This window comes from Polypterus senegalus, chromosome 1, assembly GCF_016835505.1.
Source record: "Polypterus senegalus isolate Bchr_013 chromosome 1, ASM1683550v1, whole genome shotgun sequence".
Lineage (NCBI taxonomy): Eukaryota > Metazoa > Chordata > Cladistia > Polypteriformes > Polypteridae > Polypterus > Polypterus senegalus.
Genome location: NC_053154.1, coordinates 196,488,797 through 196,556,753, shown reverse-complemented (window position 1 = coordinate 196,556,753; position 67,957 = coordinate 196,488,797). Strand labels below are relative to the sequence as shown.

Genomic DNA, 67,957 nt, shown 5'->3' with positions numbered 1-67,957 from the left:
CACCAGCAATAAATACGTACAATGCAAGAAAAATTGTATACAGTAAATGAGTGTACAGTGACACTAAACGTACGTACATGTACTAAGTACAGTAAGTAGAAAATTATTTATGGTTACTCACCAACAATGACACGATGACTTGTCTGATAACGATGAGTTTAATTTTATTGCACAACAAAGGAGAGCGTTACAGCCCTTCTAAAGGAGCCTCTTCAGGCGACTGTGTAGCACCGCCGTTATTCTTCTTCAATCCAAATCCCTAAAGCAGATTCCATCCAGACTACTGCCTTATTGCATCCACTTACAACTCGTTTTGCACCCTGGTTAAAAGGACACTGCGGCCGTAGATCTTCTATTCCTTTCCTACTTTTTAAATAAAACGAATCGTAGCCTCATTGATGCTGTAATGGCGTCCTACAGCGGTGTAGCTTTTCCCTTCCTTCAACATATCCAAAATGTTTATCTTTTCGGCTATCGTTAACATCTTCCGTTGGCGCTTGGGCACGGCCCCTGAAGCAGTAGCAGGAGCAGATCGTTTTGGAGCCATAATGAAGGGCTTGACTACGCACAAAGATAAACACAAAAGTTAACTCTTTACACAGCAAAACACGCTGATGCTGAATGAGCGAGACGAGACTTCCTGGTTAACATCGCATTCAGCACACAGGAACTTAACTGTGTGCTCTGATTGGTTAGCTTCTCAGCCATCCGCCAATAGCGTCCCATGTATAAAAATCAACTGGACAAACCAACTGAGGAAGCATGTACAGGAAGTAAAAAGACCCATTGTCCGCAGAACCTGCGAAGCAGCGAAAAATCCGCGTTATATATTAAGTTACGCTTACATATAAAATCCGCGACAGAGTGAAGCCGCGAAAGTCGAAGCGCGATATAGCGAGGGATTACTGTATGTGTGTGTGTGTGTGTGTTATAGGCAAAACCTCAAAACTGGATAAACCTAGTATTACTCAGGTAAAGCTAGGTTCATCCAGCAGACCTTGCAATTTCTCTAAATGAAAGGCCTACACTTCTTAAGGTAATGATGCTCTGTCTTATTTAATTTGTTAATTGCAATTTTCTTGCCATTAACACCAGAATTTTGCTCAAACAGTTCTTCAGAGGGTTTTTAAGTAATCAGCAGAAGTTGGGACACCTGTGTAAATTGTTTGCTTCAACTTGCAAGGCTTAATTTACTTTAATTGTTGCATAACATCTGTAGGTTTTAACCTATCAGTTGTTCCCTGAAGAAGACCCATTTGTAATATTCTGATATTTTCTTTTTTCTAGTTTTTGGTAACCTAAACTTTAAATGTAAACCTCATGCAGTTTTCTGCTTACCTTTTCACCATTATAAGTCATTCATTGCAACTGATTAAATTTGAAGAAAATTTTGACTGGTTGTTATATATACATATATTACTACCAGTCGATTATTTGAGACTATATATATTGTGAAAGCCAAACAGGCAGGACACAGGTTTAACACCCAGCACACAGTTTATTTACAGGGTGCGCACAAATCACCAGCACCAAGACACAATATGACACAACAGTCCCTTCGTTGCCGCCAGTCCATCTTCCTCCTGACTCTGACCCTTGAATGGTGGGGACTGGCTTCCTTTATAGGGCACCTGGATGGACTCCAGGTGTCCAACGAGCTTCCTCTGATGGCAGAAGTGTGGCCAAATAAGGCCCTGGAAATGTCCATATGCCACACTTGAAACCAAGAGGGCTGCCCTCGGTCGGCCCTGGGGAGAAACTGTCCTGAAAATACTCTCTCCCCCAGTCAAGAACTCCGGCCATCCACCACAATATACAGTATATGACAGACAGAGTGCCTTACAATAATGAAAATAAATCATAAAATCAGAGGAGCAATGACACCTTTGGATACAGATGATAAGGTGCAGTGGCAGTCCCCAACAAGACTGTACTTTTCTGTAGTTCTACTGTCTAGGCCATTCCATTTGAGAACAGAAATGTGAACACAGTCGGATAAAAAGCCTTTCCTTCTTTATGGACTGGGTCCAGGTGCTGTGTGTGGCACAGCTTTCAAGAGGCAGGGGTTGAAACTATTAAAAAATAAATGCATTATTGGAGTATTCATTTATTATGAGTTCAAGATTCACATAATGGTGCAGTTGTTTGGAATGGGAATGTTAAAGTCTATTAAAAATCCCTGAAGCAGACCATGGACCATACATGGCATGTAACCCTGTGCCTCACAGAGACAGTCTTTTAAAATGTATGATTCAATTTCATTTGTAGTGTTCCTGAGATTGTTTCATAAGGATGCAAATAAGTGAACATTAGACTAGAATGTGCTGCCCTACACCCAAAATTATAAAGGAGGAAGCTTCAGGTAGTAATTCTGATGATAATCCAGTATACACAACTCCAGCTAACCTGCTGGAGGATCCCCCATGTAGCACTTGACTACAGGAGTAGAAGGATCCTACTTATGCAATACTGAAGTGAAAAGGTGCTGTGGTTTAGTGTGTAAAGAGACTCTACTAAGAAAAGGAATACACCAATAACATAGCCTAACATACTCAAACCTACTTAAACCGATTCAGGGTTGAGGGGTCCAGAGTCTTTTCTAGCAGCACGTGCGAAACAGTTGATAAAAAAAAATAATGCAAATAAAGTAACACTTGGAGATTTCTAGGTGAAAGCTGAACATAGGTAAATGTTTGTCTAGGAAAGGGAAAATGAAAAAAACAGACCTAAGATTGGGATTAAAATACACAATGAAGAAATCAAAACATTTTGGAAATAAATTTCAGTGACCAAAGGCAGATTTAATACTGGAAACAACCGTGAGCTTATAGAATTCCAGGCAAATAAATGAAGAGGGCTGCATTTTGCTGTAAAACTCTAACTTTATCTCTGTTTTTGGAAGCAGATAATGATTTTAGTTTTTTAAAGGATCCATATATGACCTTTGGAAGAATGAAAAACAAAACACAAAAGAAGCAGTGGAGGAATGTATGATATGGTGAATTCCAGACAAGCTGCTACTTTAATAAATCTGATAAAGAAACGTTGATGGGAGAGAGTGCAGACTTAATGGGGTGTAGGGCTGGGGCAGGATTCATTACACAAACTACAGGAAAGTGAAAATCAGGAAGCAACAGAACTGCACAAACCGAAATGTATTAAAACTGTGATGCACTGTACAGTACGTGGAGTCATGACTCCCTGAAGCATGTTGGCACAGGAAAGACAAACGAGAATGAGAACTCCTCACTCTAGAAATTAGGCATGAAAGATAATAGATAGCTAGAGAAACCCTGGAATTTAAGCAAGTGCCAGGAATTGTGCAACCTAACAGGAACCTTCATGATAGAAATCGGAAATGTCTAAGCCATGGCCGTACAGAAGGTATGCAGAAAGCACAAAAATATGAAGAAAAGGGTCAAAGCAAAAAGGGAGACTTTAAGCAGAAGCAATGAGATTAGCAATGCATCGCATCACATTAAATGATGGCATAGATAAGCAGGCTGGTGTTCTTGTTCCAACCTTCTCACCATTTGTTCTATTTGCCTTTATGCCAGTTCCTTATTTATCTCATTTGTCTCTCGTAGGATGTGCTGCATTGTGAGAAAATGCAAAATATAGCAACCATTCTGCAGTTTGACAAGAAGCAAGTTCTTGTGGCTTTGACAAAGTCCCCTCACATTGCAAACTAAGAAGACCACAGTCCTCTGAGCTTTTACACTGTTAGGGCTACATTTTCATAATGAGCCAATACAAGAATAGAATTTTAAGTGTTCCTGGGAACCATGACTGTGCTCCACTCAAGGTCCACTACATGGGCATTAGTGTAGACTAACAGGATACAGATCTTCACAGCTTCTCATTCGTACGAAACTTCATTTCAAAGCAGTTGGGTTGGAATTGACAACTTTGTGGTTACAAACCCCATTTCTGACATACCTGCCATAGTCATTATCAAGAACATACACTGTTTGCGTGACTTGTTTTAGCTAGCCACCTTAAATTAAATTCAGCTCTTAAAGTGTTGCATAGGTTGTTCAGCGTTGTAAGGGATATGAACGCCTGATATCAGTCACATCAGCCTTTGAGAAGAGAAAAGGTTTTCCTGGTTGAGAAGAAGAGATAGTTAGAGGAGTCGAGGACCACAAGTGGACTGGAGAAAAACTGTTAAGGATGCCCCCAAGGCCTGAAGGGGATAATGAAAATTTAGGAATATATACATATTTTTTATTAGTTATTCTCCTGTCTCTTTTGTCCAAAGTAATAAAATAGTGTCTCCTGATGCCTACATGGACTTCAGCTCTCATTTATCCTAGGAAATGCTTCCTGTCATGAACTCCACTGAAATGTGTCCAGTGCTGCGTTCACCTTTCTGTTCCTTATTTGCCACCCCTCATTCCTTCAGCCTTTTCAGTATTGCTCTTAAGGCATTTTCTGTCATTTTTGTCTTCATCTTTGCTGACAGTTTTATAGAATTTCGCTGTTAAGTTCTAAAAGTATATATAATTTTCCACTCCATAACTCCTTCACTGTTGCACTTTCCAGTCCACTGCTTCATTTGTCACCATCCACCATAGGCCACTATAATACCCATATCAGTATAGTTTGTGGTTTGGGTTGATAGTCAGACTTTTAGTAGTCGTAGATTAGGCTGGTTTTTTTTTTTTTAAACAAGGGTCTTAACACTTTTGTTAGTTAAAGATAAATCCATGCATCAGCTGTCTGGATTCTTCAAGCAAGGCAGCCTTTTTACCAATGGAAGGCAAACGTATGATGTAATAAGAAAAAGAAAACGATCCACAGACATAGCACCACCATAGTGTCAGTTGATTGTCTTTAACATTCACAGTTTCATCTTAGGTTCCCACACCACACAGTAAAAAGCTTGAAAAGCCCTTTTCCACAAAGCGATGTTGTCATGACAAAAAAGCTGCGATGCTGCCAGGCGTTCTAAGTAGCTGACCCCAGTGACTGGTTAAGGTGGCATTTGACATGAAACAGGAAGAGCCCCTTGCCAGCTGAAAGCCACCCAGTTAAACTCCACCATGATGGGAATTTGAACAGCACGCCCAGAAGTGCAACTTAAGGGTTCAGCCTGGGTTTATGACTCACAGCAGCCCCGGAGGTTAATAACGCAAACACAATTTTGTTTTAATATTTTCCTCAAGTGAAACATGTGGAAACTATTTCAAGCAATCTATCACACTAAGTTGCACACCCTGAACAACATACAGGTATGTGAATTCTTGGCAAAGTAGAAAGGTGAGTGACATGTTGATACAGCGACAAAATGCTTTTTTTATTTAAATATTCAACACGTGTTGCTCCTCTGATAACTGGGGCACTGCTTCGCAATATAATAGCATAAAGGAGTAATTGTAGATGATTTTTGTTATTATATACGTGCAAATCTCTAATATGATTGGTGACAACAGCAAATGCAGGGGTGTGGGAGGACAAGATTGCTTTTCTTGCTGTTGTGTGAGGTGTGCTTAAGTCTAACAGTGGCACCAATTTTTTTATTTTTTGCAGATGTATCCCTTTGTATGACGTATGGGTCAGCGAGTGCGTTTACATGTGCTTTAATAACCCTGTTATTCACAGAAGTCTGGTTTCTAAAATGCCATGTAAACTGTTATCCCAGTTAGAGAGTTATTTGTCTTTGAGAAACCAGGTTAACACACATAGATTTCGTGGTTTTTGACCATGTAAACCCTTAACTGGGTTACAGTTAGGAATGTCTTTAGTCTCTACATGTCTGTGGCACTCTGTTCACCTGTACACGGATTTGCTTTGAACGCTCTTACAGCAGGCGCAGGTAAGAAGCAGTCACAAGATACATTTCCTTAGGCAGATTCTCTGGCAGCCTCATTATCCTCTCTCCAGGTTGAAATAATCTGTCTCAATATTGCTGATATCACTTTTGTTGGTGCGATGAATGTACAGCGGTCCGCTTAGTAGCACAATCTCGGGAGCAGTGTGGCGAGTAACGTGTTAAAAGTAGCATGCATAAAGCAGTCCAATTACTTTTTAAAAGTAATGAGTGACTGAATGCTATACTTATCTTTTGAAGTAAAAAATACCTGCATTATTATTATTATTATGATGATGATTATTATTATTATTATCATCACAGCAGCACCAGGTGTAAGGCAAGAAGCACACGTACCAATATGCGGGCTCTTTGCAGGGCTCAATCGCAGAGCCAAACAGAAAAGAGTGTGCTATGTGCAAAATGACAGAAATAATAACAGAAACATAGAAATAAAGTGTCCTCTTAGTTTTAATCCAGCTATTTCCTATAGATATGTTGAAACAGCGTTATATGGTGATACCGTGAACTATCAGTGGCTCACGTCAAGGATGTAAAAAGAGGAGGGATGCTATTTACTTCAGGACACATAAAGGACTAGACATGTTTGTAAAACACAAGACAATTATCACTGGCTTCTTGCTTGTTTTTGGAGCCATAGTGATGTTTAACTCTTTTTTTTTTGTGCACAGTTTCATGATGTTGGAGCATTTAGGAAAGAAGGAGCTCCAGAAGCATATTAGTGCATGTAAATGGAGGTTTTTAAGAAGCAAAGTTTCTGCCTTATTCTGGTTTTGTGTGTGCATATAAGCATATCCACGGAGGTGTGGGCAGGACCATCGTGACTGGAAACTGAGCAGGCATTGTAATTATGGAGCAGGGTGGGCTCGATGTGTTCAGAGGCAAGCTAAACCTGTCAGTCCAGTTCACGAGTTTATCCAAACAAATCATTTCTTTGACGAATTATGCAATTTGCCTATTTTAATAATTGTACAAAATAAGATAAAAGCAGAGCTCATCTGAAACATTATGAGAACATTTCAGAAGCTGTTATGAAAATGTAAAGCAAATTCACTCACTGATTGTGATCCAGTTTACAACTTCAATATTGAAGAAGCTTGGTGATAATATATTTCTAGAATCACCAAAGAAATGAGATGGGCTGGAATAACACCTTTTGCTTGTAAACTTGAAGATCTACTAACTGCTTTGTGACTACAGTGTACACTTTTTAAATATCAAAACATTTTGACTTAGCACCATATTCCAGCATATTTGCAAAGTGCTTATAAATGTTAGTGTTGTTACATGATTAGTCCTGAGAAAGGCAAATACGCAGCTGAATGATTGTTACAGTGGTCCTCCCAAATGGGCTCAATCAGCCTCTTCAATGGCCGAGCTCATCTTCCTAGAAGGTAGGACAAGGAGAGGAGCACAGCAACAAGGCCAGAATTAGCTTGAGCAATTGTAACCGAATTATTCCTGTGGGGGCACTCTGTGTATGGCTTAATGCAGCCGGCATAGGCCAAAGCGTGAGCAACGTAGTTCTGTTCCTTGACACCATGGAAGAGATGAGCCATTGGGCCTTTAGCGAATATAGCCACGTCTTCTCCACCGTGAGTCTCTGAATCCAGCTGGACAGCAGCCTGCTGCATATAATCCTTATCCACTAGAAAAGAAAAGGAAGCAGATGTCACAAGCAACATACTGGCCATACATGATGTGTGACAAATCTGTATTTTACATATAGTCAAATAAGAGCTTTAAAAGCAATAAAACGCATGTCAGCTGAAGTGTCGGGGAGTACAGAACATTAGCTGTACTATGTAGTGTGCAGATCCAGGAGAATGTGGCGTTCCGACAGTTTTAGAGTTTGTGAGGACTGGCTGTCACTTTTCCATTTAATGATATCAAGATTTGTCATTAAACAGTGCCTGTTGGAATTTGACAGGAATGAAAGGTGGGCTACACAGAACATATTCCAGACAGAATACTTGTATGTAGGCTTAGTTTAACAGGAAATGTGCCAATAAAAATGTGGTACAAATAATTCAAGGGTATTATTTTAACTGTCTAATATTAAGTTTTGTATTTGTAAGGAGTAAAAAGATGCCCTTAAAGTGTGACTTTTATTGACATTATTCTTATTATTCTTACTCAGTGAGGCAGAAGTGGGATTTAACTTGCAGATCTTTGGCCATCTGAGTTAGAAGTGTGTTTTGCACTCATCCGCTGTTACAGTGCAGTGCAGAGTTTTGTGTTTCTGGAGTTCCAGAGCATGGATGTCGTTTTAAGTGAAAGCCCACAACTCAAACTTTCACACTAAACATGTGAGTCAGGGGATCGCAGCTACTGGCCCAGCAGTGAGTAATGCACTCATCACCATATGCCAGCAATTTTACCATTCCTCATTTCAGAGGGGAAGACTTGGGTTTCATTGTTAAGATTCACTTTGTCCCCACTGGAAATATTCAATTTCATATAGAAAGAGTTGAATACAAGAGCACGCCGATATACAATTTTGGAAATCAAATGGTGTGCTCTTGATATTTGTGTTTAAATTGCAAAAATGATCAACTCCTTTAATCCACATTGTGCCATAGGACTTGAAGATTTGGGCTTTTTTATAATTCCAGATATAAAATAATTAAAGACGTCAGCTCCTAAATAAAAGAATCATTTGAAGTGCTCTGAGAAAGTAAGCGAACCCTTAGAACTGTGCCCAATCATTTCATTTACACTCAGTGGACACTTTATTAGGGTTATTGGCTCAATAATGCAAGCAGCCTGCTCCACCACACAGATAGCATGCAGGAATACTGGGTTAGCTGCTCTTTGAACAAACACTGGAATGGAAAAGATGTACAGTATGATGTGCTATAAGTTGACTTTCACCATGGCTGATGATTACTGTGAGGTGGGGTGTTTCCAACACCTTGGAGGGGTGGTGTGATACACAAAATATATTCAGTGATCTGTTGGTGGAAACAACTTGTTAATGAAGGAAGTCAGAAGGGAATGGAAGGACACTACTCGGATTACAGCTCTTCATCACAATGGTGTGCTGATCATGAAGATGGTGATGTGCAGGACCTGTATCAGCGGAAGATCATGCTCTATAAAAGATGAGGCCCAAGATCGCTAAAACCATATGATTTAAGATTTGAAAAATATCACCCAGTCTAACAGATCTCCATTTCAGCCACCAGCATAAACAACCAAACTTAATGGATTCATCCTTCCTTGTAACTGTAGTACAGTATAGGCTGGTAGTTGTAGTGTAATTGTATGGGGAAAGTTGTCTGGTCTCTTAATACCAGCTGAGTATCATTTTTAATGTCAGAAGGTACCTAATCATTGATGCTGATCATAAGCCTCCCTATATGGTCAGAGTCCATCCTTTTTCAAATGCAGTTATCTGGCAGGATAGTGTGTCCTGTAACAAAGTTTACCTGATCCCAGGCTGGTTCCACAAACATGACAATGACTTCAGTTTACTCCAGCTGCCTGTGCTGCCTACAGATCCAAATCTGAGTTTCAAATTCAAATTCACTGTTACATGTACGGTAGAGATCTGCAGGAAATGTGTGATGCTGTGAAATCAAAACTGGCCAAAATCCTACGGAATGTTTTCAGCACCATTTTGAATCCACTCCTTGAATTCCGACTGCACTGGAGGTAAAAAGGGAGTCTTATTCAGTGCTACATACGTGTACTTAATAAAGCAACTACTGAGTGTATATGAACATTTCACCATTATCTATGTTTAGATACACTCATTTAATATATACTTTAAAAATTATAATTTTGCAAGGATGCAATCAATTACAACACACATCCACTTCTCGTCTGAATATGTGGTGTTGCCTACTTGAGCAATAATAAGTTCATGTAAGGTTTTATTTTCATTAGCCACTTACATTACCTGCATATTCCTCCACATTAAACACCTTCTGTTTTGTGATTTTTATGATTTTCTGATATCCACACTTCAGTAGAGTTTCGACCAGGGTTATGCCTCATCCAATCCAAAACCCTCCATTTTGTCTTTTAAAGCCATTCTGTTTTGTCCATCCATCCATCCTCTTCCGCTTATCCGAGGTCAGGTTGCGGGGGCAGACTTCCCTCTCCCCGGCCACTTCTTTCAACTTTTTCGAGGGAATCCCGAGGTATTCCCAGTTCTGTTTTGTACTTGCGTAAATGTTTTGCAGCCTTTCCTGTTGCAGGATCCATATCCCGTTCAGCTTCATTTTTTTTTTTTTTTAGAGATGGCCTCACATTTTGCTCAAGTGAATTTTAGATTATTTGTTCATTTTCAATACAACCTAATCCATTTATAGGGTTGAAGGAGGATGAAGCCTTTGCCAGCAGAATTGGGCACAGGATATGAAGCAGAAAATGACACTATAATGCACTGCACTATAATGGCCATAATGCTCACATCAACATAACTGAAGGCTTGTAAGAATCTGTGGACACGTAACTCCCAATTTTAACTTCAGTTGAATCTACCTAACTGCTGTGGAACCTGTGCTCTTTTTTCAGAGCAAAGGCTTCTTCCTTGCTCATTTCTCCTGTAGACCCAAAGTTGTCAGTTGTCATTCTAGAAGTTCGCTTGTGTACGTTGAGTTTGATAATGGTAAAAGATCTCTTTAGATCCTCTGATATTAACCTAGCCTTTTTGGAGACTTTTATATATCATTTTTTTGGTTATATATTATCTGGGGAAACACCAAACACAGCTGTTAATGGGTTAGGAGTGAATGTGACACTGAGGCTATCTGATAGGTGTGCAAAGATTTTTGTCCAACATGTTGTTAATTTGGTGCATGGCCAGAACATCTGGGCCAGTGAGGTTGGAGCTAGATTGCAACATTCACAGATTGAATCTTGCCCTGGAAATACAATTTGAACAATTTTAAGTGAGATAAATGCACTGGATAAAAGATTTTAAGTTGAATGATTGAATGCTGTTCACATATGGAGCTTGAGTGTATTCTGTGCATGGCTTCCTTCCACTCCTTTTCTGAAATATTAAGTGACAGATCCTTTCCCCACTGTATTCTGGGGTCTTTGAAAGGAAGACACTTTAAAATATTTCTATAAATTGTAGAGATGATATCTGAGTCTTCAAGACTAATCAATAATTCTTCTGGAGTAGAACGAGGTGGATGGTGAGTAAAACTGGACAGGTTCTGTTTAGCAAAGTTTCTAGCTTGAAAGTAGTGATCGAATTGTGTTGATGAGAAGTCATAGGATACAAAGACATTATCTATGTACAAGTCTCTAAGTATCTTAAACCCAGACATTTTCAAGACATTGAATAGTGAATATGTTTGTAGCGATGCAACAGATAAAACTTTTCTGTCTTACATTGGTTCCATATTCTGAGAGAATGAATGATAATTGGATTTTTAGTGTAATGACAATAGCTTGTATTAACTGGGACAAAGAACAGCGAATATAAAGATGTACTGCAAGATTTTATTTCTATTACAGACCAGGATTGTGCATATACATCAGTCTGAGTCAATGTCCAGGTCTTTATAGCTTGTGTATTTGGTGCCCAGTAATAAAATTGAAAGTTGGGCAGTGCCATTCGCCTTCTGCTTCAGGTCGTTGTAGAGTCACCCTTTGGATACATGGATGTTTCAAATTCCAAATAAATAAAGTTATGATTGAGTCTAATTTCATAAAAAAATTATTTGTTAATATATATATGGGGATGCTTTGAAATAGGAAGAGAATCTTGGGAAGGATGGTCATTTTAATAATGTTGATTCTCCCTGCTTACGTAAGGTGGAGTTAGACCATCTAGTCACATCTTGTTTAATTTTTTCCATGCAGAAAAAATTTTGTTGAAAAAAGGCTTTGTATTTACTTGTAATATTTACCCCTAGATATTTAAACTGATCTGCTAAGATACAGTAAATGGGAAGGTGTCCAGTCCGATATTACGTGCTAGAGAATCCATTGAAAAAAGCACGCTTTTATTCAAATTGATTTTAAGTCCAGATATCTTTTTAAAATCTGCTAATGCTTTTAGGACTGCTGGCACTGTATTTTGTGGGTCAGATATATAAAGTACCATTTCATCTGCATATAGTGATATTTTCTGTTCTGTTCAAGTCCTTCTCTGACAATCAATCCCCTTTATCTCTGATGCATTTCGAAAGTATACAGCCAACAGTTCAGTGGCCATTGCAAAGAGCAAAGGTTATAAGGGGCATCCTTGTCAAATACCTCTTACTAGTTTGGTGTTTTCTGAAATAAACTAAGAAACTTAGGCTTCTGGACTAATATTCAGTAAAGTAGTTGTGATCCATGCACATATGTTTGGGCTGAACCCAAATTTATGCAATGTGGTGAGTAGGTAATCATATTCAACCATATCAAATGCTTTTTCTGCATCTAAAGATAATAGGATCTCTGGGGTGTTAGATATAAAAGGTGAATATATTACATTAAACAAATGTAGAAGGTTAGAAATTAAGTGTCTGCCTTTAATAAATCCTGTTTGGTCTCTATGATAATGCAGAATGACGCAATTTCTCAGTCCTTCTGGCTAGAACTGTGGAGAGTATCTTAACATTGTTATTCAGAAGAGAGATTGGTCTGTATGATGCACATTGTTATGGGTCCTTGTTCTTCTTAGGAAAAATGGTAATTAATGCTGGGAGGTTTGAGGTCAAAGTTTTTTTTCTTTAGCTTCTATAAATGTTGCTAATTATAGTGGAATTTGAATTTGAATAGCTTACTTATTTAAAAATATTTTTTTATAAAATTCCACTGGGTAGCCATCAGGGCTTGCTGCTTTCCCACATTGAAGTGAGTTTATAGCATCTAGTAATTCTGTGTCAGAAGTTTATCTAATTCCGGAGCACTAAGAGTATTTAGCTTTGGTATCTCTAATGAATCAAGAAACTCATTAAATTGTGTCTTATCTTCTTTAAAGTGAGCAGAAGATAAGGATTTATATTACTCTCTAAATGTGTCAGTTATATTTTTATGGTCAATAATTTCATAGCCACCTTTGTTTTTAATTGCTGTTATTGCATTATGGACTTCCTACTTGTGGATTTGTTGAGCTAAGATCTTACTGGCTTTTTTTCTGTGTTCATAATAATGATGCTGCGATTTAAAGAAAAGCTGTTCCAATTCATTAGTAGTCAAGAGGTTAAATTGTGATTGCAAAACCTGTCTTTTCCCACAGAGTCCTTCATTTGGAGACTTGGCGTATTCTAGTTCTATTCTGGTAATTTTTCTGATTAACTCAGATGACTTCTTGGTTTCGAGTTTGAAATATGAAATAATCTGTCCTGTTAAAAATGCCTTCAGAGTTTCCAAGAGTATACCTGCTGAGACCTCTAAGGATGCATTTGTCTCAAGAAAATGGTCAATTTGCTTGGCTATGAATTCTGTCCAGGTCCCATCAGCTAATGAAAGGGGGTTAAGACACCAGCTATGAGATGAGTGTGTAGGACTCAGTAATGTAAGCTCTGTGATCAAAGATAACAATAGCATCATACTTACAAGATTTGATAGTGGGCAAAAATTATTGTCTGAGTTTTTCCTCTTCCTATTCTTTTCTTGCATTCCTGCAGTAAAACTAAGTGTCTCTACCACTATGATCTGGGGATCCCTCAAATGGTACATTGGAATGGATACCAGAGAGAACCAAAATCAAACTTTGGGAATAATCCAAGTCAAAAGTAACGGAGAATAGTGCCCAATTTATTATATTCCTATGAAAGGGCTTCGCCTGGGCAGCCAGTTAGATCTCAACCAATAGTTTTGACTACTGTCCATTACACTGGGCTCCTCAGGTTTATTTTAGCTGCCATTTTTATTTTTCTCTACTCCACTGTCGAATGGCTTTAATTTAACATTTTCATTTATCATTATAATTAGGAACTATAAGCAAAGAAATAATGTCAATAGACATGCATGTGTAGTTACTGTAGATATGTGTGTATTACTGAATGTTATTCTGTAATTGTTCTTTTAAATACTGTATATTACACTTGTAAATATTTACAGTGCTCTTTGGTTGTCAATATGATATGTGCTATACATAAAGAAATTGCCTTTCTAGATTTAAGGATTTAAATGCACAATGGGATACTTACTGTAATTGACTGTGGTGATATTTTCTCTTGTACCGTTAACGATTGAAAACCCTGGACCATTGCCATATAAGATGCCTGTATAAGGCAAGCCATCCTGAGCAAGTTTTGGAGTCAGATCTGCAGGGAGAGATAAGAAAACAAGCTGAGCATTGGCTACAGCCTACTTTATAAAGCTACAGAGTGGACACAACAAGGTTCAAAGTGCTTCAGTGGACACGGCTGTACAGCCATGGTGAGGTTTAATTTAATCTGAGATGTGATTTAGTTAATAGTTTTGCAGCCCCTCCAGCACTGAGTGGCAAGATACACATTTACTATACAGTACTTCCTTTTATTTTCAGTGATAATCTACAGTTATATTACACTTCTTTGAATTCCTGTCTGGTCTTAAATGTACGTATATGAATAGACTACACAGTAAATACGTTTATCAAACATTTTTATTTATTTTATACTCCAGATGCTTCCTATCTTATGTAAGTCAAATGTTACATAAATTAGGTTTTCTGTACCAATAAACCACAAAAGTAAAAAGAAAAAGAACATAATCACACTTCATGAAATATGTTAATTATAAAAAAAAACAATCTGGAAAGTTGTGGCATTTGGGCATGGTGGTAAGTGCTGCTGCATTTTAAATTTAGTGACCACAATTGAAATACTACGTGTGAGCAAAAACTATATGGATATTACATGTTCTCCCTGTATCTGTGCGAGTTTCTTTCCCAGAGCCCAAAGACACACGGGTTGGGTTACCTGGCCTACTGTTAATGGGAGCTGTGATGGATTGAAGCAGCCACCTCAATGCTGCTAAACAGGTATGAGAATGTACTCTAATGTAATTTAGATATCACCACAGAGGTAGGTATAAGGTGTCCTTTTGAGCTCTGTTAATTTAATTAGTTCTTTTTTTATCATCTTCAAAGCTCTTTGTAAAGAAAAAAACGTGTGCACAAATGTCTGGAAACCATAACAGTGTAGTAGGAGTAATGAAGTTATAAACACAGAATAATGAATGACACGCAAACTAAGAGCTGACCAAGAAAACCTTAATCATGTTAGCTTGATATGTTTTCATGTACTTTACCTTATTATACATCTAAAGTAGAAACTCAGAATATATTCATTCTGCTTTAAATCTGCTTATTAAAGTACAGAGTCACAGTTAGCAACAGTTCCCCTCTGCTGCTCTATGGACAAGGCCAGAACCAAACTTGGGTGACGTGCCAGACAGTCACAGTGCACCCTCCTCATATCAAGACAATGAGAGTCACTAGTCAACTAAAGCTGCAGATCTCTTGCGATGTTGGCAGGAAGCTGCAGAACCTGGAGATGAAGCCCTAGTGCAACCAAGAGAATGTGCAAACCTCTCATAGATAGATAGATAGATAGATAGATAGATAGATAGATAGAAAGGTTACTAGATTAGATAGATAGATAGATAGATAGATAGATAGATAGATAGATAGATAGATAGATAGAAAGGTTACTAGATTAGATAGATAGATAGATAGATAGATAGATAGATAGATAGATAGATAGATAGATAGATAGATAGATAGATAGATAGATAGATAGATAGATAGATACTTTATTAATCCCAAGGGGAAATTCACATAATCCAGCAGCAGTATACTGATAAAAAACAACATTAAATTAAAGAGTAATAAAAATGCATGTAAAAACAGACAATAACTTTGAATAGTACTTAGGCTGGGATTAAAATTCAGGATGCATGGTCAGTGAGGCAGAAGTGCTTACCACAGAGATATTTAAACAAGTAAAGATGTTAATATTCATCTGTTGCTGCCATACTTACATACTGTATAAACCATGTTTTGAAAACATTTCACTGTATTGTCTTTGTTTTAGAAAGCAAGTTTCAAGGCCCGTGCCCGTTGTCTTTCAATACGTATTTGAAGGGTGCAGCTCCAACTGCAATAAAATCCTTTCAATTTCAAAACATCTTAATTCTCAGTTATATTCTGGGAGTCTCAGGACAGGCCAGGCGAGGAGTATTATCTAGATTTTGTGTTCCAGCTCTGTGCCACGGCTTCAGGACGTCATTACATGAGGCATCCAGTGTGTAGTAGGAGAGTCAAATGAGGCACAAAGGGCTCCACGAAAACAATAGAAATACCACCTTTGAGTTGGGCTTTCTAACCACTTAGCTTTTGATATTTTTCTATTTTTATATGAAAGTCACAAGCAGAAGAGTCACCCCTGTGGCACAGCCTGATACCCAACTTAAGCAAATCCGATTGTTAACTAAGAATCTGAATGCACCTTGCAGGAAGATTTTTGGACTCAAAACAGTCCCAGCATCCTACCCTCTGCAAGCACCTCCATTAAGGAACGAGAGAAGGAAAGCCTAAAGAAATGCAGTCAACTCTTGAATCTGAGAATCAGTTTATTGGTTACATCCTTGGGTTGTCCAAGGAGGCTGACAAGTGGGGAAGTCTGTGATTGGAATTTTTTTAAACATTTTAGGCCCACCATTCATGTTTGACAGTTCAGAATTGTTTTGCTGACATTTAAACTGCAAAAGATGAGGCCAAAATATTTGAGGACATACAGACCCACCCATTCTCCTCTCTCCTTATTAAACATTTCTTCACACAGCTTATTCTTGTGTGGCATTATTGGATTCAGATAAAAATAAAATTTTCTAGTGGACTATGAAACCTAATAACATATGTAATGCGGCAATAAAGTTCACTGTCACATGCTCATAAATACTACAAGAACAATTAGGATGGTAGCCAAACTGCAAAGGACACCTCCATCATCATGTAGTTCATTCAGAGAGAGCAGAGTACAGTCAAGTGGACTTTCCCTATTAGCACGTTGAGAACAAAGGTTTTCATTTCATGCACTGCTCATCTTAAACAAGATAAGCATTTATTGTAGCCTAAGTGCTGAGTTTGCAGGGATGTAACACAGTCCATATCTGGCACAACTGACTGATCAATAACAATATGAGGGTATGTTTTTCCCACTAATTGCTGAATGGAACTAAAGCCTACTCTGATAAAATCATGTACAAGGCATGAACCTGCCCCAGGCTGGTGTGGAGCTGCCAGTCGTGCCAACTTGGGATGTGGAAGTAAACCACTCTCTTAAAAATACTGGTTCTAAAATGGCACTTTACTGTGTTGTGTGGTTCCGGGCAGAGCCATTACTTGACAGCCATTTCATTCTGGGAAGGGTTATGTGCATATGCAATGGGTTCTTTGGGTTTCAAAATGTTCTTAATATGTGGACAAACTAGAAGTCTTAATGGATAGTAGAATACCTAGCAGGATACTAACAAAAAAACAAAAAACTCAACTCAACCACTTTGTTTTAAGAATGCAGAAACCGAGAGAAACTCCCATATGGCCACAGTGTTTGGAGCAGGTTTTGAACTTAAGCTTCTAGAGCTGTCGGGTTGAAGTGGTAAACACCACCACACCAGGCCACCTGGAATTTGAATCACCGAGTGCTAACATATGAAGAAAGCAAAATCCACAGTAGTTGAAGATTGTAGATGATGTATGGTGACAAAAGAAAGGTTCAGCTCACTGACCCCACTATGACACAAGCAGGCTCATTTATAATAAACTGCAACTTAGAGGTTTGTTTTTTAAGTGTTTGCTGTTGCCATTAATTTAATAATGTCCTCACCCTTGGTGGTTTCTAGCCTTATTAGGGCCCTAAGCAGCATTGGTTACGGCCCCAATCTGGCTAGAAGCCACCCAGACATGGACATTTTTTAAAGAGGACTGCTTGCTTATGCTAGGTGACCACCACCTCCGACAGGTTTTCGTAGTCCTTTTCCTACTTCATTTGTGAGTGGTGCCAAGTCTTTCAGAAATATCACATCATACCAAATTACACAGTGGCTCAGGGTGGTAGCTGCTGTGTTAGGTCATGGTGGAGTAAACCATATCCAGTTATCTATCTACTGAATACAATAGGCTCACAAAATAACAATACAAAGAAACAGTACTGAATTCTTAATGTTATCATCATCAGTCCAACTAATAATGCTACCTTGACCGCACATTTCAAATGAGTACAAGTGTTTCCTGCAGAGGCATTAGCTCTCTTGGAAATGTGTTCTTTTAATATTGTGGCTTATTAAATAATTAAACAATATCATAATATACCAGAAAAGGCGATATCCCTCCCATAGTGATTACGGCGGTACAAGAATCACATGAGACAAAATATCTTTTAGCTTACATTTACTGATGTTTTACGCGGTTACAGACGGGGAGGCATATGGACAGACTTTTATCCAGGTGGGAATCTGGATCAACACAGTCAGCCATTTTCTCCGTCCCCACGCTGGGAGGGTTTCCAACACCTTGTGTCGGCACAGCCTCGAAGGGTCTGGCCACTGTCCAGACCTTTTATATGGTTCTTGCTTCATTTGTTGGTCTTCTCCGTCTCCAAACAAGTGCTGAATTCCTCTCCCACAAAATACAGAAATATCATAGTGCTTACATGTCGATTCTCATTCTCCCAAGAAGGAAAGAAGGTTTGTGCTGATAGAGGACAGAAATACCCTAACCTGTGTTTAAGCTGACTATACAAGCCTCCAGTTGTCTTTGGCTATCTAATCCAATGCTTGGCTAGCACTTCTAACTGCTGAGCCTCTGTGTGCCACAGTTAACATGCACATGTGAATAAAACTCATAACAGTACTGTCCAGATATAGTGACATAAAGAAACATGTAGTATAACAACAAGTGAGTACGCTGTTCAGAAATCCATTGGACTTAAGCTGCATCAGACCACAAGTGTACATTAAACTCAATGTGATGGTTGGCCATTCCTATAAAGTAGGCCTGTCCAGACATCAAAGTAGAGATCACAGCAAGGTGTCCAGCAGCCTACAAACTGCAAGCACAATGTTCAGTTGTACATGCTGCCATATGACAGGGCTTTAGGACACTGGTCACCCATTCTAATTGACAGTCAACAAACCAGTTTAGTGATGAGCATGCAAGGTTGTACAAAGGAATGGAAAAAAGATAAAGGATTGTAAGAGTTCCAGTCCATGGGTTGTCATAAAATGGTGTAATCAGGGCAGTGGCGTAGCTCGAGTTCGTGCCGCTCGGGGCATCAATTTGCTGCCCTCCAACATATCTGAATATGTTAAACTATTTAAATAGAAAATTAAAATGACGTATAGAGAAAAATTAAGATAAATTTTGCATAGATTTATTCATATATAAAGAAACAGCAATCATTTTTTTATATATATTTATAAGCATCAACTAGACAAGAATATAGTAAAGACGCACTAATAAGCCGTGTTCTAATTATTAGTTTAATATAATTACGCTATGAAAACCAGAACCAAAGTAGGGTACAAGTGATAGGTGGGGATGTTTTCTGCGCAGAACAAGAACACATTCGGATTGATAACAAAACGAAATTATAAATTAGTTGTTTATCTTCCTAGAAATTATTATCGGTGTACTGTTTTTTATTTTTGTTATTGCCTCAGAAATTTCAACTGCTGTGTCTGATGCCGTCACATGAGGACAGTCTGAACATTACTTTTCAAACATTTGTGGTTAAAAATCAGAGAATTTGACCATTTTCATTCATGAGTGATATTTTTCCGAACCCTGCTGCTTACACATGAATTGTACTGAGCCTTTTGGCCAATAATGCCACACAGGGCAGACCGCCCTCTCTGCCCCCCTCAGCTACGCCACTAAACCATGGGTATGTGACAGTCGTGCATTTGTAAACTGATTTAGTCGAGACTGGTGTGGATAAGTGAAAGATATGACATTTCTCCCAAAATGATCCCTTCATACCAGTGAAGTTTTTGTCCATAGCACTCAACTAGATGCACCACTGCATTTCTTTTGCTTGGTTGTGTCACCCATCCTGATCTCACTATGGACGTCCAATTGTGCTCCTGGATTAGAAAGTCCAATTGCAGGCTTCGATTAATCAACCCTCTGTGTGGCGCACAGCAACCTTACCCTTTGTCCTTCCTGTGACAGGTCAGTTCAAAAGTGAGACAAGCAGACAGTGAGTGCATTTACATGCACTTTAATAACCGGTTATTCCCAGAAACCTGCCATGTAAACCCTAATTCTGGTTAGAGAAACAAGGTGTTTGGTCTCTGAGAAATCAGGTTAATAGAGGTAGATGTCTTTGTGAGTAACCCGATTAACTGGCCATGCAGACCTTTAACCAGGATGTAGTCAAGGGTCTTGTAGTCTGCACTTGCCCATTGAAGTCTGTTAGCCTGCCCGTGTGTTAGATTCACGCACGCATCCAGCAGCATGGGTAGAAAATGCTGGACGCATCCACAAGTTACATTTCCTGAAGGTAAATACTCTACTTGGTTGATCATATTATTTCTTCTTCTGGCTGAAATAATCTTTCTCAGTATTTCTGAAATCACTAAATTTATATTGACGAGCTAATGCAGCGCTAAGCTCAGCAGCACAATCTCAGGAGCTGTTTTGGGGTAACACGGTAAAAGTAACATGAGTTACATATTCCAATTTCTTTTTAAAGTAACGAGTAACTTAAAGTAATGATTATTTTATTGAAATAGAATGCAGAAACTCGGTTATTAATATCCCAGCAGCATTGGGTGCAAGGCATGCGGCACACGTAATGGTATTCTGGTCCTTTGCAGGGCTCAGTTGCACAACCAAGCAGAAAAGAGTGTGTGGCGTGCAATCCAGTAACTGAAACATATCGATAAGCGTCAGTTTAGTTTTCATTCAGCTAGATAAGTTCAAACTGTGCGGCCAGGTTTTGCGATGGCCAGCATTTACACCACGGATCATTGGTGGCTCAGGTCAAGGATGTTAAAAAGGGATGAATGTTATTTCACAGCACAAGAAGGACCTCATGTATTTGTAAAACACAAGAAAATGATCACAGGCTTCATGCTTGTTCTCAGATTTATGATGGCAGATGATGACGTTTTAACTCTTTTTTTTTTTTGTGCAGTTTGATGATGTTGGAATGATTTACCAAAGGAGAACTCTGCAAGTGAACTGGCGCATGTAAAATGGAGGTCTGTAAGAAACCAAGTTTTACCCTAATGCTTATCTCCAGTTTTGTGCACACACTTTGGTATTTGAAGTCAAAAGCCAGGCAGGGCTTCCTATATCTTAAATTCTGACAAAAGCAAAATGCAAGGACACAATCTGGGCTTTAAAGGGGAGGAAAAAAGAAATCTAAACTGCTAAACTAATAAATGACCATTAAACAAGCACAAGGCATGCAAACATGACCTCCCATTGCTAGGTTACAGTTTTATTTCCGGCTTTATGTACAGTTTCCATGTTTCAGATTCACAAAGTACTCACAAAGTATAGCAGCGCACGCCAGAGACTGCATTTCTATTGTTTTCCCAGCTTGCACTGACACGTTTTAAACATGTTATTTAATCAGCATGGTGAAAAGGTTATACTGTATAACACCTTTCAGGTTTGAATCATTTTATTGAATCTAAAAACAATTCATTATATGTTCATTATTTTACACCTTCATTTTTCTGCTGGAATTAGTCTCTTTATTTATGTTGTATCAGCTTTCTTAACTTTTATAGGTTTTGTTACCTTTCTTGTCTTATTAGTGCCCCTTGTATAGAATGCTGAGCCCCTACACCATTTGCTATCTAAAACCTCACCAACATCTTGGTTACAATGACATTTTCTCATGTCATCGTGTCTGCCTGGCTCTGTCTGTGCTCTGGGACTAACCAATTCATTGTAAATTGGCCATGAACACTGCACAGTATTTAATGGGAGCCACACAGCCTGTCTTACGTACTACGTACAGTATGTAGGCCACACCACAGACTGGTAATCCAAAGCTTCTGCGCATGCCATGAGCACCGTGTGAGTGACTTTTAGATTAGACTGGACGCTCTTAGCCTGGACTCCAATGTAACATTTAACTTTTCAGTCAGGTGTAGTGGTCATTAGGGACGGATGAGAAAGAATAATTACCAAATATGGAGGTGCCTCGATACGTGTTTCCTCCGAAAGTGAAGACATGAGAGTGATCAGCAGTCACTACTGTGAGGGTCTCAGTCTCATCGATCATCTGTAAAGCCCGCTGAATTGCCTGGTCAAACATCACCCCCTCAGTCAAGGCCTGCTTTGCCTTGGTGTCATGATGGCCGTGATCAATTCTGCCACTTGCAAAAAAAAAACAGAAAAAAGAGAAGAGTTTAATTCTGGTGCGCATTACAGATAAAAAATGTAAAAATGGCCCCGTCAGCCAGACTAGGGGCCAATTAAATGGCCACCACAGATGACATGGAGGCACACAAGCACAGCTTAAATGACACATCAGTGCACATGTGAGTATTTATCATTCTACTGAGGCTTGGTCTGAAATGTTTAGAAACTTATCTTCGACAAAGAGGAAAAATCCCTTGGGGTTTTTTTTGAGGATTTCGATGGCTTTCTCAGTCATCTCCACAATTGAGGGGTCTAAGGTTTTGTTTCGGTTCAATTCGTACTTCATGTCTTTTGGTTCAAAAAGTCCTGGATTGGAGAAGCACATTTAGTTTGCCTATCCCCAATTCATTAGTCTTTCCAACAGTCTTAGATAAGCAGTATTACCCATGAGGTAGTCAGTGGTCCGCAAATCAACAGCATCCAGCTCCATCTTATTCCACACATATTTAGCTACCTTTGACTGACAAAAAAAAAAGAAAAGAGCTGATGAGACTGAGAACAGCAATTAATGAGTTCAGCAAAGATGATAAAATAGAAGCAAGATCAGAGCAAACAGCACATTTGTTAAATGGCGCGACTCAAACCTCTTATACCTGAACACCAGCAAGACCAAGGAGCTGGTGGTGGATTTTAGGAGGCCCAGGCCCCTCATGAACCCTGTGATCATCAGAGGTGACTGTGTGCAGAGGGTGCAGACCTATAAATATCTGGGAGTGCAGCTGGATGACAAATTGGACTGGACAGCCAATACCGATGTGTAAGAAAGGTCAGAGCCGACTATACTTCCTTAGAAGGTTGGCGTCCTTCAACATCTGCAATAAGATGCTGCAGATGTTCTACCAGACTGTTGTGGCGAGTGCCCTCTTCTACGCGGTGGTGTGCTGGGGAGGCAGCCTGGACAAAGTTGTTAGGAAGGCAGGCTCTATTGTAGGAATAAAGCTGGACATGTTGACATCTGTGGCAGAGCGACGGGCGCTGAGCAGGCTCCTGTCAATCATGGAGAATCCACTGCATCCACTTAACAGCGTCATCTCCAGGCAGAGGAGTAGCTTCAGTGACAGTCCTGCTCCACTGACAGACTGAGGAGATCGTTCCTCCCCAACACTATGCGACTCTTCAATTCCACCCGGGGAGTAAACGTTAACATTATACAAAGTTATTTACTGTCTGTTATACTTTCATTGTTATCACTCTTTAATTTAATATTGTTCTTTATCAGTATGCTGCTGCTGGATTATGTGAATTTCCCTTTGGGATTAATAAAGTATCTATCTATCTTTTTAAGGCAGCTTGTTTGTCTGATAGCCCCCAAGAGGCTCCCCCTAGTACCAAAATGAAATGTGATCTTGGGAAAGTGGTGTGTAAATGTAGAAAAGGACAAACCAAGTCAAAGAAAATGTAAAACATGAAGAACACTAAATGAAAAGGGTGAAGGGACGTGGAGCAAATGGTTTGTGTTGTGGTGTATGACGCCAGATGTCCAATGGCTTCTATAATTGAAGGCATCACATTTCAGTTCTGGTCACTGCTTATTAGACCTTTGAGTGAAAAGGAACTCCATGAACATCCCAGGCACCAGTAAGGCTTGATAATTAAAGGTAAGGATTGTAAGGAATAGAACTGGCTGTGCCCTGGCAAGTCTGTAATGGAATACCATAATATGACTGAAAATGTCAGTAGCTAGCTATAGTCGAAGACAATCAAGTGTAACAAACTTAATGCATATATAACTAATTGTGTTTTTTTTCCTTCATTCTTTTGCTGTGCACTCGGTGCTTCTGGGATTTACTGTACTACCGGGCTACAATCCAATTGCCCATGACCCATAATTCAATTCGGCAGATATGAGGATGTAGGTACAGTATGACTGTTAGGTTGAACTTGGCTATAGTGTACCATAGCATACAAGTGTTTGACACCCCACAGTGGCCTTTGTAGTTTGAGTCCAGGTACGGTACAGACTCTTCCTTCTTTACTCGCATGTTATAAACTGCTGAGTGGAAATTGACAACAGAGGCTACTAGCTGTGAAATTAGCAAGTTACTTAAGTCAAGATACTTCCGAGAATAATCACAAATCCTCATTTAAGGAGTGCCAGTAAAATCCCCCACCAGTTAGTTGTCACAATTCCAACAAACCTTCAGATCTGCTTAAGGGTCTAAACCAGTAACATAGAGGATGGCAAAAATATTTTGACATGCTGGGCATTGACCTGAGCAGTGAAATTACTAGTTTAATTCTGGAGCACATTATATAAGTTATAACTTATTTAACTTAATAATATAAGTTATATAAACTGCTCAAAAAAATTAAAGGAACACTTTGAAAACACATCAGATCTCAATGGGAAAAAGAAATCCTCCTGGATATCTATACTGATATAGACTGGGTAATGCGTTAGGAACGAAAGGATGCCACATCGTTTGATGGAAATGAAAATGATCAACCTACAGAGCCCTGAATTCAAAGACGCCCCAAAAATCAGAGTGAAAAAATTATGTGGCAGGCTAGTCCATTTTGCCAAAATTTAATTGCAGCAACTCAAAATTGTACACAGCACTTTGTATGGCCCCTGTGTTCTTGTATACATGCCTGACAACATCGGTGCATACTTCTAATGAGATGACAGATGGTGTTGTGGGGGATCTCCTCCCAGATCTGGACCAGGGCATCACTGAGCTCCTGGACAGTCTGAGGTGCAACCTGGTGGCATTGGATGGACCAAAACATAATGTCCCAGAGGTGTTCTATTGGATTTAGGTCAGGAAAGTGTGGTGGCCAGTCAATGGTATCAATTCCTTCATCCTCCAGGAACTGCCTGCATACTCTCACCACATGAGGCCAGGAATTGTCGTGCACCAGGAGCCACTGTACCAGCATAGGGTCTGACAATGGGTCCAAGGATTTCATCCTGATACCTAATGGCAGCCAAGGTGTCTTTGTCAAGCCTGTAGCGGTCTGTGTGACCCTCCATGGATATGCCTCCCCAGACAATCATTAACCCACCACCAAACTGCTCATGCTGAATGATGTTACAGGCAGCATAATGTTCTCCATGGCTTCTCCAGACCCTTTCACTTCTGTCACGTGCTCAGGGTGAACCTGCTCTCATCTGTAAAAGCACAGGGCACCAGTGGTGCATCTGCCAATTCTGGTATTCTATGGCGAATGCCAATCGAGCTGCATGCTGCTGGGCAGTGAGCTCAGGGCCCATTAGAGGACATGGGGCCCTTGGGTCACCCTCATGAAGTCTTTCTGGTTGTTTGGTCAGAGACATTCACACCAGTGGCCTGCTGGAGGTCATTTTGTAGGGCTCTGGCAGTGCTCATCCTGTTCCTCCTTGCCCAAAGGAGCAGATACTGGTCCTGCTGATGGGTTATGGACCTTCTATGGCCCTCTCCAGCTCCCCTAGAGTAACTGCTTGTCTCCTAGAATCTCCTCCATGCCCTTGAGACTGTGCAGGGAGACACAGCAAACCTTCTGGCAATGACACGTATTGATGTGCCATCCTGGAGAAGTTGGACTACCTGTGCAACCTCTGTAGGGTCCAGGTATCGCCTCATGCTACCAGCAATGACACTGACTGTAGCCAAATGCAAAACTAGTGAAGAAACAGTCAGAAAAGTTGAGGAGGGAAAAATGTCAGTGGCCTCCACCTGTTAAACCATTCCTGTTTTGGGGTCATCTCATTGTTGCCCTCTAGTGCATCTGTTGTTAATTTCATTAACACCACAGCAGCTGAAACTGATTAACAACCCCCTCTGCTACTTAACTGACCAGATTAATATCCCATAAGTTTCATTGACTTTATGCTATACTCTCATTAAAAAGTGTTCCTTTAATTCTTTTGAGCAGTATATATATAAGCCAGGCCCAGAATCTCCTACACTAAAGAGCAGACCGCCACTACCAAATGGGGTACATCAAGCCTGACACAGCACCCAAATGCCCCACGCCAATGTGGAGCTTAAATGTTTGACTGAGCAGAAAGCCCACTGAGTGTTCATTGCTCTTTTTGCCTGCCTGATGCCAATAGCATTTTTATTCTCCAGGAGTGCAGTTGTCAAACAGCACCCAGCAGTGGCCAGTTTGAGTAGGTACCAGCTAGGACAGACGTCGTGATCACTGGGTCATGGTGCTTATGTCCTATGTGCTGCACAGGCTCCCTCTAGTGTTCGTTCTGTGGAGGTGTCAGCTCATATTTTCTATATTGGTGCTTAGAATTCAAGTTAAAAAATCATTCAGGCTCTCATTTCTCTACAAATAGAAATGGAGTAAACATAAACAAACCTTGTGTTTTTCCTGCCACATACTGATGAGATTTTTATTGTCTTTTCTCAATCCTTTTGATGAAGTACTGCTTGGGTATTCAGGGTCTGGAGTGCCTTGAGGAGTCATGTAGATCCGACCTCCACCGAGGATCACCTAAAGCAAATCAGCATTAGCACATCAGCTTTCTGTGTTCATTGGGAGCCTGACCTCATCATGCCCGCCTGCAGATTATCTACTTGGTTCTTGACTATGTTGTATCCAGGTTGGTAGATTTTGAGGGCGAGCAAGTGAGTGAACGCTGTGATGAAGTGCTGTCTACCAGATGAAATATTCAACCATTCTTTTTGTAACCTGCTTACTTAGCTCAGGGTTAGAGGAATAATAATCATAATTATAATATAAAATTGTTTTCTGTTATCAGAGACGTGCTTCAACATATGACATCAATCCCCAGTCCCATCATTCCCCCAAACTTCTCCACTGAATTGCCTGCAAGGCTAGTGAAGGTCCAGCTGTAACCTATGGCTCACATCGATGTCTGTATTCTCAATCAGCTGTAGCGCAATGTCCTTGCACCCTCCATCGATGGCATCCTTGGAAAGGTCAGCATCACTGTACCAGTCTCTGCTCACTGAGTGGGCATAGGAAGCAGCAGGAGAAGCGTGTTGTACTCGAGTGGTGGTCACAATTCCTACAGACTTGCCTGAAAGAGGAAGCAGAGAGTCAGTATATGCACCCGTTTTCCTCATTTGGGTTTTCATGTCTCTTGCCAATTTTTGTGCCAAGTGCAGCCTCCTGCCAGGAACGGCAGGCCAAGCACTTCTGACTAGGTACCTTGTTCTTTGGCTCTGTGCAGGACAGATGTAACTTCATTTCCAAATGTGGTACTGCATTTGGACGGCTCGGCTGCACCGCTCACCCCAACAGTTTTAGCATTAGCTTTGACCCCGCAGTGATATGCAGTTCCAGTTCCTGCACTGTCAGGGATTCGCCTGTCTACGTTGTAGGTCTGGAAGGCACAACAAGTACTCAGTAATTTGAAACCTTTTTGATATACGATATTTGTCATTTGAAAGGATCCGTGTAAATGTCTATATAACCAAACATTCTGAAATCCGCTGGAGTCCATCCCTTCAGCACTGGGCACAAAGCAGGAAACAACAATGAACTGGGCACCAGCGGTTCACCTAACACATATGGTTGGGGAGAAGGGAGGCATAAGTGGAGAAAATGCAGATTGAACGTAATCCACCACATTCAAACGTAGGCATCCGGATCTGTAAGGCAGCAGTGCATTGCTAACGCTATTCTGTGTGTGTGTGTGTCCAGTCCTACTGAACAATCTGATTGGTCAGTTTGGCTCTGGTTTCTCAGTGGTAGGGATGATGACACAAACAAAGTTCAATTCCAGCTTGTGACATTTCCTTTTTTTAATTTCCACAAAAAAAGTTAAAAATGAGCATTTTATGACAAAGCGAATAGCTCCTAGAGTTGCTAAATACTAACAAGGTGCAATCCAAGATGCCTTCAAAGACAAAGAAATATTCACAAGAACATAAGTGGTGTTTTCACAGCAGAAAATGGATGCCCGTCTACCATACAAAGCAGTCAAAAACTGGACTGGAGGTAAGCAAGGCACAGCGAAATGACAAGAGTCTGAGAAGTAGGCTTTAAGGGGCCAGAATGGAGACAGGATGTGCTGGGTAAGAGAGGTTGAGACCCACAAGGATACCAAGAACAAGCGAAGGAGGAACACCGAGTGTACACGTGGGGCAAGAGAGTCTGAGACATGTGAAGATATGGAGACGTTAGAACAGGTGGGCTTACTCTTAGCTATAAGCGGCTCTGTCAAGAGAAGAGAAGATGTGACGCTGATGAGGACAGTAAAAGGCAGGCAAGAAACAAAGTGTGTAGAGAGGTACCATAGTTTGACATAGAGACGATTTAGAGAAGGGGCTATTTTGTAGTATATTTATCTTACAGTTCTATGTTGATCAGTGTGATACACAAGTAGTCATACACAGTGCAGTTGAGAATATTGTCTGATAAAGAAAATAAAAACAATTAGTTTTTGTATTTAAACTTTCTTGAATTTGTCATTTAGTAAATTCATTTTTTTACCAAGTATTCATGTTAATCATTTAAATTTCATTATCTTTACAACAGCTTCAATTTAATAATTGTTTTTCTAACATATATCAATCATATCATTTTTTAAATCCATTCTTGTACCAACCTTTGACAGGTAAGCATTGCTAGTTATAGTTAAAACCACAAAAATACGATTCAGTTTGTCCCTAGAGTATACATATATAAGGCCTGACCTTAGAGAGAGCGAGATATGGAAAAGTGTCCGTGATTAGTGTGGCGGCCTCTCCTGATGTGTTCAGCAGCTCCCCCTTCAGGATGCGCATGGCAGTCACTGTGGAAACTCCCATCCCTGCAAGAAACAAATGGCACTTAGCCCAGCCCCCTGGAACCCCTGGCATAGTGCAGTTCTTGTCATTGTAACCTGCTTGAATCCTTGCACCCTTGAACTACTGTCAGTGCTATGGTGGGGCTGGTCTCGGCTGGGGGAAAGCAGAAAGTCAACCCTCCTAACAGGCCTCATGTGATGCCCGCCTTACGTAGTGTAAAGAAGTGGCACCCCAGTCACTCTCTCGCTAACCTAACAGGCATACAATTGTCCCAACAGGTAAGGATAGAATTTAGAAGGGGCTTCTTTTCTTTAATAATTTCATTTTGAAAAAAAACACAGTTATATTTGAATGGGTAAGCCTGCGTGGTGTAAGAGTTCCAACGATAGCACATATCCTGTAAGATGTTTTGTGATTGCGCATTTCATTTTAGCATTTATTTTCTGGGCCTTTATGGTACTTATTTACTCAGCCATCTTTATACCTACCATGGAGCAAAGATGGCGCTGCCTTCTTGGTTGCCAGTTTTTCAAATGTGTGTGGTGAACTCAGCGAGATCATGTATTAATTAACATGGGCGGTTAGAAGAAGCATTCCAGCTCCACTGCAAGCCTCTCCTTACTGCTTTTATGTCAGCCATAGTCTCAAGAAGTTACATGAGACCAGCTTTGGTTTATGCATTTGAAATCATGTAACAGTAAACTGAAGATGTACAATGAACAGTCTTGAAAACTAGTGGTGTTATACAAAATACTGTCATTTTATACCTTGTACTTTTAGAAATCTAAGTACTTTATATTGTTTGCATTATAAATGCAAAGTCAGCTAAACGGACACCAAAGAGTCCCTGACACATATCTGGAGCATGTGAGGGTGGAATATCAGTGAGTGACTTAAAAGATTAGGATTGATTATTGAACAAAATCCTTTCTCAGAACTGGTTAACCTAACTCAGGGTTAGGGCTTGGCCAGCACAACTTATCTGAGCAGCACAGGACTTGGGGGCAGAAAACAATGCTGGGCATGATGTCAATAAGTCGTGGGGTGGGGGCCCTCTCACATATGAAGCCATGCTAGAGTCTCCAGGTTACCAAACACTCATGCGTGGGGGGAAACCCTTGTAGATAATAAGGAGAATCAATTAACTTCACCCAGACAACAACTGAGCATAGGATTAGAACCAAGGACACTCGATGTGTGAGGGGCTCCACTGATTATCATCATTTAGTCAGGCAAAGAAATGTAAATCTTCATACTGCTGAGGGCGAGGAAGAATTGCTTAACTTTACCATACTTTTATTTATTAACATTTAATCAATAAACACAATTTTTGTGAATATAGGTGCTTTATTTTATTCATTTATTTTAAAACTAACAAAAACTTCAATCATAAAATATCAAAATGTACATATGTAAATTTACATTTACATCCTGATATACATGATATTAATCCTTAATAATATATGAGATACTTCAAGAATATCATTTTACATAATAGTGATATTTAAAGGTAGACAGCTAGATATGAAAGGCATTGTGTTCAGAATCATGACAAACAGATATGATGTAGAATATTATAGACAGATAAGTAAGAAAGGTACCAGATACAGTAGATAGACAAATAGAAAGATTCTTCTAGGATAATGAAAGTCTATTCAATCTTACCTATATATGATAATCAGGAGATTAATATGAAAGATATAGAAATATACAGATATCTACACACTGTATATTATATATAATAGATACTGATGAGTTACATTTTAAGGATATCTGTTTTTGGATTGTATACAGTATTCTGTGTGTGTGTGTGTGTAGCTCTGTCCTTTCCCAAATGCCACCTGACAGGCCCCCCCTCCTGCCCCTTACTGCCAGGGTGCCATTAAGAGGGAGCTACACAAATAACTCAAGCGCTCATGATTCCAGTCTCAGTTCCCCCATATTCAGGTTGTTATGAAGAGTGTAAATCTCAAATTTAAATGCCTTGAGTATTCATGGACAGATGAGAGGTGCTACATTAATGTTTTACATCTTAATTAGAATTTTGTTCGTGAGACTTTTGGTAAAATTAAATATGATGCCCTGAAGGCTTACCATCTCCCAGGAACAAGATGAGGTTCTTGGCTTGGTGGTTGATGGGCTCCATTTTGAGAGCAGAGTCCAGATCTCTTTTTGCTTTCTGGTTCCAGTACTCTTGTGTTTTCTCCTCTAAAGCTGTGAGAGAGAGCTTCACGGTTATAATCTGAAATTACGTTTTTTTGTTTCAACATAGATTTCCCTACTATAGAGCAGAAGTTATTAATACAATCTGCAGACACAACTGCTGGAGAAGGGCAGATGCTGGCAGTTAATAATAATTCTTTGCATTTATATAGTGCTTTTCTCACTACTCAAAGCACTCAGCAATTGCAGGTTAAGGGCCTTGCTCAAAGGCCCAACAGAGCAGAGTCCCTATTGGCATTTACAGGATTCGAAACAGCAACCTTCCGATTGCCAGTGCAGATCCCTAGCCTTAGAGCCACCACTCTGCCAGTTTTCAAAGTACTACCGTTATATCATTTTATAACCTTCATCATTTCCATATGTTTGACCTTACAATAGGGAACTGTGTATGCGTAACACTAGTAGGCACAGACTCAAGGGTAAAAGGCAAAGAGTCTTTAGTTGTGGGAAACTCTTCTTCATCAAGCATTTCCTACCACAGCCACAAGTATATGCAATAAGCAACTCTTTTCTTTCCTCTTTCTCTATCACTGCCTCACCCACTCCTCCTATCAAGCATCATCCATCTTGCACCTGACACTGGCTCTTAGATGTGAGGCAGGCAGCTCCTTTTAGCACCCAGGAATGTTTCCAGTGACATGAAGCTGCGACCCCAAAGTACATCCTGGTGAAGTTGGAGCCCTAAGGATTACGGACTCCCAAATCCAATAGCTTCTCCTGGCGGCCCCCATGGGACCTAACAGGGTTGTTCCCTGGGACTACAATACCCGGCATGCCCTGTGTTTATCCATGCAGGGATTCCAGCCTGGGTTTGCTTCCATCTACTGTTCCAGGGGATGCAGTGCTTTAAAGAAGCTGTCTCCTCCTGTGCTTCCATTGCAAAGGTAATATCTACTCTACTGTATATATATATATATATATATATATATATATATATACACACAATCCCAAGCCTAAATTTTCTGCAACGATTTTATGTCACATTTTTTGTCATGCTTATTTTAAAACCTACATATATATGTTAGGTATCATAATTTTTTTCAGAATTTATTGAACTTTAATGTGATGTTGTTAGATTTTCAGATTCTTATTTTTTTTAAATAACAACTAAAATATCAAGAATACATGTCCCATGAGACAAGACTTTATATCAAGAAATTTAACCATGCCTGGGGCCGGAAATAAAAGACAAAGAATAGGACAGCTGCTGTACAGGCTTATGTTCGAAGCGCCACTTGAGATGCAAATCAGGCAGCACGGCAGCAGAAGCAAGACAGCAACTGATTGAACAAAGATGAGGTGTAAAAAAAAATATTTGTTTCCTATTGTATCACCGTTTAAGAGGGGGTTGTGGAGGAGCAACCGCGTCTCCTTGAGGTGTGTTCTGCCCCCCTCTTCACAATGCGAACGGCTGAGAAGTGAAGTGGCTGGCACCTAGAGCAGGACAGGAGGGTTGGAGAGCAAAGCGAGCAGGGGATAAGCCACCTAGTGTATGTATATTTTTTCATAACCACCTAAATAATCAGATTGTGATTCAGAAATAGGAATGTAATATTGTATTCCGCTCTTTGACCTGTTAAGTAAGTGAACCAGCTGCTGTGGTGCAATGTCGGAGGTTCGATCTCCAGAAGGGGATGCAAAAGTACATACACCTGATGAGCGCCAATAAAGGCAAAGCACGTGTCATGTACTCTTTGTATTATCTGGCAGATACTGTATCACATGTACGGTGCATCCGGAAAGTATTCACAGTGCATCACTTTTTCCACATTTTGTTATGTCACAGCCTTATTCCAAAATGGATTAAATGAATTTTTTCCTCAGAATTCTACACACAACACCCCATAATGACAACGTGAAAAAAGTTTACTTGAGGTTTTTTCAACTTATTAAAAATAAAATAAACTCAGAAAGCACATGTTTATAATTATTCACAGCCTTTGCCATGAAGCTCACAATTGAGCTCAGGTGCATCCTGTTTCCCCTGATCATCCTTGAGATGTTTCTGCAGCTTAATTGGAGTCCAACTGTGGTAAATTCAGTTGATTGGACATGATTTGGAAAGGCACACACCTGTCTAGTTCATGTCGGAGCACAAACCAAGCATGAAGTCAAAGGAATTGTCTGTAGATCCCCGAGACAGGATTGTCTCGAGGCACAAATCTGGGGAAGGTTACAGAAAAATTTCTGCAGCTTTGAAGGTTCCAAAGAGCACAGTGGCCTTCATCATCCGTAAGTGGAAGAAGTTTGAAACCACCAGGACTCTTCTTAGAACTGGCCGGCCATCTAAACTGAGCGATCGGGGGAGAAGGGCCTTTTATTAGTATATATATATATATATATATATATATATATACAGTGGAACCTCGGTTTGCGAGCATAATTCGTTCCGGAAATGTGCTCGCAATCCAAAACACTCGTATATCAAAGCGAATTTCCCCATAAGAAATAATGGAAACTCAGATGATTCGTTCCACAACCCAAAACTATTCATATAAAAATGATTAATACAAAATATAAAGTAAAACACATAATACAAATTAACCTGCACTTTACCTTTAAAAAGAATCATGGCTGGTGTGAGTTTCTAAACTCATGTGGGATTCCACCCAACAGGACGACACGCGGAACAGTGTCCCAAAGCAATCGCAGTCTCCCAGTGCTGTAACAGTTCGGCGTATAAGCGCATCCAAAAAGATTGCAGACATGCTAAAAGTGCCTGTCATCAATGGGTTACAAGGAACATTATAAAGATCCCGCTGCAATAAATAACAGCGCTGTTGCTGTTTCAAGCTGAATAAAGCTAGTGTTAAAGTACTGAGACTCAGCTTCATGTTTTGGGGAGCAAGATGGGGACTCGCACTTCACAGCGCACACACACAGTCACAATGCTGTAGTAAACAGAGATGCGCTGGGCGAGTGAGATAAGGAGAGAGAGAGATGCGCTGTAAACAGAGACGCGCTGGCCGAGCGAGATAAGGAGAGAGAGAGAGAGACGCGCTGGGCAAGCAAGCAAGCAAGATAAGGAGAGAGAGAGAACCATCAGCTCAGTTGTGATCACATGACGCTCAGCAGACAAAGTGTATGCATACTACTCGTATTGCAAGACATCGCTCGTTTGTCAAGTCAAAATTTATTAAAAATTTTTGCTCGTCTTGCAAAACACTCGTAAACCAAGTTACTCGTAAACCGAGGTTCCTCTGTATATACTAATAAAAGGCAAAGCCCTCACTGACTGACTGACTGACTCACTGACTCATCACTAATTCTCCAACTTCCCGTGTAGGTAGAAGGCTGAAATTTGGCAGGCTCATTCCTTACAGCTTCCTTACAAAAGTTGGGCAGGTTTAATTTCGAAATTCTACGCGTAATGGTCATAACTGGAAGCTATTTTTCTCCATATACTGTAATAGAGTTGAGCTCGATGGCCGTGGGGGGGCGGAGTTTCGTGTGACATCATCACGCCTCCCACGTAATCACGTGAACTGACTGTCAACGCAGTGCGTAGAAAACCAGGAAGAGCTCAAAAAAGCGCTGAAGAAAACATGCATTATATAATTGAGAAGGCAGCGAAACAATAAGAAGCGAGCGAGTGACATATACTACCATATTCATGACTGCTGCTACCTCGGAAAGAAAGCACGGTGTAAACCTAAAGTTTAAATTAAGTTCATAGACAGGCTGCTGCTGGCGTTTGTCATGCCCACGGGTAATACAGGATACAAGTTTAATGAGAGGACGCAGGATATAAACGAGAGTTTTGATCACTTTGTAACTAAGTTAAAATTACTGGTGAAGGGCTGTGCTTATGCAAATTCCGAGAGACTGTCTTTGTGGGGGGATTGACAGTTAAGGCGGGTGGGGGAGTGATGTCATCATCTCCCCTCCCATTCACCTCATTTCGCTCTGAGCTGAGCTCCGCAGCTGACGCAGTCTTAGAGAAGTGACTTTGTGACGCTGCTACCAAATACTCACAGAAAAATCCACAAGTTAATACACACGCTGTCTCTAGAGTTTCTCCACACTCTGAATCCTCCAGGCACTACTTACAAAAGGTTACATTGACAATCGTGTTACGTTATTTTTAAAATGTTTCCTTTTCTTAGCACAAGCACAGCGGAGAAGCTTCGATGCATGTACTCCATAACAAAAAATAACGCATTTAATCACACTTTGCAATACAAGCAAAGGGGAACTTCTGTCAATGCATGATTTCCTGTTACACCGATTACATTGATGCACACATCAGAGCTACAAAAATGTAACAGTCGGAAGAAAGTGCGTTGCTACGACTGATTGGAGGAAAATTTCATTTCAAAAGACTACCCGACAGAAGCCTTGATAAAAGCGTGGTTTTCTGCACATATATATGTAGATGTATATGTATATATACTGTATATATGTGTGTATATGTATACACAGTGGTGCCTCAGTATACGTCTGCTTTGGAATAAGTCCAACTTGGTATACGTCCTGTTTGGACATGAAAAATTTTGCTTGGTATACGACCTTTGTTTGGAATACGACTCACGTGCTAACCTTGTTTACCTCTCTCGAGACAAAGCCACGACTGCCCACAAGCGTTAGTGCGCCAGTTGCTAGCATTCAGTGAACAACCCGCACTATAACTCTCTGTGAACTTTCACGTGTGTGATATATCAATCAACATTTATTTATATAGCACATTTTCATACAAAAAAATGTAGCTCAAAGTGCTTATATGATATGGCGTGTCCACAGCTCCTGCCAAAGTCCAGCTTTAAAATAAATAATCACCGTGCTCGCAGCTTGGTGAGGGGGCGTGGTGGTTATGTGGCTGAAGGTTGTCAGGGCGATTAGCAATGTGGGCGTTTCTCACCAAAGTGCACTTGTGAGGGACCGTCCGCATTCATGATTGTTCCTGGGGCTGCTTATCTTGATAAACAGAAGCGCGAGTCAGTTAGAAGGGGAGTAAAAAGAAAGAATGGACGAGAGAGAGAGAGTGCATGGATGAAGTGGCTGAAGCAGGCAGTGCGAAGGTCAGCTGCAAGTAGGGCGACTCCCCAGTTGAGAAGCAGGCACCGGGCTTTTTAAAAAATGCATACAGCAAACCTGCATCGTCACAACGTGATTTTGTGTTTTTTTCATGTAAATTTAAATTGATTGTTGAAAAGCATGAAGGTGTCATGCGTATCCGGGACATGGCTGTTGCATACCGTTTGCCGAGAACGACGGTATCTACGATTATGAAAAACAAAGATGTTATTAAAAAGAAAAGTGAGGTAAACTTTTCATTTATTTCATCTAATTGCTTTTGTATTTATGTATTTTAGTATTAAGCAGTGTTTAAATTATTTTATACAACCGCATCAATGTATAATATGCCAATAGCAATAGGATTTTTTTTTTCATGGGAACGGATTAATCATTTTCCCATTGTTTCTTATGGGGAAAAATTTGTTTGGTATACGTCCTGTTTGGTATAAGTCAAAGGGTCTGGAACGAATTAAGGACGTATACCGAGGTTCCACTGTATATGTTTATGTGTGTGTGTGTGTGTGTGTGTGTGTTTGTGTATATATATATATATATATATGACAGCAACACTCAGGAAAATGTCAATCATGTTACATTATTATTAAAATATTCCTTTTCTTTTTCATTACTTCTTTAACACACTACTTCTCCAATGCAAAGCGCGGGTATTTTGCTAGTATATATATATATATATATATATATATATATATATATATATATATATATGAAACTAAGTTTTGGGAATTATTTTTAGACAATTATTCATTTTGAAGATGTCAGCACTGTTTAAGAAATTATGCTTATCAATGAGAGCCAGTGTGACTGATTGTTATGTTTTGATGCGAGGAAGATGGAAACAAAGGCCTGAGCCTTAGACTCATTCATCAAGGAGTTTAACTGGACTTGAACCTCAGATGCAGGCTGCATTACAGCTAATTTAGCACAAACCAGTTTAGCAACGCTTGGAAACACAGAGCCCAAGGTCTTGTAAACGATGCACATCACTTCAATGTCCTCATTCGTAAACCTACAGGTTTGCTGTATTAAATTTCAAAATGCACACACTCTACATAGTACTTCATTTGTTCCACAGGGGAAATTTGACTTTTTTTTTTTTTAACAAAAGCTGAATAAATGTTAAAACAAACAACAGTCCTTTCCTGAAATACAAACATAAATTATGAAAAAGAAGACAGTGTCTGACTTGGCAGTCCCAGTCCCAGTGAGACATCATGCAGGTGTGTTGCTGTTGGTTTAAAGGAGCCCCAGTAACATTTCATGACACACTTCTACTGAATGATTCATTGGCGGGAAGAACTCCATGTTAGTGTGTCAGAGAGAGAGGATGCACACTTCCTGTATTCATGACCTCTGCAGTGTCATTGTATGTGATCTCAGGCTTTCCTTGAGGATTTTTAATATTATTGTTCAGGACTGGAGGGTGCTCAGTGTCTTGACATTTTGATTTGCCTTTATTCTCAGAAGGTGGGCTTCAAAACTGTGCCTGATGGCTTAAATTAAAGTAGAAGTGACTACAGAGAACATTAACTGTAAGAATGATTGAATGATAGCTGGGGAGTGGACTGCCTTGTGCTCTTTATAATTTGGCTCCTCAACATTAGAGTTATTGCCCTGGCGTTATTAAATAAACAATACAGGGAGGTGCTTGGCATAGCATGGCATCACAGTGGTCAGCTAGGCAGTCTTGCAGACACCTGGTTCTCATGTCCAGATTTTCTTCCTTGTCCTGCTTTGTATTTACAGGCTGTCACTCCATAAAATAAAGTAATTCAATTATTTAGAAAATGGGAAGCTATTTAAAGGTTATCGCTCAGTGCAATAAAGTAATTATTTTGGAAACAGGAAGCTGGATGGAAATTAAGAAAGAATGTCATCTTTACAACAGTAATGTAATTTGTCAGGGCAGAGTATAGGAAAACAAAGAGTATTTATGTCTCTATTTGTAAATGCTGCAGGCCAAGAAAATTTCATATTAGTTCATGTAAAACAATGCATTAGGCATTGAGACTTCATAAAAAGGGGGCAGACATCCCATATTAGAAGTGCACATGGATCGAGATTAAAAAGGTGACCTCATTGGGAGTAGCGTGGGATTTACTTGTCTGGGAAAGTCCTTGTGGAGCATTCAGAAGAGAGGCGGGCTGCTGACACCTTGGGGCTAAGGAGTGTTAAAAGGAAAAGGAAAAAAGTGGAGGAAGAAGAAGCAGCAGCAGCTGAATTTGTCCAGTCGTGATGGCCATTCTGACAGGACGATGGGGGATTCCCAAACGTCTGCTAAAGACTCGATGCTCTGTATGTTTTTTCTCACAGGCACAAAGCTACATCAGGAAGCATTGGAACTTCCAACACAGAGGAAGGAGCCTTACAGCTTTATTGTAAAAAAAGAAAAAAAATGGGGACCACTTATACTGCAGAGAAATGGATGTTTTTTGGATTGTTAGATGTTAATTTTATTCAGCCAGGATGTTTAAGTCTAAACCAGGGGTCTCCAACTCTAGTCCTGGAGGGCCCCAGTGGCGGCAGGTTTTTATTCTAACCCTTTTCTGCTAATTAACTTCTATTGAATTCATTTTATTTGACTTGCTCTTGAAGACTCACTCCCCTTAATTGTTTCTTTTTCCTTAATTAGCAAACAAACAATAATGAGATGCAAAATAAGCCAAAACATGACCAGCAAACTGTGTCCATCATACAATATCTGAAAATAAAGAAAGATGACAGTCTCAGGAATGGTGATCTGCTCAGATCCCCAAAACAATTTAACAGTGCTCCTTGAAAAGAGAAACTCAACAATTTCTAAAATATATGATACTGCTCAATGAGAGCAGCAAAAAGCCACGGAATTAAAGAATGGGTTTAATTAACAAGAACACTCGTCGTCTAATTAAGCAACTGGTTGGCGTTTGAGGTCCTGACTTAGTTGGTTTTCTGTTGGCTCACTGACTTCAAATTTCATTTCTGTTTAAAGAAATAATGAAGCAATTCCGGGGAACAAATCTTAAAAAACAAATCAGTTAAAATGAAGATGTTAATTACCGGCAAAAACTGATCACTAATTAAGAAAAGGCTTAGAATGAACACCTGCAGCCACTGCAGCCCTCCAGGACTAGAGCTGGAGACCCCTGGTTTAAACTGAACAAACGTGTCTCTGTATGATATTTCTACTAAGCTGTCTTAGTGGCCACTTTGGAAAATATTAACATGGTGCAGGTTAATGCTTTATAACCTTAACTCATATAAGCATTTAACTAAAACACACGTTCTAGTCTTTGTGGACGAGGCATTAGGTGTAGTAGGTTCAGCTGTAGCTTACCATCTCTACATGCATAAGACTCCCTTAATATGCAAAATAAAAAAAACAAGAAACAAAAATATACATTTTGTCAACTGGAAAGCTGACAAAATCAAGCTATTAATAAACTTAGACACTGCTCAGAATCATTTAGCTTTCAACACCCATGTTATGCAGACATTGTGACGTGAATACGACAATATGCCGTTTCAGTCAGTGAATTCTTTCCAAAGTGGACTCATGTTCAGGACAAAACCATCCACATAAAAATGAGATCATCCAGTTTCTGAAATTGCTTTTAGGCTATTAGAGCAAATAAGGAGCCCATGTAGGGTACAAGACCCAAATGTACAGTCACAGATCACTCCTGCCACTCTTCTCCACCCATTCCATCCTGCCTGCACTCACTTTTTCAACTCTCTTCCACAATCCCCATTACTCTGTACTGTTGATCCCAAGTATTTAAACTCATCCATCTTCACTAACTCGACTCCCTGCATCCTCACCATCCCACTGACCTCCCGCTCACTTACACACATGTATTCTGTCTTGTTCCTACTGATCTTCATTCCTCTCCTCTCTAGAGCATATCTCCACCTCTCCAGGATCTCCTCAACCCACTCCCTACTATCGCTACAGATCACAATGTCATCAGCAAACATCATAATCCATGAGGACTCCTGTCTAATCTCGTCTGTCTGCATGTCCATCACCATTGCAAATAAGAAAGGGCTCAGAGCCGATCCCTGATGTAAACACTCATTTGCAATTAATAATTATTGTTTTGGACCAACTAAAATTTTTACTTGGCTAAATTTTACATTCAATCTGTGCTTTTCCTTTCCAGAAGGACATTAAACTGAACTCAAGAGTAACCTGTGGTCTGCCTGCCCTTTTCCAAAGAAGGTGAAATGAAGTTAGTGCAGTGTGCATATTCTGTCCCCCTGTTCAGGGGTCCAAGTCTAAGACAAGACCCTAATCTAACGTGTGTGTCTTTAAATCAGTATAGCAGATCACACAATGGCGCTAGTTGTCAGTGTTCCTGTGTGATTATGCGACATTCCTTTTTTTTTTTCTCCGAGTTGTCCAACGTCAGGCAGGATATGAAACAAATCCTTTCTATCAACACTTGCCATTTGGCTTCTGGGCAGTCTTTCTGCCCAACATAATTATTCATTAAAAAAGAAAAAATCTGCAGTGAAAGCCAGGCTGCCAGTAAAGCTGATAAACGTCCAGCAGTGTACCCCATGGGGCTGCATGCAACATTTTGCTTCTTAAATCCAAGTATAAATAAGGTATAGCGTGTGGTAAGATGGAGTGACTTGAGTATAAGATACGCTGTAATTTGTTTAAAATAAAATGTCAGATAAGGTCCAGTCTGAACAAAATGGTTTGCCAGTGCAACAACAAAAGGGTCCACCAGCAAAACTGCCTTTTGTGCAGCAGATTATTCACACATCACCACGTCCTCATGAACTCAGGGCCACACGTGTCACCTTTTCCAAACACAGTGGACACAATCTGCAGTTCATTTACACGATTGTGCCATCTTCTGTAAGCACTCAAGCCCCGCTATTTACTGGCTTGCTCTCACATAACATGACATGCTACTGCACCTTAAATTAGAACATCACTATAATGAACCACCACATAATAAATCGCTTTATGTGTAAATAAATGATCTATTATGAATATTTTGCAGTGCAACTTGTGATTTTACATACTGTGAAAGGCACTATATGAATTAATTTCCATGCCACAAGTCACTACAAACATCACCTGAATTTAGACTGCCCACCCATCTCTAAACCTGGAGCCCCACTTGGCTGGCACTGAAAAGCACCAAATTCCAGTCTTGTCATTGTATACACGCACATTCATTTGACTGATTTTTTTAAAGTTGAAAATATGTGAGAATAAGTCAAATAAAATCAAAAGGTCAGAAGAGCTCACCTGGCTTTACAGGAATCCCGCGGGAGAAGGGCAGAACAATGCAGACCACCACGAGCGCCACGAGTCGAGCCATGAGTAGAAGAGCTCTGTGCCTGAGCTTCCACTGAGTGCCTGAGCCCAGACTGGCTGACTTATAAGTCAGAGGAGGGAGGGAAAGGTAGGATCTGATCAAGAAGGGTGGTGGCCTGGGGTGGGGCCATGGCTGTACAGAAGAGTTGGGGCCAAAGTTCATTGAAGCAACCAGTCCGATACCTGGCTCAGTGGAATGCTGAAAGGTATACTGAAACACAAAGCTGCTATGAAGGTTCTGCAGAGTTTCTGCTTGAAAAAAGGGCTAATTCCATTCAACTGGCACCTGCACACACACTAGCCTGGGGTCCAAACATATTTAGGGTGCAGTCCAGCCCAGGCCAACCTTCACACCCACCCCAAAAAGAACAATGAATTGTGTGCAACTGTCAGCTAAATGCATGAAAAACCAAGTCTTGGCTTTGAGTTTTGGGGTAGGGTAATTTAGGGTAATTCCACTAGGAGAGGAAATAGATGACGGAAACCTGGAAGATGAGGAGAGCACAAAGTGTCTACGTCCATACAACATAAAATGAACATTGACAAGACAAGAATACTTCACTTTTAGGAATGTGTAGGTTCAAAAGTCAAGTCAAAGTCAAAGTGAACTTTATTATCATCTCAACCATATACAAGTATACAGATAGACGAAATTGCGAAGCTCAGGGTCCACAGTGTAACAACATGATGTGCAAATAGTAAATTAAAAATAGAATAAAAATTTTAAAATTTATAATTAAAACACAAACAAACAAGACAAGACATTGTGCAAAGATAGGACAAACAAGTAGCAGCAATATTGATGTGTAAGATATGTAATATAATAAGTAAATAAATAATAAATAATAGATATAGATAATACAGAAATTATCAGTGTATGATAATAGTTGTTTAAGACGTGTGTAAACAATGACAGGTCAGAATGTTTCATAAATCCTTAGAGGTCAGTATGAGATTTTCAGTTCTTTGCAGGATAGTGGTTTTCATGTATAAAAGTTCTGTTTTGTAGAGGAGGTTGAGGCCGTGTGGAAGGTCCCAGGGGGCAGCCTGGTGTTAAGGAGTCTAACAGCTTGGGGGTAAAAACTCTCCTGCAGCCTCGCAGATTTGGCTTTGATGCTGCAATATCTTCTCTTGGATGGCAGAAGTGTGAAAAGTCCATGTGAGGGGTGTAAGGGGTCCTGCACAATGCTGCAGGCCTTGGACACAGCGTTTGTAAAATATGTCTTGTAGTGAAGGGAGAGGCACCCCAATAATGTTCTCTGCTGTCTTCACTATCCTTTGCAGGCGCTTGCGGTCGGATATGTTGCAGTTGCCATACCAGACAGTGATGCAGCTGGTCAGGACACTCTCTATGATGCCTCTGTAGAACATGGTGAGGATGGAAGGGGGAAGAGGTTGTGCATGGGCTGCATTCTTATAAAAGACTAAGAGGCTTCGCCCCCTGCTTGCTTCATTCGCCATCACCCCGTTCCAACCTCTTCGTGTCTCTGTCGCTCATGTTGTGAAGAGGGGGTCTGAACGCACCCCAAGGAGACATGATCTCTCCTCCGACACTCCCTCTTAAACGGTGATACAATGGGAAACACAGTTTTTTTTTTTTACCTCCTCTTTGCTCGATCTGCTGCTGTGCGGCGCACTTCTGTTATATCACCCATGTCCATATATTCGATCTGTTTTCGCTTTTACCTTTTCATCAATATCACATTGAATTTTGATTCCATGTTTGGAATTACATCGTGACAATGCAACGTATAACTCCCGCGAGTCAATGTCGTTTCTTTCTCTCTACAAGAAATGTGTCTGACACAACCACGCAGGACTTTTCCAAATCTCTTTGCATAAGCTCTTGCTGGCCCCGGGTGTGGTTACATCACTTGGCACAAAGGCTTGTCTCGCGGGACGTGGAAGTGTCTCTGAGGCAATCACGTCTCATCTCCTTCCAAGATTTTTTTTATAATAGAGAGATGATGGAGACAAGATTCCACCTGGTCTAACAAATGCATCTGCATACTGCACAGGACAGTAGGAAGAAGATAAGAAAAAGTGAATCTTGGGTAGATTGGAGCAAGAAGAGCCGAGTCAGTGTGGCTCTAGACAAGCGCAGATGTCATTAGGTGTCACCTCCTGCCAGAATCCCCAATTCTTACTGCAGAGCTGGATGTAACCATTACACCGGCCTTCTTCTTCACCCAATATAGGAAATGGGACCGTACGCCAAGAACAAATTGACAGAATCAGATAAAATGAAGTCAGTGCTTTGTGGTGGGCCCAGTAGTAAGCAAGTGGTAGGACACAAGTCCCCAAAACGTTTGTTTCTTAAGCAATTTGAGAGTTATTTCATTTTTTTACCTACCAGCTCTCATAAAGGGTCTAACAATTCTTTATGATTTTTGTTAAAAAATAAAGTTGCCGAAATGAATAATTTTTTTTTTTTTTATGTTTTGCATTACGTCTCACGATGTGGCATCACTTGCTGCTCCAGAACAACCACGTTTTGATAAAGTAACTGAACAATTGCATTTTTTCAGCACCAAAGACATAGTGAAGATGGCAAATTAACAACATAATATCTGTCACAATGCGTGAGAATAAACAAGATTTGAAAAACCCATCATAGTAAGTGTTGGAGTTTAGATTGTTAAAACAAACAGCCATCCACAACGTGAAAATATGCCAAACAAGTGAACAATGTCACACTACCCAACGTAAGAGTAAGCACGTTCAGCGAGGCCCAAGTGACACTCGTCACTGTTTTGTTGTCTTGTCATCTGTGACCGTGACATTGGTGCTGAACGGAATGCCTTCTTACCCCCACTGTTGCTGCCCCCCAACCTCATCTCTAGATTCCGATTTTTTTTCTGTTTTCCCACAATTAACATTTGGATGTGGAAAGAAAAGGTACGCGCTCAACGCAGACACCGAATGAAAGGAAAAGGGCTTGCTTTACACAAAGGCCCATTCAGTGTGCGATCAAATGGACATGAACTAAAATAACATGCTTTGCAGTTCAACTTGACATGAAGCTCACCTGTTGCATTTGATTCATCCCTTTTAATTTAATGAATGCAGGTTACATGTTGGATTGTGTTTTATTTTGGCACAGATAGTCTTCAATAAATAGAGCTAATGCCCTCTTCACATTCAAATCCTCTTGAAGGATTCTTTGAGAAAACTTTCTAATTCAGATCCAAGGGGTCAGAATGCACAGTGGATGGGATTAATTAACAACTGGCTATTGGTTGTGTGCCCAAATGCTACAAGTTTTATTGCACAGCAACATAATCTCTGAATGAAGAAGAACTTTCCACAGACTATACAAAATACACTTTAACTGGCTGTCCTCGAGAGTGTGGTGAGTGTGTGTGTCTACTTTGTACCTTGGAGGAGGTTAAGCTGCTAGCTTAGGGTCCCTTCCTCTGCTCGGCAATCCCACATAGTCCTGTGTCTCCACAGTAGCCCAAGACCTCAAATTCATGGGATGCTAAAGCTTCCTGTTCTCTGTACAGATTTCTGCTCATATTTCTTATCCCTCTCCTTCCCTTGATACTGTGGTTACTCGAGTCCTGAATCAGTGCTGTGCATGAAGTACTTCAAAAGAGCGCTTTCATTGAGCAAGCTCATTTTCTTTTTTAGAATGGTGAACTTAAGGTAACGTATTTGCAAATGAAGAACGTGAACGTGAGCTAGTTCAGTTACTATATATCTGACATTCTGGCTCTGGTTTGGATTAAACGTTTCGCCTTACCCTGTAATGTAGGGATGGAGCCGAATCCGAATACGGTATTCAGTTAAGCACAAATAGTGGATTTTTTTAAGAATATTTATTTTGTACGAATTTTTTGCCATTTATTTGTATTCGGAAAAAATAACGTAAAAACAAACCGACACTGTCCGTGTCTGCCTGCTTGCGCTTAAGCTGCACCCCCGCTGACACGAGCACGTGGTGAAGCTCCACTTTCGCTTTTAGGAAAATGTTGTACTTCCCGAGGCCACTTTATATTTTCCCCGTTGGACATGCAATATGTGACGCAAATTTTGACCAGCAGCGTAATGGGTTAGTTCACCTACACGCTGGTTCCACATTCACCATTTGTGTCACACGGTTGGAAATAGATATGTATACTTGCATCTATCTAATTTCTTTTTTGACCGGGAGAATATTAGCATATATGGTTATATGTGTTTGTTGCTGGGTATAATTCAATAAAGTGTATTTAAATTTAAAAAAGTCTTCATAATTATTTTATTTTATTCAAGAACACTGTAATAGCCTAATATAAGGCATGCAGAATTGAAAAAGTAAACTCATGGGTCATTTATTCTCACTCCTTAAAAAAATACAAAATAAACTGAACTAGTTCAAAATTGCAATGGCAAACTATGAACGTGAATTTATTCATTTTAATCTGTGTGAACTGAACTTTGAGCTAGTTCTTGTGAGGTGCGAACTTGCACAACACTGTCCTGAATAGTTCTCCCTTCAAGAGTGTGAGCAGACTCTTCTTTCCTATTCTGTCCTTTTGATAGATAGATAGATAGATAGATAGATACTTTATTAATCCCAAGGGGAAATTCACATGCTCTAGCAGCAGCATACTGATAAAGAACAATATTAATTAAAGAGCAATAAAAGCCCAGTGCAAGTTAGAAAATGCAAGGTGGAGAGTGTGAGGCAGGTGTAACAGTCTATAATCTTGTGTAGTGTTAACATTTACCACCCGGGTGGAGTTGAAGAGTTGCATAGTGTGGAGGAGGAATGATCTCCTCAGTCTGTCAGTGGAGCAGGACAGTGACAGCAGTCTGTCGCTGAAGCTGCTCCTCTGTCTGGAGATGACACTGTTCAGTGGATGCATTGGATTCTTCATGATTGACTGGAGCCTGCTCAGCGCCCATCGCTCTGCCACGGATGTCAATCTGTCCATCTTCGTACCTACAATAGAGCCTGCCTTGCCTTTTTGTACAAGATAGCCTAACATTTTATTAGTCTGTTTAATTGTTTTGGGACATATTTTTTATAACGAGAACAGTGTGCCAAAATAAACACTTTGATGACAGAGACAGACAACAACTAGGAGGTAATTAAGTTCAAATGAATTTAAACAATAAAGGCCGCTCTAACATCTACAGCCAATAAAATGGTATTTTGATTGTTATTCCATACTTGGCTGCATTAAAGGGTTTAGGGGTTTAAGGGGTTCAGAATTCATTAATTGAATGAAGACATACAAATGGAGGTGTCCACCAGCATTGTCAGATTAAGGTCAGTGAATATCTACTTACATAACTCACTGTTTTGAGACACATACACTGATGTGGCTAACGTGGATAAGTCAAGAGAGAGAAATGAGCAGCTGAGAGCCGCCTGGACAAAATTAGTTACCAGAAAACCAAACATTGTTATTTTTTTAGTATGTGATTTCCAATCTAAATGCACGATGCAAAAAGGTAACTTTGTAAGTTTTTTTAATTTGTGTGGAATGAACAATGTATTGTTGATAGGAAATGATCTCACTAACAGTGTCATGGTGTATATCATAAACTGTAATAGGAAGGAAACCCAGCTCTGTATGCCATGTTCTTAAATTCAGCAAAACAGAATTACACATTTAGGCAGGTATGTGATGTTTTGTTAGAAATTTAATTTTGTAGATGTGCTAGAGGTTAGCGTACGACTTTGTTACATATACTGTACTTGATCTGTGTGGCGGAAACTTACAGTTGCACTTGTAGAGTAATCCTGCATATTGACAGTGCAAATGTGAGAAAACGTATTGTGACGCATGAGTCCCTGCCTTGCACCCGAAAACACGAGGCTGAATCTCAGTACTTTAGCAAAACCAGCTTTATTCAGCTTGAAACATTTATTGCAGTGGGAGCTACCAATCTCCTATACTCAGACACAGCAGTCAGGTGTCGTCAGGGCCAGGTCAGTGGCCGAGTTGTACTGTTCCCTGCCTTTACGATGTCCCTTGCATCACCCATCAGTGACAGGCGTGTATAGCATGATCTCAGTTGGCTTGTAGTTGGCTCTGCTGCTGCACTGTGAACCTGTCGTTACCTCAGTGATAGACAAGCAGCCCTCCATAGACACGGTAATCATGCTTTGGCGTGCCATCCTGTTGGGGGGTCCCAAAAGAGTTCAGAAACCTCACATTCAGGTATGAAATGATGTGCCCTTCATTCATTCATTCTTTTTAGGTATGCGCCATTGTATTACAGTCTGATCGATTAAATGTTTATCTGTAAATACTGGAATCTTGAAAGTTTGAACTAAAGCATCTCTAAAAAGAACTCTAGATGGATATTAACTTGTCTTCTCAACCTGAAATTAAAATGCTAAATGTGATTTAAAACGATGATCCTCTTCCAAAAGCAAACTTACTAGTAGTCGTCATGTTGTCATATCACTGTCATGTGTACAGAGTGCAGTGACATTCTTACTTGGACATAAAAACTAACACGTTGCCACCCTCCAGTTCCACGATAAATAAAAATTTATGAAATAAAGAACATCCTTTTATTTAACGGAGAACAAATTTCCTCTTACCTTTTAATCAGACTTACTATCAGTTGCAGAGATCTTCTTTGAAAGCTGCCGAAGTAACGCTGGACTAGAATAATGGGTTCCAGCCTTGGCTCTTAAGAACAGCTTGTGTGACAAACACTCAAATATATCTGTACTTGGCTGTTTGTAGTGTTGCCTTCTAAACCCTATGCATGTCATTTTATGATATATTGGTATTTCTTTCATAGCATGCCTGGCTAAGTAGTGTGACCAGGTAGCTCAGATGCTGGACCTAAAAGTACAAAGTTGGTCTTTCAATCCCAAGCATCCAATTTAATATCGATGAAGCAGCCGCAGTTCACTGACATTGCTTTCACTGTTCAAAAGGTCCTTTATATAATAATTGCTGTGACTTTCAATTAAACTGAGCCGATTGTAGGTGGCAAAAATGTGAAATCATAAAAACGTAACCCAGTCATTGAACTACAGTGCCTATAAAAGGTATTCACCCCTTGGAAGTTTTCACTTTTTTTTTTTTATACAACATTGAATCACAGTGGATTTAATTGGGTTTTGTTTGACACTGATCAACAGAAAAATGTCAATTTGAGAACACAGCTCTGCAAAGCAAACTAAATCAGTGGGTTTCAGCCTTTTAGACTTTTGGAGAGGCAGAAGACTGAAAAAACCTTTGCACGCGGGGGCGGAGGAAAATATAATAAACTTCTTTACTTAAGCATCAGTACTCCCTGTTAAAGTGGAGATTCTTCTGTCCAGATTTACTAACATTAAATTTGGAGGCTGTTGGGGACCCCCTTACAGTCACAAGCGTCCAGACAGAACATGACGTGAATCTTTCATTCAAAATGTTACTTGACAGATGCTCACATTGATTAAAAAAACATGACCTGTGAATTTACTGATTTTTGTGGGCTGCTAAAAATATTCTGTGAACAGGTAACAGTCTGTGGACCTGTAGTTGGGATACTCTTGTCAAAATTAATTATACACTGTCACACACGTGCGATTTGGAGACAACTGGAAGGCCTTAAGAATAGTACTACCACGCTAGACTAACTCTCTTACTCAGTCTTCTGCAGGCCATCCACAGGAAATCTCACCAAGTCCCTTCGCCAGTGATGACGCCACTTCCTGTCCCGGGCTTTAAAGCTGCCATCTTTTCCTATTATATGCAGTTCTGATTTGGACTTGAACCTGTGATCATCTCAATCAATTTAAACCCATTTGCAGCCAAGGCTGCCCCAAACCTTTTTATGTCTTTGGTCTGCTTCTGTGACACCACATAAACGCAAAGTAATTGATCACATAAGTATTACTCCCCAGAATATGACACCCCCAAATCATCACTGGTGTAGCCAATTGGTTTTAGAAGTCACCCAGTTTGGTCAATGGAGACCACCTGTCTGTAGTTAGAGGGTGTGAATTGATTGTAGTATAAATGTATCTTATTGGCGAGGTTCAGCTTGTGGTGAGTCTATCCAAGAAACTATCCAAGTCAGTGAATCTCTCAGAGTCCAGTTAAATCAATTTTTAAAAAACATAAAGAGTATGACATAAGTGTAAATCTGTCTACAGTGTGGGAGGCCATTAAGAGACCTATGAGAACTCTGAAGGAGTTACAAGCTACAGTGATGAGATTGGAGAAACTGTGCCTACAATAGCTATCCTCCAGGTGTTTCACCAGCTGCAGCTTTATGGGGAAAGTGGCAAAGACAAAGCTGCTGGAAGACGGTTTAAGGGTCTGAAGAGACTAAAATAAAGGCAAACACTGCACATTATCTAAAACACACCATCCTCACCCTGAATCCTGGTGGTGGCCATGTCATGCTGTGGAGATGCTTCTCTGCAGCAGGCTTTGGAAGGCTTGTGAGGGTAGAAGGTAAAATGAATGAAGCAAAATGCAAGGAAATACTACAAGAAAACTGTACCTTTCCAGCAAGAGAACAACCCCAAGAATAAAGCCAAATCTAAACATCAATGTGAGTCTCTTGAAGTGGCCGAGTCAGAGTGCAGATCTCAATCCAACTGAGTATTTGTGTCTCAACTTGACAAAGGCAGTTTACTCACAATCTCCATGCTACCTGACAGAATTTGAGCAGTTTTCCAAAGCAGAAAGAGGAAAAAGTGCAGCGTCCAGATGTGCAAAGCTGATATAGAGACTTCCCATTGAAGTGAGAAGGTTACGTATACTTCGGGTAATTTCTTTAAAACTCACTTTATAACCACTCCACAGATTTTATACTAACAAACTATAAATTTGGCATATTGTTTTTGACATCTACTTTTTCAAATCCCATGTCATTATGGTGTCCTGGAAGAGGGCCCCTCTCTCGTCTGTTCCCTTTAGGGATTTTCCAAGCCTTTCAAGTAGACTGTTAAGGCTGTCAGTGTTCATTTTCCTAACATGGGTCAGTGGGGTTTTTTTTTCAATCCATGGCACCTTATTTAATCTGCTTTTGTTATTTCTTTATATCATTTGTCACAATTTCTCCTTTGTTGCTGTCAGAAATTTTTGCTTTGACTGAATCCTGTGTATTCTTCTTACTAATACTTTGTGAGTCCATAGGAGTCCCGTTTTGTTAACCATTTCTTCTTTTTTTACCATCCCTCCATAGATAAATGTAGCCTTTCTTGAAACCAGAATATATTCAGTAACGAGAACAGCATTACTGTACAGATTGACTGTGTCCTTGTGTCCTGTACCCGGGATCATATTCCTAATGCACCTCAGGAGAAAAATTGTGTCATGCTTGTCAGAAATCAGATATGAAAAAACCTGGATAAAGTTTGGCTTTTATAAATCCTCTCCTTTAATGAAAAAATGAAACAAAGAGCAAAGTTAAGGTACACAAAGCTGTGAGATCTTTAAACAATCCTGATGAACTTTGCTTAAGCACAACAAGTTAAGTGTACATTTAATTATGGCTATCACTGAAAAATACTGAATATATTGTACTTAGGATTTTAAAATAACAATTGTAAGAAAAAACAGGGATACTTAAAATTCACTCAGAGGAGAGGACAAGAAAGCCACAAAAGCATTTTTTCGCCATCTCATTCAATATTTCTACACCTTGTAATTATATTTCATGAATTCTTGAAGAAGGCCATCTAAAACAAATATACATTCAGGTCACAAGAACTGCTGTGGGCTGGAGGGCAGTGCCAGGTACAGAGGCACTTGGCACTACTGACTTCACAAAGCCCACGCTGTTGACTAAACTGGCAGGCTCGTACTGACAGCCACTTCTTTGGCAGCGTCCAGCCTGATAGCACAGAACCTCCAAGTTAATACTGCTGCACCGTCGAGAGAGAAAATCTTAGCAAGTATTACGGATATGAGCATGTATGACCTATTTAAAAAGCAGCATAAAAAACAACAGAAAGTGACCTGAACACTCATCGCAGTGCCACTTACAAAACTGACAAATGCCAGTGTGCCTGTCTGCTTTGGCAGCAGGCTGGCAAATAGGGATTTATTTTCTGTTTCAAAGAATTGTAAACTTTTATAGCATTGTCTGAACTAAATGCAAACAATAAAAAAATCCACTGAAACACTAGGTAGTGGCCAGAGTCCTAGACTAGCAGCTGTGTAGTCCTGATGTGTTTAAAAATATCCCAGAATTCTTCCCAATGTGTTTCCCCTTCTTTTCCTTAGGAGCAAAATAAAACAGCCTTAGGTATGAGGAATCCTCTGTCCTATTCTGCGTGTGTGCGCGTTTTTTTTTTTTGCTAAAATATTAGCATCTTTGAAAAATAAACAGGCTGTTTTACTTTAAATGCTCCAGAGTCATTACCAAAAAAATAAGTTTATACACCCGTTAAAAGCACAAAGAAAATAAAATAAAAACACCTTAGTTTTCATAACATTTGTGTTTTTCTTTTAAATATATGAAAAAAGATCAGTGTGGACAAATAACTGCTCAACTGATTTTGAATATGTTTTAAAGCGACTAGGATTGAGCAGAATATAAAATGAATTTGTTGTGCAACTGAGCGTATCGTGTGGCTCTTATGCCCTGTGCATAAAGGTCCTTTAAAGGCGACTGAAATTTGTTGCTAATTCATTTCATGAGGACAAAACAATATAGACAAATAACATAGTAAAATTTACATCAATTCGTGACCTATAGCATTTAAAATAAAAATAAAAAAACACAAAATGTAAATTATATATGATGGGCCATATCACATAGCCATCTTGGTTGTCCATCATGATATTTACTTTCAATGCTTGTGTTTCAAGATGTCAAAGCTGAAGGTCTTCTCAAGATGGCGCTGTACCTGAGAGGTCCTTCATCTGCCTTCAGCATCACATCCACCAAGGTGAAAATGGAAATTTCCTGTAAAAGCAAAATGCGAAGTAATGTCAATAACTCCTACAGTGGACCGGCTTAATGATGAGCACAAAGGCATTATACCGTATAGTACGTAGACTTCAGGAGGCCTTCCTTCCTGTCTGCATTCTACAAAAGTGGAGACAAGGAAACAAACCTAATTTTAGGGCACTGCTGGTGTTGGTGGTCGTCGTCAGGATCAAGTTGTGAGCTCCTACCTAGTATGACAAACTTTCTATACTTTGAAGATGTAAATGGATGATTCTAAAATGCAGAGAAATCTTGGGCCCAGTTATTACCTAATCCTTGTTACTCTGCTAAAGTGCACAATCACTCGCATTTTAAAGGAAGGCAAAACGTGTCTGTCTGCATTCACATGTAGACATTCAAACTGAGAATTCAGAAAGGTGCTTGAGGGCAAAGTGATACACTCGATGAACTTTTCAAGTTTATTACTCTTCTCTTTTTATGAAACATACCCTTTACTACTTGAAATAATTCAAAATCTGTATGGTTGTTTCTATTTTAAACTTTCAAGATAATAAGGGCTATAAAAAAAAAAAAGAAAATCAGTTTCCTCAGTGTCTGGGAGTTCATGCTGAAGGTATATAGGCAGCTGCTGCCTCAAATGTGTGCTACTGTGTGCTTAACAGAAGTTAAGATAAACTGGATTCAGAAAGTATTCTGATCTGTTCGCTTTTTGTCATAGATTAAATTTTAAATGGGTAATTTTTTTTTTTTACACATCTGACATAACAACTAAAGTGAAAACATGAGTTTAGAAAGCTCTCATTCAAATAGGCATTCAGACCCTTGATTTAATACTTTGTAGAAGCCCCTTTGACAGCAATTACAACTTTGAATCAGCTTTAAATTTCAACAAGCTTTGCAGTCCTGGATTTGAGCATTTTTTTTCTCGCATTCTTCCTGGCAGGTCTTCTCAAACTCCATTTGATTGGATAGAAAGTATCTATAAAATGTTATGTTCAGGTCTCTACACCAACGTTTGACCTCCTTTAAAGTCACCCCAGTATTTTCTTGGCTGTATGCTTCAGGTCATTGTTAGCCCAGGTTTTCTTCAAGGCTTCTCTGTATTGAGCTGCACTTTGTCCCCTCAATTCTTCTCAGTCTCTCTGTCCCAGCCATAGCATGATGATGCCGCCAGTATGCTTCAACGTAGGGAAAGTATTAGGCAGGAGATGAGCAACGCCTGGTCTTCACTAGACATAGTGCTCATAGTTCTACCCAAAGAGCTCAGATTTTACATCTTCAAAGCAGAGAATCTTTTACCTCATACTTTCAGAGTCCTTAAAACTGACATTTGTCTTTTACTCAAGAGTGGCTTCCATCTAGATATTACCATAAACACATGATTGACAGTACTCCTGAAATGGCTGTCCTGCCAATAGGTTCTCCCATCTCAGCAGAGGACCTCTGAAGCTGTGTTAGAGTGACCATTGGGTTCTCGGTCACCTCCCTGACCACAGCCCTTCTTACCCAATTAACCGGTTTGACCAGACAGCTAGCTCTAGGAGGAATACTAGTGATTCTGAACTTCTTCCATTTAAATAATTTTCAAGGCCACTGTGCTCCTGGGAGTACTCAACACTTTAGAAATGATTTTATTTGAAGATTGCGCTGACTGATGTGGCTGGCTGTCTGTTCGTCTCGCTAATCTATGTTTTAACTTCGTCATTATGTATTAGTTTATCTCAGCGACCACTGTCCTATGATCGCGATTCTTAACATATTTTCTTGCTTGCTTTCCTCTCAATTTTCATCTCATGATGGGATATTATGTGAACCTCCACCTTTGTTTTATTCAACTGCTGACTTCTTCACCTGGACTCCGGTGTTCACCTGTATCAGTGAGCTGAATGCCTCTTGGAGATGCAAATGCACCTGCCATTGCCATGGCAGAAGAGCCGGTATTGCTGTTAAATGTCCCAAAGCTTGGATTCCTGCGGGTCGTCTATGACCCATCTTATCTTCTCCTGCGCAGGACTCCATGCCTGGTCCATGCGTGCTGGATACTGGATTTAATTTCTCCATCTCAAGGCGACATCACTCTTCCTTGGGGTGCTCTCGTGGAGTAAATGCTGCTAATCTTCGCATGCTCACCCGTCTTTGTCCCACAGCGAGCTCTTCTACTTCTATCAAGGCTGCTTTCGTGAACCTGAGATCAGTGTCTAATAAAACTTTTATTCAGCAAAACTTTATTATCTCAAATAATCTGGATTTCTTTTTCATCACTGAGACCTGGATTGTAAATGGTAACTCTTCATGCTTTACTGACTTGGTACCATCAGGTTATTCATTGTTTTTAACTCTCCCTGGCTGATTCGTCTTGGGGTTGGGGGCATTGCCACTGTTTCTAAAAGTATGTTATTGTGTCAGAGCCTTACAAAACGTCCGTTTAGTAGCTTCGAACTGCAACTTTTCGAAGTGTGCAGCTCCCCTTCTTTGTTGTTTGCTGTGGTTAATAGACCTCCCGCAATTAATGATATAATTTCTGAATTCTCTGATCTCCTGGCAGATATTACCTTCACCCATGACAAAGTATTTATTGTTGGTGATTTTAACATACACGTTTGTTGTCAATCGAAACATTTGGTTAATGACTTTTTATCACCATTGGAGTCATTTGATTTTATCCAGCATATTAATACACTAACTGACTCTCTCGGTCAGACCCTTGATCTATAACTTACATGTGATATTTCAGTTAGTAATACTGATTTATGTGATGTTTCTTTTACTGATCGCTTTTTGATAATGATGGATTTGATTATTTCTGTTGATGTTCCTACTACTAGTTGTGCTCCACGCTGTTCTCACTTTTTAAATTCTTCTATTATATCCGATTTTAAAACTATATTCTCTAGTCTTGATGTACATGTTCAATATGAGGGCATCGATGATTCTGTTTTAGAATTTAATTCTTGTAAAACGGTTTTAGACTCAATTGCTACGTTCAAGATACGCTGCAATAATGGAAGACCTGCTCCCTGGCTAAATGAAACTACAGTATATCTCTATCGCTGGGTTATGCTCCAGAACCCCCGATAGATGAAAATCCGCGAAGTAGAAACCATATGTTTGTATGGTTATTTTTATATATTTTAAGCCCCTATAAACTCTCCCACACTGTTAACATTATTAGAGCCCTCTTGACATGAAATAACACCCTTTAGTCAAAAGTTTAAACTGTGCTCCATGACAAGACAGAGATGACAGTTCTTTCTCACAATTAAAAGAATGCAAACATATCTTCTCTTCAAAGGAGCGCCGTCAGGAGCAGAGAATGTCAGAAAGAGAGAGCGAGATAAAAGCAAACAATCAAAAAATGAATACATGCTTTTAAGTATGCCGAAGCACCACGATAAAGCGGCATTTTGTAGGGGAGCGTCCGTATCCTCTAGGCAAACAGCCTCTGTGCAAACAGTCGCTCTGCTCACACCCTCTCCATCAGGCGCAGAGAATGTCAGAGAGGGTGAGAGAGAGAGAAAAGCAAACAATGAAGCACTGCGTGGGAAGCATATCTTATATCATTGAGGAGTTTTAGTTAATATGTAATACATGCTCTGACTGGGTAGCTTCTAAACCATCCGCCAATAGCATCCCTTGTATGAAATCAACTAGGCAAACAAACTGAGGAAGCACGTACCATAAATTAAAAGACCCATTGTCCACAGAAATCCGCGAACCAGCGAAAAATCTGTGATATATATTTAGATATGCTTACATTTAAAATCTGCGACAGAGTGAAGCCGCGAAAGTCGAAACGCGATATAGCGAGGGATTACTGTACTCGACCGCTATTCCGCACCTGTCAAACTGCGGAACGGCATTGGAAAAAAGATGGATGGATTGCTTCTAAACAGATTTTTAGCACTTCTCTATTCAACTTCCAGGCTGCAGTTAAGAAAGCTAAACATGATTTCTTCACTGATTTAGTATCCTGTCATTCTAAGAATCCTAGGGTCTTATTTAATTCAATTAATGTAGCCATTCACCCTCATTTTGAGACGGGATTAAATAGCACTGTTCCTTCATGTGAGCAGTTTCTTTCATTCTTTGTCAGTAAAACTGATACAATCCGCGGTGGTATTGTTCCAACTGGCTATGAACTTCCTACTGATAATCATGACATTGTCTTGGAATCTTTTTATCTTGTCTCACTTTCACAGTTAAAAAGTACTATTGACACCCTTAACACTAGAATTACCAGAGCCTACGAAAAAACTCGTAATTCCGTCCCACCTTAAATCGCTTCTTAAATCCCTTCACACCTCTCCGCCAGCGCCCTTTGTCTTCTAAATGTGCTGATAAAGACAAGCTTGGAGCAGCCGGCTATTCCATCCCCCCACCAATTTAGAACGTGCACGAACTTCTTTCAGCTCATGCCTTGATTGAGTATCTGGGAGTGAAGTGGAGTTTTAGAGTGGAAATAATAGATCGTTGTTTGGAACACACACATTTCATGTCTGTTCCGTTTCTACAGTAATCTGTGTCAACACATTGTTAAAACAGAAATGTTTTTTTATATTCTAGTAGTAGATGACAAAATGTAGGCATAAACTATATAATGTATGAAGCCTGAAGTCCAAATAGCAAAGAAACATTTTCACAATAACACAATTGCGCTTTTATTCAAAAATATAACTGCAGAAACAAAAAGCCGCCTTAACATGTGACATTGACAGAAGTTTATTGTAACTGCCTCCGTGGTTCAATAGACTCAGCCCCCGTTTGGGAATCAAGAGGTCACGAGTTCGATCCTGCGCCCCTCCATTTTGAGAATAAAAGCACACATTTGATTTCAGTCTGTAACAGCCGGTGCAATTTATGATCCTTGTAAAGGTTAGCTTTTTTTTAATTCACTTTTCATTCTCTCAGTCGCGTTCAGAATCAATCCATACAACCCCATCTGACACGGCTGTTTTCACTAAAGATGCGCTATAGCTCTGCAGTGTACCACGATGCATACTAACGCCAACCAACACACCCCATCCCATTTTTATTCAAGTGCACTTTTTCCATCGCCTTTTCCTGTAAGAAGCAATGTACACACTTCTCTCTATGCTGTGGTTTCTATTACACACCTGAAAGAAAGAGACAATATATGTGAAAATATAATCGCACTAATGCAATATTATTTGAAAACGAACAGCGTCAGATCGGGTGTGAATTTATGCAGGAACTGGAAATTCTCTGATGCGGGACCTTCCCCCAGGGAAGAAAGTACAGTGTCAGGTGCTCATTCAGTGTAATAGAAACCATAGCACAGAGAGGTGTGTACATGGCAACAAGTACACGTGTCGTGAAATGTAGGAAGGACGGTCCTTGGGTGTGTGGGAACTGTTAATATTTGAATGTGATGATTTTATATAGCACGGAATGAAAATCTGCACTTCTTAGCATTGTACCATGCAAGCTGTCGTATCAATCGCCTACTGTAACTTGCTTTCTTTTTTCTTCGGTTATACAGGTAGTTTTGAATAAAAGTGCACTTGTTTTGTTTGCGAAATGAAGTGTCTGCGTGCACTTTTCGTGGCATTACACGTGTATTTTTTGAACATGCTCAAACAGAGGAACATAAGTTGGTGTAAAAGTATAACAAAACAACGGGTAGATGGGGAGTGTCTGATGATTGCATATAGCGCCGAACTTACTGCTCTTTACTATTCTCTCCTCTGCATGCCCTGGAGTACAAAAGAAACAGAATACAGACGCGCTATAGCTCTGCGTTGTACCACGATGCAAACTAACGCCCCCCCACCCGGTTCTGACACACAGACGCTGGCGAAGCTGCCTTCTTCGTATCTCACCGTCACTTGATTTTCTTTTTATTCAGTTTTATTGAGTGTTCCTGCCAGTCCCCAGTTTTTATTTGAAACTGGGAATAACTGTAGATGTGAGTAGTGTTTTGAGACAATTGAACTGGAAATTCTTCGATCTGGATGGATAAAAGCTGACACACAAACATTGGTGAATCTGCCTTATTGGTATCTCATTGTCACTTAATTTTTTTTATTCAGTTTTATTGAGTGTTCCTGCTTATGCTGAATTAGTATGCATCTTATGGTCCATGATGTGAAAGCTGCACTGACAAAAAAACAGAGACAATAGGTATAGGTGATATTTGAAATTATTCATTTTATGACCTGTATAGTACATTTCGGAAAACATTGTGGCACTGATGCAACATTATTCATAGTCATTCGCATACCTTCTTGCGGTTGTTATCAGTGACCATGTTTTTGTTTTTTTTCCCCCAATCTTGCCCAGTCTCCACATTTTGGTGCATGGTGGTGTTTCTTTTGTACTCCAGGACATGCAGAGGAAAGAACAGTAGAGAGAGGTCAGTTCTGCACTATAAGCACTCATCAAATTCAAATGTTAACAGTTCAGACACACGCAAGGACCGTCCTTCCTACATGTACGACGTGTACCTGTTGCAATGTACACACTTCTCTCTATGCTGTGGTTCCTATTACGTTGAAGGGGCACCTGACACTGACTCAGTTTGCTTTCTTGGGGAAGCGGCTGTCTTGGAACTGAAGTTTGTCGATGTTGCATCCTCCTTTTCTTTTTCCATCACCTTTTCTTGTAAGAAGCGATGACAAAGTTCCTCCGCAAGGTGAGCCATGAACACTCTTCTTTTTCTTCGGTAATGCAAGCTGATGTGCTGTCTGAGTGCCAGCATGCAATTACAACATAGTTGTCACCCACGGACAACCCATCCTTAACTTTAAAGAAAGAAAACATGTAGATAAAAGAGGTTTAAGACATCACTACTCTAGTATCCTGCTCGCAGCGCCAAATGTTTTACGATCGATTTTATAGAACAGTAGAAGAAAGTGTAAAAGAAAATATGGATAGTAAAGTCTGGATATGTATTGTCTTAAAAGCTTACTGAAAAAAATTAGAGATGTCAAAGGTGAATGTCCCAGGTGGCTTTTTGATTTAACAATTGGTGAAATGCATGAGTTACATCCTCTGACTTTTAAATAAAAGTGTCTCCTCTTCTGACGTTGCTTTTTTTGTTTTCATTGTATGTTCTTCAGTTTTGGTAAATTGGACAATCCATATTTATTTTAAAATTCCACGTGGGGTATTGGACCATGTAACGTTACACACATTTGATTGGCTGGCTGTCACTATGATGGATGTCTACATTCAATCTCCTTGATCTTTTTATGCATGTCCATCTCCCAAGCAATAAAGTAATCAACACAATTTTTGACCTGTCTATGTGTGTCCATTTCACAAGCCATAAAATAATCAATATGGCCTGAGGCATCATCCTGGTCTTTTGCTTCTTTGTTTTTAAAGTGAGGCATAATTCGGGAAGAGGAGATGCTTTGATGTTAATTATCTTCGTGTTACATTTTAAGGTGATACAATTCAGGAAGAGAAGACAATTTGATGTTAACTCTCATTGTAAAATGAAGTTCATCTTGTTTATGTGGGGTAAAATATATATATATATATATATATATATATATATATATATATATATATATATATATATATATATATATAAATTTTAAAATCCAGGACACTACACTGTTTAATACAGTGCACCAAATATCAAGTACTAAGACTAATGATTAGCTTCTGGAAAAAGGCTGCTACTATTTCTCCATGAGATGTGCCTAGAACTTGCCTGGAGTCCACCTGTGGCAAAATAATGCAATAAGACATTGTTTAAAAAGTCACATCCATTTGTATATAATGTCCTACAATTCACACTGCTTGTCAGGAAAAAAATAAAAATAAAAACACACCGTGAAATTCAAGGAACTTTCTGTAGACCTCTGTAATAAAATTGTTTTGTAGGCAAAGGTATAAATGTCAATTTATTTATATAGCACATTTAAAACAACATAGGAATGCTGTGTCCAAAGTGCTTTACAGTAAAAGAAGAAACAAACATACAATTAACATAAATAGAAATAAATTAAATGAACATGAATAAAATAAATAATAAATGTAAGATTACATAACTCCAATGAGGAAACCATCAGTACTACTGAAGGTCACTGAAAGCAAGTGAATAGAAATGAGTCTTTAATCTTGTTTTAAACAGTTAAATTGTAGACGACTCCTTTATGTAATGAGGTAAAGAGTTCCACAGGCGAGGACCCAGCAGCTGCAAAAGCCCTGTCCCACTTAGTTTTACACTTGGTACAAGGGACAACAAGAGACAACTGACCAGAAGATCTAAGCACTCTAGATGGCTGGTGTAAAGCACACAATTCAGATAAATAGCAAGCCCATGTAAAGATTTAAAAACTAGCAACAAGATTTTAAAATCAATTTGAAAACTGACAGGAAGACAGTGTAAAGAAGCTAATATTGGAGAAACAAAATCAGACTTTCTTGCCCCAACCAGAAAACGAGTGGCAGCATTCTGGACCAGCTGTAACCTGCGTATCAGGGATTTTCTAATCCCAGAATACAGCTAGTTGCAGTAATCAAGGCGAGAAAACATAAAAGCATGAGTACCTTTCTCAAGATCCCTAGAAGATAGAAAAGGCTTGATCTTTCCTAAAAGATGAAGCTGGGAAAAGCATCTCTTGACTACAGAATTAACCTGTTTCTCAAAAGAGAGGTTACTGTCAAAAATAACACCAAGATTTTAGACTTAAGGTTTGCAAAAGACAGAGAAAGAGCCGAGAAGTCCAAGACCAATTTGGGCTTTAGTTGATGGACCCACTATAAGCACCTCTGTTTTACTTTGATTCAAGAAAATTATTAGCCATCCAGGATCTTAGTTCAATAAAGACAGTTGTGCAGTTGATTCATTGCAGAGTTGCAGATGAGAATATAAACCCGTGTATCATCAGCATAGCAGTGAAAAGAAACATTAAATGTCCTAAAAATAACTCCAATAGGGTGAAGGTATATAGAGAATAAAATAGAACCCAAAATGGATCCCTGAGGAAAGCTACATTTAAGAGGAGCAGTAAACCAAAAAGAGGAATTTAAAGTCAGTGAAAAGTTTCTACCAATTAGATATGACCTGAACCAGTTAAGATCAGCCCCTTTAAGCCCAACAAGATGTTCAAGCCGCAACAGCAATATCTCATGGTCAATAGTGTCAAAGACAGCGGACAGGTCCAGGAGGACAAGGACTGCAGTGCCACCTGAGTCAGTAATAATAGAGATGTCATTGAATACTTTTAGGAGGGCCATCTCAACACCATGATAACGCCTAAAGCTAGATTGGTAGATCTCAAATAAATTATTGGCCTTAAGGTGATCAACCAATTGATTATAAATAATTCTTTCTACTATTTTAGCCAGAAATGACAATTGGGAAATCGGGTGAAAATTAGCTAAAACTCCCGGATCTAATTCTGCCTTTTTTTAGACAGGGACACACCGCAGCATGTTTAAAAAATGAGGGCACAACCCCCTCACTAATGGAACCATTGATAATGGCTAGTAAAGGTGGACACAAAACATCAAAGGCTTCCACTAAGAGGCATGGTGGTACAATATCAAGAGGACCGAGAGCTGGTTTAACACTAGAATTACCAGAGCCTACGAAAAAACTCGTAATTCCGTCCCACCTTAAATCGCTTCTTAAATCCCTTCACACCTCTCCAACGTCCTTTGTCTTCTAAATGTGCTGATAAAGAGAAGCTAGGAGCAGCCGGCTATTCCATCCCCCCACCAATTTAGAACGTGCACGAACTTCAGCTTGATTGAGTATCTGGGAGTGAAGTGGAGTTTTAGAGTGGAAATAATAGATCGTTATTTGGAACACACGCATTTCATGTCTGTTCCGTTTCTACAGTAATCTGTGTCAACACATTGTTAAAACAGAAACGTTTTTTATATTCTAGTAGTAGATGACAAAATGTAGGCATAAACTATATAATGTATGAAGCCTGAAGTCCAAATAGCAAAGAAACATTTTCACAAGAATAACACAATTGCACTTTCATTCAAAAATATAACTGCAGAAACAAAAAGCCGCCTTAACATGCAACATTGACAGCAGTTTATTGTAACTGCCTCTGTGGTTCAATAGACTCAGCCCCCGCTTGGGAATCAAGAGGTCACGAGTTCGATTCTGCGCCCCTCCGTTTTGAGAAGTAAACTGCTCTTAGTCTTACTGTTTTAGAATAAAAGCATACATTTGATTTCAGTCTTTAACAGCCGGTGCAATTTATGATCCTTGTAAAGGTTAGCTTTTATTTTTTTTTTTTTAAATTCACTTTTCATTCTCTCAGTTGCGTTCAGATCCCTGGGTGGGGTAGTATGTATCGTGATCGCGACTGAGAGAATAAATGTGAAAAAAAGCTACCTTTTACATGTACTACAAATTTACAGCGGCTGTTACAGATTCAAATCAAATGTATGTTTTTATCTATACTAATAAAAGGCAAAGCCCTCACTGACTGACTGACTCACTGACTCATCACTAATTCTCCAACTTGCAATGTAGGTAGAAGGCTGAAATTTGGCAGGCTCATTCCTTAGAGCTTCCTTACAAAAGTTGGGCAGGATTCATTTCAAAATTCTACGCATAATGGTCATAACTAGAAGCTATTTTTCTCCATTTACTGTAATGGAGTTGAGATCGAAAGCCGTAGGTGGCGGAGTTTCATGTGACATCATCACGCCTCCCACGTAATTACGCAGTACGTAGAAAACCAGGAAGAGCTCCAAAAGCGCTTAAGAAAACATGCATTATATAATTAAGAAGGCAGCGAAACAATTAGAAGCGGCGAGTGACATATAAAACCATATTCAGCGCTCACGGAACTGGCGCGTGCGCAGACAAAAGCAACAGTTCCAAAGAGTGCTGAACAAAACCGAATTACACTGCTACGCTCAAATAGATAAACCACACGCCGTGGCGCAATAGTAGAGGCTTCGCCTCTAGCGCCAACGTCCGAGGTTCGATTCCCGAGAGGGGATGCACCGAGTATATATGTACGCATTTTTATTCATTTTACCTTCGCATCCCCTTGGTTTGAGACATATGAAAAAATATGCGGTTAATGCAGAAAGACAGATCACCAATTGAAGCTTTATGAATAATGGATACTTTATTCGCGATCAATGATTGTTTTGGTAAAGCCATACTCAGTGTATTCATTAGATGAACGGTAAAAAAGTAAGAGCGAGGGGAGGGTAACTTATTGAGGCACGCAGGCAAAACCACAATAGCACACGGGCTCGATGTACTGTAGTGCGCGTCAACTCGATCTGAATTGCGCGATCACATTTGAAAAATATATCTTTTCAAGTTCTATTTAGTCCATATGTGTCAAACTCAAGGCCCACGGGCCACATCCGCCCGCGTAATTAAATCCGCCCGAGATCATTTTATATACTGTATTATTGTTATTAATGGCCCGGGGATATGAAGCGCTGGTAACACAATAAACTACAGATCCCATAACGCAGCGCTTCAGCTGCCTTGCCGAACACTTACCACGTTAATCAAGTCTAGCTTATGATGCTGCAAGTTACTGCGAAGCTAGCCCACACGATGCCGAAAAGAAAAGGTGATTCTGAGCATAGAGCCTTTAAAAACCGATGGGAGGCTGAGTATATGTTTACTGACATTGCCGGTAAACCCGTGTGTCTCATTTGTGGAGCTAATGTGGCTGTAATTGCAGAATTTAATCTAAGACGGCACAATGAGACAAAACATCAAGATAACCTGAAAGACCTGAATGCAATGCACAAGATACAGAAAGCAGAAGAGTTAAAGAAGAATCCACTTCAGCAGACGTTTTTACCCATGCAAAATCACAAAGTGATTTCAAGTGAAGCTACTTTTATGGGAGACACAAATGCACCAGTGCAACTTGCCCCACTTTCCCTGTTGCCAAGTAATGTTAAACCTAATCGGCACAACGGTGTTCCCAAATACGCACTTTGCTGATAAACTGAGCGCACTGCGCACTGAGTTTGCACGGCGCTTTGGTGACTTTGAAGAACAAAAAAAGAATTTTGAGTTGTTTCGCAACCCATTTGCCGTCGATGTGGAAACTGCACCTGTGCAGATTCAGATGGAGGTGATTGAGCTGCAGTGTAATGGCACACTGAAGGCAAAGTATGATACTGCAGGGCCCTCACAATTTATTCAGTCCATTCCCGCACAAATGCTCCAAGTCCGTCTACATGCGGCTCGAACCTTGTGCATGTTTGGTAGCACATATCTGTGTGAGAAGCTCTTCTCAGTCATGAAGACTAACAAAACAGCACACAGGAGTCGCCTCACTGATGAGCACCTGCAGTCCATCCTGACAATCTCCACAACACAGAACCTCACACCAAACATAAACGAACTTCTTGCCAAAAAAAGATGCCAGGCGTCCAGCTCTGATTAAATGACATATGAGCAAAGACAACTGAATGATTTGATTTGTTATTGCTAAAAAGAACAAATTTTATTTATATTTCCAGGTTTTGTTATGCACCATGTTCATATTTGAATTTGTATAATTTTGACAGGATATACTGTATTTTTATGGAGAGCAAAATCTTTTGGGATATTTAAAAGTTTATTTTTTATATAAAATTACATAAGAGTAAAGAAATTTTAATGTTTGTTCTTTTAACATTTACTTTATTTACTTTATTTCTAACTTGTATAATTTAGACAGGATATATTTTTATGGAGAGCAAAATATAATAAGTCATTTAAAGTTTGAGTTGATTTATTCCGGAATAATATTCTGTCGACTAAATAAAAATTCCTTCTATTTAAAATTTAAATAGAACTTGAACAGAAACATAATCATAATATCCACGCAGACTTGCACGTAAGAGCGGGAGTCATCCGTTTTAACAAACAGCGTATTGCACTGATACGAAATGGCCTGCCCATTTAATTATTTAGGAATGGATAAATAAATTAAGATTTTGTACAAATAATGTTTTTCATTTTTCTTCCTTCATGGATTCTGGCACCCCCAGCAACAGTTGCTCGCACCCCAAAGACTGTATATATATACTCAGCAAAAAAAGAAACGTCCTCTGACTTTCAACTGTTTTTACTTTCAGTAAACTTAATGCGTAAATATTTGTATGAACACTAAAAGAGTCAACACCATAAGACATAAACTAAAAATGTTTCACAATGTGTCCCTGAATGAAGGGAGGCTCAAAATCAAAAGTACAGTCAGTATCTGGTGTGGCCACCAGCTGCTTGAAGTACTGCAGTGCATCTCCTCCTCATGGACTGGACCAGATTTGTCAGTTTTTGCTGTGAGATGTTACCCCACTCTTCCACCAAGGCACCTGCAAGTTTCTGGACATTTCTGGGGGGAATGGCCCTAGCCATCGATCCAAATCGATCCCGCTCCAGGGTACAGGCCTCGGTGTAACGCTCATTCCTTCGACGATAAACATGAATCCGTCCATCACCCCTGGTGAGACAAAACCGTGACTCATCAGTGAAGAGCACTTTTTGCCACTCCTGTGTGGTCCAGCGAAGGTGGGTTTGTGCCCATAGGCGGCGTTGTTGCTGGTGATGTCTGGTAAGGACCTGCCTTACAACAGGCCTACAAGCCCTCAGTCCAGCCTCTCTCAGCCTATTGCGGACAGTCTGAGCACTGATGGAGGGATTGTGTGTTCCTGGTGTTACTCGGGCAGTTGTTGTGGCCATCCTGTACCTGTCACGCAGGTGTGATATTCGGATGTACTGTTCCTGTGCAGGTGTTGTTACACGTGGTCTTCCACTGCGAGGATGATCAGCTGTCCCTCCTGTCTCCCTGTAGCGCTGTCTTAGGCATCTCACAGTGCGGACATGGCAATTTATTGCCCTAGCCACATCAGCAGTCCTCATGCCTCCCTGCAGCATGCCTAATGCACATTCACGCAGATGAGCAGGGGCCCTGGGCATCTTTCTTTGGGTGTTTTTCACAGTCGGTAGACAAGTCTCTTTAGTGTCCTGCTTTTTAGAACTGTGACCTTAAATGCCTACTTTCTGTAAGCTGTTAAGGTCTTAATGACCATTCCACAGGTGCATGTTAATTAATTGATTATGGTTAATTGAACATGTATGGAAAACATTGTTTAAACCCTTTACAATGAAGATCTGTAAAGTTATTTGGATTTTTAAAACATTATTGTTGAAATACACAGTCCTGAAAAAGGGACGTTTCTTTTTTTGCTGAGTATATATATATATATATGTATTTAGGTGTATATATGTGTGTGTATGTATATGTATGTGTGTATATGTAGATATGTATATGTATATTTATGTGGATGTATATGTATATATGTATGTATATATATATATATATGTATGTATATATATATATATATATATGTATGTATATATATGTGTGTGTGTATATATATGTGTATATGTGTATATGTATATATGTATGGATATGTATATATATCTGTTTATATGTGTGTGGTGTGTACATATATATAGAAGATAGAGATAGAAGTAAAGCTAACCTCTCTCTCTCTCTCTCTCTCATTTCTCCTAGGGCACGAAGCAGAAAATGGCCGACAGTGGGGTAACTCGCGTTGAAATCGTAGTTGAGGAACTCCAGGCACTTGATGAACAGATTCAGAAACTCCTGTCCCGACGGAGATACCTGAGAAATCTGAAGGCCCGGCTGTTGGATAAACCGTCCTTGCCATCTGGAACCGGCGAAACATCAACCCCGTTGTGCCGAGTAGGAGCGACGCCGCTGCTGACCTCGGTGGATTTCAGCTATGCAGGCGGGGGTTCAAGGCCAGAGCACCTCCATCGGCACAGGCGAGCATTTTATCTCAGAACCGGTTTGACCCTCTCCGCGTCCCCATTTCGCCTTCAGCACCTGGTGATGTATTAGTGGTAGGTGATTCTATCGTTAGAAACCTTAATGTCGCATGCCCTAATGCAAAATCGTTTGTTTCTTGTTTTCCAGGTGCTCATGTCCGAGATGTAATGAGGCGTGCACCAGTAGTCTACGAGAAACACAAGGAGAGGGCAGTTGGATCAATCGTCTTGCATGCCGCGTAAACGATATAAGGCACCGACAATCAGAAATCCTGAAGGCTGACTTGCAGCTTTGATTAAAGACACGAAGGAGAGGACCCCATCGGCAAAGATCTTCGTTTGGTCCACTACCTCTCGTCAGACGATCCAACGAGTACTACAGTCGTCTGCTAGGATTGAACAACTGGCTACAGGGTTTCTGCAAGAAGAAGGATGTCGGTTTCATCAACAATTGGAATCTCTTTTGGAAAGGCGCGTCTCTTCAAGCGTGATGGCCTGCATCCGAACAGTTTCGCGCCGGGTCCTCTCCAAAACATATCGAAGGTAATTCGTTTTCTTGACTATCTATCTCTGCTCTTAACCCCTTCCGAAATAATACTGTTGTGCCAGGACATGATGAATGTTTAATAGAGTCTTCCGTTAAAGTGCACACATTAATACTGTAATAAGCAATCTCAATGCACGTAGAAAACCTAGGAAATACGGCATAAACTCCAATAATCTAATTAAAATCACTATTTTAGAGGAACAATGTATTAAAACTATAAAACAGATCACAGATTAAACAAAAATACACACAGAGCGCTAATAATAATAATTTAGTTCCTATTCCAAATATCAATAACGCACATAGTACTCATCTCTGCACCTCGAAACATTAAATATGGCACTATTAAATGTTAGAGCT

At 39.9% G+C, this 67,957-nt stretch overlaps 2 protein-coding genes across 3 annotated transcripts in view; both read right to left on the bottom strand.

Annotated features, from left to right (window-relative positions):
* Nucleotides 1-7,212: 7,212 nt before the first annotated feature.
* On the bottom strand, nucleotides 7,213-41,430 carry alpi.1 (alkaline phosphatase, intestinal, tandem duplicate 1). Its single transcript, XM_039771186.1, has 11 exons — nucleotides 41,358-41,430; nucleotides 30,947-31,066; nucleotides 28,760-28,875; nucleotides 27,270-27,444; nucleotides 26,966-27,138; nucleotides 26,454-26,588; nucleotides 22,548-22,623; nucleotides 22,331-22,469; nucleotides 21,927-22,117; nucleotides 13,942-14,058; nucleotides 7,213-7,481 (listed from the first exon to the last, which is right to left on the bottom strand). The coding sequence occupies exons 1-11, from the start codon at nucleotides 41,428-41,430 to the stop codon at nucleotides 7,213-7,215; spliced, it is 1,584 nt and encodes a 527-aa protein (XP_039627120.1).
* Nucleotides 41,431-51,778: 10,348 nt separating this feature from the next.
* dis3l2 (DIS3 like 3'-5' exoribonuclease 2) overlaps nucleotides 51,779-67,957 on the bottom strand; it is a 516,063-nt gene continuing 499,884 nt past the window's right edge. For both annotated transcript variants that reach the window (XM_039766315.1, XM_039766323.1), the window contains exon 21: nucleotides 51,779-52,295. In XM_039766315.1, the coding sequence (XP_039622249.1) occupies nucleotides 52,194-52,295 (102 nt within the window). In that variant the 3' untranslated portion in view covers nucleotides 51,779-52,193. The remainder of the gene's footprint in view (nucleotides 52,296-67,957) is intronic.

Bases quoted from the DNA above. Each gene is read 5' to 3' on its own strand.
- alpi.1 (XM_039771186.1), bottom strand. From the start codon at position 41,430: ATGGCTCGACTCGTGGCGCTCGTGGTGGTCTGCATTGTTCTGCCCTTC. The intron at 26,589-26,965 runs GTGAGCCATAGG...GATTTGCTTTAG, and splicing joins TTGAGAATACAGACATCGAT to GTGATCCTCGGTGGAGGTCG. The intron at 7,482-13,941 runs GTAAGTATCCCA...TTTCTTTTCTAG, and splicing joins TATCACCACAGTCAATTACA to TGGATAAGGATTATATGCAG.